This window comes from Pinus tabuliformis, chromosome 4_1 (assembly GCF_031772625.1).
Source record: "Pinus tabuliformis cultivar Carrire ecotype Pingquan chromosome 4_1, CPIR1, whole genome shotgun sequence".
NCBI lineage: Eukaryota > Viridiplantae > Streptophyta > Pinopsida > Pinales > Pinaceae > Pinus > Pinus tabuliformis.
In genome coordinates, this window is record NC_142303.1 from 179445130 (window position 1) to 179517218 (window position 72089).

General features: G+C 35.8%; 1 protein-coding gene and 3 pseudogenes across 1 annotated transcript; 1 reads left to right on the forward strand and 3 right to left on the reverse strand.

The window, feature by feature from the left end:
• Positions 1-8010: 8010 nt before the first annotated feature.
• LOC149174786 (cysteine-rich receptor-like protein kinase 43) lies at positions 8011-10344 on the reverse strand (annotated as a pseudogene).
• Positions 10345-23692: 13348 nt separating this feature from the next.
• LOC149174787 (phospholipase A1-Igamma2, chloroplastic pseudogene) lies at positions 23693-24109 on the reverse strand (annotated as a pseudogene).
• On the forward strand, positions 24110-24505 carry LOC149174788 (galactolipase DONGLE, chloroplastic pseudogene; annotated as a pseudogene).
• Positions 24506-40464: 15959 nt separating this feature from the next.
• On the reverse strand, positions 40465-43521 carry LOC149174789 (cysteine-rich receptor-like protein kinase 15). Its single transcript, XM_089422691.1, has 6 exons — positions 42492-43521; positions 42193-42326; positions 41752-41962; positions 41412-41649; positions 41071-41221; positions 40465-40946 (listed from the first exon to the last, which is right to left on the reverse strand). Exons 1-6 carry the CDS (start codon positions 43513-43515, stop codon positions 40704-40706), a joined length of 2001 nt encoding a protein of 666 aa, XP_089278817.1. The 5' UTR covers positions 43516-43521; the 3' UTR covers positions 40465-40703.
• Between the last annotated feature and the right edge of the window lie 28568 nt (positions 43522-72089).

A 72089-nucleotide genomic window follows, 5' to 3' on the forward strand; every position in this document is an offset into this window, starting at 1 on the left:
GTTTGACAATAATTAATTTTCTGAACTAAGCTTCCACCTATCACAATGAGGCCTATTGCCTAGATTTAGTATTATGAGAGGTTATGACCAATTGAGGAATTTCTTTTGGGGCCTTTATCTTTGCTTATATTTGTGCAACATTACCACATTTTGCACACTAGGAATAACTCTCAAAAACTTTGCCAATGGACATAAAAAGGGCCTTAGACTAGGAATATGGGCACCATTACTATTATTTGTATGATAACAATTTCTATGAAGAAAGGAGAAAAATGTGTTTACTTCTAAAATGAAGCTTCTCATGCTCAAGGGCCATGAATTTGGCATTGAACAACCACATAGATCTTCTCTAACTAATTTTAGTGATCTATGGGATATCAATTCCATTAGGAATTTTTTCACACCATGTATAGGAGTCAAGGAATGTACCACAGGTAGGGGAGGTAAACAAGGGAATTAGGCCTTACAAGAAGCTTTTTAGTCGCAATGGCTATGAGCTAGAATTTAAAATCACATAGGTATTATTTAATGGATCTTTGATAAGAAGTATTTCTTACAACATATGCGAGTTAGTGTATGTGTTATGGTTAGGATAGGAGAAAAGGGGTCTCAGTTCCTAAATTAAACTTTCTTATGCTCAATTGAAATGAACATGACCTCTAGCTAGGAATATGGGCATTTAATATGTTTTGCATAATAAGAATGGGTCTCATGGCCTTTACTATGGCCAACGAGGGAAATTAAAAAAAAGGGACTTAAGTCTTAAATAATGAGTGGCCATAATTAAAAGGGCTCCAAACCGCACATTAATTATATTCTTTAAGGGATATTATTTAGCATGTAGAAGGGATGTTTCGACCATTCAAAGGTTTTGCAAACCACGATTGGGTCTTAGAGCCTCATCATTGGATCTTAATGAATTTAGGAGGCCTTCAAATCACATATGATGCTTACAAGTGTAGGCTTGGTCAAAATAGGAACATAAGTGGCTTAGGCCTTATTTAAATCTTTGATGATTAAACTTTGAGAAGTAGTTCTCAAAGAAGCACACATGACCTCTATAGGGCATCTTAGGCCTCTACAGGAGATATTTAGTGTCATTAGTATGTTTCACATAGTAATAATGGGTCTTAGGCTTGTACCATTCATAAATCACGCATTTGGCGCCACATGGGGTATTTTACTTTTCAGCAAATCCAAGACACCTATTTTGCATTGGGATCTAGTGATCTTGTTTAAAAACCCTAGAAAACACCTTTGAGACCATCTACTAGCACTAGTTGGACTTTAACTTGAGATTTCCCAAAAACTCAATGGAACGAATTATGAGGGTTGCTTGGCCAATCCATTCTCAGCCTAAGCCTATTTGGTGATGAAGGGAAACTAGCTATAAGATATCAAACACCTTCCCTCACACACACGCATGGAGGCTCTACATTTGTAAAGGTTTTCATATGTGTTGTTTACATGGTTTGAATATGTGTTGTTAATGTCAATCATTATTAATTTTGTCACTTATTATCTAGTCATATATTTTAGTCCGATACTAAATTAGTCATTTTAGTTAGTCACTTTTAGTTTGGTCACTTATTACCTAGTCATATATTTCATCCCTAAACTAAATTAGTTGTTTACATTAGTCATTTTTAGTTCGGTCACTTAAAATTGCTCAAATTGAGTAGTAATTCACTTGCAATAATTGTGGTGACTAACTTTTTTAGTCACCTAGTCACTAATTTCATCATTTTCTACTAGTGAGAGCATTTGTCCAACCATGGCTATGGGACTAATAACTTAACTCAAGCTAAGGAAACATGAGAACCAACCAAAAACACAACAATGAAACGAACCCACAATCACCATGGCTATCCAAGAAATGGCAAGGCTAGGCAATCCAATGTCAATCCCAATCATCCTTCATGCCAATGACAGATCACAACCAAAAAACCAAATGGATATGCCATGCATGCCAAAACTAGTGAAGGAAACATACATGTGACTCAATACCTGCAAGAAAATTTAATGTAGTTGCGAGTGTCTAGGGACTTCTTTTCCCAATGTTGTGCCTACGACTCCAGGATTTGTACCACATTTCAGGCCCAGAGCCCAGGTCACTGCCCAGAACTCAATGTCACCTTTAGAAATGAATTTACACAATAGAACAATGATACATTTGCAAAAACATCAACAAGGACTAGACTTGACCCCTACTAGCCATGACATGCATTTCGTCAAACATGTCACAAACATAAAAGCTACAGGTCTTGATAGCGTAACTGATCATAGGGGTCTCATACTTATTTGAGAATCGCTAAGAATCATTGCTGCCTCAATACATTAGCTGTAATTTCATCTATTAGGCCATAGATACATTGTTCATTCATTTACAAGTAAAAATATGATGAGAGCCATACATAGCCACTATCATAATACATGTTCATAACCAACATAATAATAACGGAAATACCAAGGAAATAATAACCATATGATCCACATATAAACCAGTATAATACTCATGAATTAACAAGGAGAAATAACCTCATATTAATGATGCAAAGGCCAACCAGGTTCGAGACTTCAACGAACCACTTAGCCATAGGCATGGTTGAGCCAAATCTCTCTTTAGCCAATCACCCCCATGCCATATTCCAAGCATGAATGTGGGATCTCATAAAAAACATCAACCAAAGCCATCTAGAGCTTCTAGAGGCCAAACCAACTTAACCCATTAGACGGTGCTTTCACCTCACGATCACACATCAAAAATCATCACTAGATTGGTCTTTTCTTAAGACTTCCATGGCTCCAAAGCGCTTGTTCCAACCAAGCCTCCAGGACTAGTAACTAAACCCACAGCTCGCTGGGCTCGAGAGTGTTTGTCCAACCAAGGATCTAGGACTAGTAACTCAACCCACTAAGGGCTCCAGAGAATTTGTCCAACCAAGGCTCCAGGACTAGTAACTGAACCCAAGTTGTTATAGGGCTCTAGAGCGTTTGTCCAACTAAGGCTTTAGGAACTAGTAACTCAACCCAAGCTAAAGGAAAAATGAGAACCAACTAGAAAAATAAATAAATGAACCCACAACACCGTGGCTATCCAGGAAATGGCAAGGCTAGGCAAATCCATTTTCAATCCAAAAAATCCTCCATGCCAATAATAGATCGTGACCAATAAACCATATGCATATGCCATGCATGCCAAAACTAGTGACAAAAACATACATGCAACTCGGTACCTACAAGAAAATCCCGATGTAGTTGTTGATCGTGATGTCCTCTTGCGCTTTCCTACTCTTCCTTTGCCTTCTTGCTCCAAAACTACAAATATGCTACACTCCTCCAAGAGTGCTCCAAGAAAACTCAGTTCAAGTGTATGAGAGAGAGAATAAAGAGAGAGCTCCAAAAATGAACTGACAAAATTCTGTGAACTGATCCTTAGAAACCTTTTTATTAATGAGGCCTTTATTTTTTTCATTTTCAATTATTTTCCTTCACTCTCCTCCTCACATGCAACCTGTGACCTATCACCTCCCTTCACTCCTAATTTCCATTATTTTCATAAATAAATGTGCCAAAATGCCAATTTTCCTTTCCAAATCCTTTGCGAATTTCCTTGGCCATTAATCAATCACCATCGATCCTCATCACTATGATTTTGCCCAACTTTCAGCTTAGAATAAGTGTCTCATCAACTGTGGTTATCAATTTTCCTTTATTAACTTTTACATGAATTTTTTACCAGGTATGTTACAGGGAGGAAAAATCATATTCTCTACAACTGGAAGCACTTAAAAATGTCCCAAGATAGAACTTAGGCTTGCATTTTGATCAATTAAGAAGACATTTGACATTTAGAAGGTACCTTGTAGTGTATTGACACAACAATATTTTTTAAATCCAAAATTAGGAAACTAGAAGTAAATGAATGTGTCAAATTAAAAGAAAAATAATTTTCAACCGGGACCGCTCAAAAATACTCAAGAATGAGGCTTGGGCGTGGATTTTATTGAACGAGTCAAATTTAATAAAAAACTAAGTACCAATTTTGAGAACACTCTTGCAGATAACTTAGAATGATTTTTAAAATTATGAAGGAGTTTTTTGTCAAATATAATCTCAAGGTATATGCTCTTATATTTTGAAAAATGCCTCTATAAAGCTGTTGGTGGACATTTTTCGAAACCCATTTTTATAGTTTTACTCTTTGTTTTTTCATAATAAACATAGGATTTTACCCATTCTTTTCAATTATGACAACACTGCTTATAGTTTTTCCTCTGATGGTATTATGAATACTATTTGGTGCCTTTAGGATGATCAAGGTTCTCAGATCTCTTCTTTCAACGGTTTAGAAAAATTGGAAAACCAATTTTTTGAAGATCAATATAAAGCCCCTCAAGTATCCTCAATAGTTGAAGTCATTCAAATTGCCCAGTCCTTCCCGAGAACAACTGATGAGGAGTGTAGTGATTTAATGGAGGAAGTATCATTAGAAGAGATTAAATTGATGCTACATAGTTTTTAGAGAGACAAAAGTCTTGGGCAGGATGGTTGCGGTGCATAATTCCTTTTAGAGTATTTTGATATTTTTGGTCTAGGTCTGATTGTTTTTATTGAGGAATCCAGAAAGGAGGGCTAGATTTATCCTACTTTCAACTCTATGTTTATGGTTCTCATCCCGAAATCCAGTCACCTTCTCTCATTCTCTGACTTCCAACCTATTTCCATTTGTAATTCTATATACAAATGTATTGCAAAGATAATCACTTTCAGACTTAAGCCTATTCTCTCTAGATACATTTCCCCTGAAAAATTTCCTTTCCTTGAAAGTAAACAAATTCATGAGGCCATTCTTGCACAACATCAAAAACTGAAATTTGAAAGGGGTTTTATTAAATTCAATTTATCAAGAGGCTATGATCGAGTAAATTGGATTCACATCATACTCTTGCTTACTCATCTAGGATTTTGCGTTGATTTCATTAATTTAGATATGTCATGTATTTAGTATGTTTCTTTCGCTATGTTGAGCAATGGTTCGGTTCCCCCCTTCTTCAATGCTCAACGAGGCCTGCAACAAGGCTACCCCTTATCTCCTCTTCCCTTTTTACTAGTGATGGAGGGTCTGAATGAGCTTCTCAATTATGCAAAGAGGTGAGAGGCTTTCCATGGTGTGGTTATTGCCCAGAACTTGCTTATAATCAGTTGTTATTTGTGGATGATATCCTTATTTTTTTTTATGGTGATGTCTGGGATACATCGGTGTTAGTGGATCTGTTGTCTATTTAGACATGCCATAGGCATATCTATAAATGTTTAAAAATAATCAATTTCACATCACAATCTTTTTGAGATGTAGATATGTCACATGTCCTGGTTTCTTCCGTACTTCTATAGGCCTATGGAGTAAGGCTTAAAATGCTTGGGTTTTTTGTTGAAACTCAATGGTTATTGTTAATAATACTGGATCTAGTTAGTTGCTAAAGTGGATATTCGTTTGAATCGATGGAGTCACGGATGACTATCCCGTGCAGGTCACCTGATGCTTATTAAATTAGTGTTAGAGGCCATTTCGGATTACTGGGCCTCGTTAGCTTCAATCCCAAAGTGCATTTTGGAAAAAAATAGGAGATTTTGATCTTTTCTTCTCTGGTCTGCGAAAAATGAAAAAGGGATCTTGCCTTGGGCCAAATGGGACCTAATCGCCAATCCAAAAGCTCTAGGTATTTGGGTTCTAATTAAAATATTTCAATTCTCAAAATCTTTGGATGCAAAGTGTGATTGGAGGTGATCTCTATAGATATTCTGTGGACTTTGGTGGTCAAGCAGAAATATATTGTTCCTTTTTGTCTTCAAGTAGAAATATAATGTCCCTTTCTATCCTGATGATTGGCTTCAGGATTGGCAAACCAAGATCAAATATTTCCATTATTTGGCTTGTTATCCTTAATTTTTTTGATATTATTGGTAATGGGCTTGCTTAGAGAGTTAGACGGGGAGATAAGGTTTTTCTTGGTCTTGACCCTTGGAATGGCAGCGGTCATTGTCACATGCTTCCGACCCCCTCCTCCCCCCTTTGATTTTTTGGCTCAGGGATCATACTTTTTACAAGCTAGCTCATATATCCAATCGAAACCTCTTCTCATTTCGGTGCCAAGGTTGGATTTCAGTTGAATATTTGGGTATTGAGGAAGAATTCAAGGTTTGTTGGCAAGATTATGCACAATCTCTTATCAATAGTCACATTCATCTTATGGAAAAGCCAAACTAATAATCCGATGCATTTCCCTTGCTGATATATAAATGCCTAAATTAGGCTTCGTTTCCCTCATTGCTGACAGATTGAATCTTCTGGAGAAATTGTGATGGAGGGCTATATGGAAGGCCAAATTTCCTTTGAAATCACAAAAATATTTTTGTCGTGTCTCATGATGAAAATGGTTCGTACTTGGGATGTCCTCCAATGGAGATTTATGTTCGGGTGCTCTCTATCAAAATAATGAGGAAATTGCCCTCCGTATTTTCATGGAATGTCCTTTCTTTGAGAAAGTCTAGCAATTGTTTGAATCTTCTCTTGGACACACAATTCTTTGGACTGGTACTGACTTAGAGGGGGCATGGCATTCGTGGCACTCTCATCACATCTATCATACTTTCAAATGCCTCCCTCTAAATATTTGTTATGGGGTCTAGCTAGCTAGGTACAAGGTGCTTTTCATGGATAAGGTTTCGGTCCCCTGTCACAAAACTAATGAGGTCTTTGCTATCTTACTTCCCCCAAGGAAAGGACTCCACTTCCCCTGGGTGATTACCCTAAAAAGTTGATTTTCAAATCTATTGTGTTATTTGGATGGAGCTTCTATAGACAATGGCCATTAGTGTGGTGGTAGTTTTATTTTATTTCTCTCCTCTTCCCACTTCTTTAAATTTAAAATGGGATTGGGTCTAAGATTAAATGACAGAGCGAACGAAAATCAAATGACAGAGCTAGTGAAACTTCTTGTTTTTAAAAACCTTTTCTTATTCACAAAAGAAAAAGGGTGTTTAGACATACACATCATTAGGGACCTAAAGCTATCCATCAACATGCTCACTGACATTATTTCCTCTAGAAACATTTACCTTACTCCTACTCTTATTATTGAAGAGATTATTTGTATTGTTGATTTTTTTCTTCTTTCTCTTGTTCACACGTTTACAAGGAAAGGAACGTTAATGCACAATGCTTAAGGATGGCCTTCATATGGGAAAAGATCCTTGGGTTGTAGTGGAGCAGATCAATCGTCAGGCTGTGGAGTCTTCCCGTCACATTTAAGGACATTTAAGGGGATTACTTTTTTGTTTTAAGCAGATGATAACTTTCATATCTCTCGACTTGATATTTTTCACCATCATTTCTTGACAATGCATGCATATACATGTTTTTTAATCTTTAGCGGATTTTAGTTGCACACAGGTCCCGGTTTTGACATTAACTATTTTGTTATGGAAGGTTGATCTCATTAATTGTTATCTATGATATATATATATAGGATAGTTAGTTATATTCTCTCCTCATGAGTATATACATTGCCACCGATTTTTGTACAAATGAAATTACTTGTTTTTCTCCTTCATAGAAAAGGAAAAAAATTGAAGTTTAGCAACTTTAAATAAAATTGTATATACATAACTCTTCCGAGCTTTGTAAGTTAATTACTCTCCTAAATAACAACAACAAAAAAGTCAATAAAACCTTAAAATTTCAAAAACTTAATTCTTATAACAACAAAAAAATGAATAGTACCTTACAAGTTAAAAAACCTAATTATTAGAAATCAATAAATATAATAAATAAAACTATGTTTACATCGTTAAATATAACTTAGTGCTCTCCGTGTTTGCCCAACAGACTTATCCCACACACAACTTCTTGACAACTTGCATTTAAATCTGTTCCATTCCTCGCTTCATTAAACATGCTATATACTAAATTAATGTTAAAGCATTTCCTGCAATCTCTCTCTTGCTTTAGATGCGATCATTGGCATTAGATGCAGTAGCCGAAGAAGATGCAGTTGCAGACGCATGTGGCGATCCAGAACTGGTGATTTTGTTGGTTTGGGAAAGATAGGAACTCACAAAATCAGGCTTTGTGGGATCCGGTAAGTACGTCAATGAATCAGTTGAAAGCATCAAAGTGACCGTAGACATCGCTGGACGAAGATGGGATTCGGTTTGTGTACACAGAAGTCCAATCTGAATGCATATCGAAGCTTGCGTCTCATCGCACGTTTCAATTATGGATGGATCAATTAATTGCACAATATTTCCTCCATCGTATGATCTCCATGCCTGCATTAACACAACGGGTTCGTCATTATGATAAGATATATACACACTTCGGACATATTCAAAAAGATGGGTTGTGAAATCCTAGCTAGCGTAAATGTTTTATAAATGAACTACCTAACGGTTCTAAGGACGTTGTTTAATGGTTGGGTAACGAGGTTGGTTTCATGGTAGGTGACGAGGTTGGATCTTAATATGTTTCGTAGTCCAATCTTACATAGGATTATGTATATATAACAGCCCTCATGTTATATAAGAAACACGATTTCTTACCTATACTAAAAGAATCCTGGACAGGACTCTATAGCAAGGAAGAAAGTGATATAATTAAATTAAAGTAAATACGCTGAGTTCGGCATAGGACGGAAACAGTATCTCACCCATCCTAAAAGAATCTGCATTTCAGGGGACAGACTGTAATCCGTGTTCTTTCTTCCCGAGATAATTTCCAAGAGAAGAACGCCAAAGCTATAAACATCAGTTTTCACAGATAGTTGTCCCCGCATAGCATACTCCGGTGGCATATACCCGCTGCATATCCATTGTACAATGTCAAAGATTACATATTGCGGTAAAAAAAAGTAGAACTGTATAAGCATAAGTTATGCACAAAGCAATTGTGGTTGTAAATCTTAGAAAGTAAAAACTTAACTGAAAATGCAATTGAAAACAAAGATGCATAAAGTACAAATACAATACTGTCCAAGAAATTGAAAAAGAAAACAAATATGCATAAAGTACAATTACAATACTGTCCAAGAAAACAAAGATGCCATAAAGTACGTTTACAATACTGTATGTGAATCCTCTTGAAATGAAATCGGCACAGTAAAGCAGTGTATGAGAGCGATGCTGGCATTGAAATCTTACTATGTTCCAGCAACTCGTGTACTGACGTGAGTTTCGTCTTCAGGGAAAAGTCTTGCCAATCCGAAATTTGCTATCTTTGTTCAGTTTCTCGTCCAATAACACATTGTCGGCTTTAATATCTCGATGAATAATACGCAGCTGAGAATCCTGGTGAAGATAGAGAAGCCCACGAGCTACTCCCATTATGATGTTGTAACGCTTTTGCCAATCAAGCTGGCTGCGTTTGTGTGGATCTGTATACATTAATCAATTAATTATCATGTTCTGGAATAAATAAGTTGAAACATGAATGTTTACTATAGATATAAGATGGAAAATACTCACCAAATAATATTTTATCAAGGCTTTTATTGGGTAAGTACTCATAAACGAGCAACCTGTCTAATCCCTCTGCACAACAACCCAGAAGATTCACAAGATTTCGATGTTGAACTTTTGCCACAAGATTGACTTCATTCATAAATTCCTTCTTTCCTTGCAAAGATTTCAACGACAACTTTTTCACAGCTATGTCTTTCCCATACGGAGTAGTTCCATGAAATTCAAACAATAGATCAATATGAGGATTTTGTTAAGTATTTATCCTCAATTTGTTGCCTTACAACATATTTGTCTTTAAACTAACAGTTTGCATCCAACGATGACATAAGCCTCCTAATTGATATAATTTAAGTTTCTAAGTTTCTAACGCCAGCACAAGCTTTCTTCGCCTATGTTACCTTATATACAGCCCCAAATCCTCCCTCTCCCAGCTTGTTACTCTCATGAAAATTTTCCGTAGCCGCTAACAGTGTCTCCAATGTAAATAGTATTTGTGGTTCATGACGAATCAGTGTGTCTTCCTCGAGCCCATTGCGCTCTATATGACGGAAAGGATATAAATTAGAGAAGACCAGCGGAACGATAAATTAATTTTACATATACCTGTTATAATTCACTAACCATGACTTGTAAAAATTAAACAAAAGTATGTAAAGATGATTATTTTGATGCTACTGAACCATAAAAAGGTACGATTGGAGAAAAGCATGGAAAGATGATTTTTATAGAAAACAAAAGTATAAAAATAACAAATAAAATTCAGCAAATTTTAAAAAGCTCATAATTTCCAACAGAAATACCTTTATATCGCCTTCCAAACATGGCAAATTTTAGGAATAGACATACTATTGAGACCAGAACGAAGCCACCAACAACACCTAAAGTTATGGGTGTTTTGTTTGTGGACTTGGAGGGCGCAATCGAATTAAAGAAATGATAAAATTATGGAAATTTCCGATAATTTTGAACAAAACAGAGGAAGCAAAGTTCCTCAACTCAACACAAAGAAATGAGATAAATCTGGACAAAGAAGATGTGGAGAAAAGCTTTGTTTTTATTAACCATAAAAATGACAATAAAAATTACAAGCTTCTTCAGAACTACAGTTCTGGAATAACTAAAAACTCCATACTCTGTTTTTTTAACACAGATTCGTGTTTCAACATCTGGCAGACAATTGTTGAAACACCACACAGTCTGTTGCTGAAACACACAGACAATTGTTGAAACAGCCTGTAGAATGCATTGCTGCTCCAAAACAGAACGACTCTATTTTCTCGCTGTTTTCTCTGCTCTGCCTTCTTCTCTGTGTTTTTTTGTTTCTCAAACTCTCTAACATTCTTCTAATCTAAAAAAATAACTGTTGTTCATTACATTTATATGTTAAAAACATATTTGACTTTAAACAATAAGATAATAAAAATATCTTCTAAAACTTATCTGCGTATTGAATGCAGCAAGCAGTGATGCCTTTTGAAGAAATGAATTCGGCTGTTACAGGGGAATTTAATTCTGTAAATTTAATGCACAGTAATGTGAAAAATATCAAGCACGACTTTGAGGCATCCAACAGTCTGGATATCTACAGCAAATTGGATTTCTGTCCAGCTTTTTATGTTGCAGTTGGAATTAAATTCCAACACTCCCCCTTACTTTCAACTGCTGGGTTTTTCTGCATACCCAGGCATTTCCTGAAATGATCAAAACTTTTCTTTCCCAACGGTTTTGTCAAGATGTCAACTAACTGATTCTCTGTTCTGCAGTGCTGCAAAACAATCTCACCATTGTTAACTAATTCATGTATAAAGTGAAATTTGGTGTCGATGTGCTTTGTCCTTTTATGAAAAACAGAGTTTTTAGACAATGCTATTGCCGAGCTATTGTCACAGTAAATGGTTGTGCCCTTTTCTCAGCCACACTGCTTGGCATGCTGCTGCTGTTGCTGCCAGATACTCTGCCTCTGCTGTTGACAAAGACACAACTGGTTGCTTCTTGGAAGCCCATGAGATGGCTCCTCATCCCATATGAAACACATATCCCGATGTGCTTTTCCTATCATCAACACTTCCAGCCCAATCACTGTCAGTGTAACCTGTCAACATGAAACTTTCAGAAGAGGAGTATAAAATACCAAACCGCTTCGTTCCATTCACATACCTTAGAATCCTCTTAGCTGCCTGCCAATGAGTCTCTTTTGGTCTTTCCATAAATCTGGAGATTAAACTCACATCGTGCATAATGTCTGGCCTAGTTGCAGTCAAGTACATAAGGCTGCCAGCTATGCTCTTATACAATTTTGGATGAAAATCCTTACTGTTGTCTTCTTTGGTCAATTTCAACCCCATTACAGTTGGAGCCACAGCTGCCTTGCTGTTCTGCATGTTAAATCTCTTCAACATTGCTTCTACATATTTAACTTGAGAAATGAAAACATCATTTTCACTTTGGTCTACTTCAATTCCAAGAAAATATCTTAAGAAGCCCAAGTCAGTCATTTCAAATTCACTTTTCATGGCTACTTTAAAATCAGCATTGAGAGAAGCATCATTGCTAGTAAAAATCAAATCATCTACATATAAAACAACAATAAGAATCTTACCGTCATTCTCCTTTATGTAGAGTGTGGGTTCACCATCACACTTATCAAACCCATTCTGAATTAGATAAGCATCTATTATGTTGTACCATGCTCTTGGAGCTTGCTTCAGCCCATAAAGAGCCTCCTTCAGTTTGTAGACTTTATGCTCTTGGCCTTCAGTTTGTAGACTTTATGCTCTTGGCCTTCAACTTCATAGCCTGGAGGTTGTTCAACATAAACCTCTTCTTTTAACACTCCATTCAGGAATGCAGACTTAACATCCATCTGATAAATCTTCCATTTGTGTTGTGCCGCAATAGACAACACTGTTCTGACTGTTTCCATCCTTGCTACTGGTGCAAAGGTTTCATCATAGTCTTTGCCTTGTTGCTGCTTGTAGCCTTTCACAACAAGTCTTGCTTTGTGCCTGTCAATCTTGCCTTCAGCATTGCTTTTGGTCTTATAGTCCCACTTAACTCCAATGACATCTTTGCCTTCAAGGAGGTCCACTAACTCCCATGTTTTACTCTTCTCAATTGCACCAATTTCTTCATTCATTGCTTCAATCCATTTATCTTCATTTACAACATCTTCAAAATGAACTGGATCATCAACATGACAATACAAAGCGAATAATGAATTCAGACCGGTATTGTTACTTACCTCTCATTGTTCATAAATCTCTTTCAGATTTCTGAATCTTGGTCTTCTTGGTGTGCTTGGAGTTCCATCCGAACTTGAGGGTATTTCTGATCCCTGTGGTGTGCTTGGAGAAGCACTTCCTTGACTTGTCAAGGCTGTTCGAATTCCAGCTTGTGGTGTGGTTTGTTGTACTTGCTGTGGTGGAGGAGGAGCCACCAAGGAAGGATTATTTGCTGATGTCCCTTCCTCTTCTTCTTCGTGAGACACAATTGTCTTCACATTCACTGTCTTCTCTAAGCTTCCATCCCAAGCTTCATCTTCAATGAACTGCACATCTTTGCTTACTATCAATTTCTTGGTGGATGGATTATAGAGTTTGTATGCTTTTGACTCATCACAATAGCTAATAAAGACACACTTCTCCCCCTTACTGTCAAGCTTCATCCTTAGCTAATCTGGTACATGTGCATATGCTACACAACCGAATACTCTCATGTGAGTGAGAATTTGCTTTTGACCACTCCATGCTTCTTCCGCTATTTTGTTCATGACAGCTTTAGTTGGGCATCTATTCAAGATGTAAACTGCGCAAGTGACAGCTTCTACCCAATACTCATGCGGTAAGTGTTTTTCCTTCAGCATACTTCTGACCATGTCAAGAATGGTCCTATTCTTCCTTTCGGCAACACCGTTTTGCTGAGGTGTATACCTCGCGGTGAACTGCTTTTGTATGCCATTATCTCTGCAAAAACGCAAAAAGTCTTTGGAGATGTACTCTCCTCCTCTATCTGTTCTGAGCACTTTGATATAATGCCCACACTGCTTCTCAACAAGAGTTTTGAAGTGGCGGAATTTCTCAAACACTTCACTCTTCTGTTTCAGCATATACACCCATGTCTTTCTAGTGTAATCATTAATGAAAGTTAAAACATATTTATTTCCGAAAAATGATGGTATTTGCATCGGTCCACACACATCAGAGTGAACAATTTCCAAGGGTTCTTTTGCCCTTATACTCTTTCCTGCTGGAAAGCTTTCTTTGTGTTGCTTGCCCAAGATGTAGCCTTCACAAAGGTTGTCTGGTTTCTCGATCAATGGAAATCCCTTTACCATTCCCTTTCTCTACAACAGATTCAAGCCTCCGAAATTGAGATGTCCAAATCTCAAGTGCCACAACCAATTCTCATCTTTCACTTGTTCCTGAAAGACTTCTTGTGTTACAACTGCAATAGTTCTTCCTTCCTTCAAATCTGCCCTGAGTTTGAGAGGAAACATTCTATTGCTGGTCATCTGCACCTGTGCAATGATCTTCTTACTTGGAGGTATGTCTCTGATTGTACACATATCATCTTTGAAGAACACATTGTAACCTTTGTCAATGAGCTGTCCAATGCTCAAAAGATTACATTTCAGACCAGGTACATAGTATACCTCTGGCACAATCATCTGTTCTCCATTTCTTGCTCGGATACTGACTCTGCCCTTACCCTTGACATATATCTTACTATCAGTTCCTGTTGTTACCTCAGATTTCACATTTTCATCCAGATTGGCAAACATTGCAATATTTCCAGTCATGTGATTACTATAGCCTGAGTCTAAGAACCAAAAATCTTCTTGTTTGTCTTGTGCAATGTTACATGTTAACAGCACAATCTTTGGATTCTTATCTTCTTCATTTGCAAAATTAGCATTCTGCCTACTATTCATGTCATTTTGTTTTTTCCTACATTCATTGGCGTAGTGCCCATATTTCTTACAATAATGACATTGGACTTGGGATTTGTCATACCTTTGTCCATGAGCTTGCTGTTTGCTTGAACCTTCATCTTGGTTCTGATTGCAGCTCCTTCCGCTTGTGCTTGCAAGATTATTTATGCCTTTGTTTTGGCTTCTTCCACGACCTCTGTTATTTTCTCTGCCTTGACCTTTTCCTTGGCCAAAAGACGTCTGAGTCTTGAATGCTTGCTCAAAAGAGGAATCTGTTCCTCTACTCAGCCTGTGTTCATGAGACATAAGAGAAGCACTCAATTCATCTACTGTGAACTGTGAGAGATCCTTTGTTTCTTCTATTGCTACCACAATAGCTTCAAACCTTGAGGGTAAACTTCTCAAGATCTTCTCTACAATCCTTCTTTCTTCAATAATCTCACCATGAGATCTTATCTGGGTTATCAACCCAATAACCTGAGTGAAAAATGAATCTATTGTATCAGATTCCTTCATGATGAGTGTTTCAAAGTCTCTCCTCAACATTTGCAACTTTGCAGTCTTCACCTTCTCCATGCCTTGATAGACAGTTTTGAGAATATACCATGCCTCCTTGGATTTTGTTGCTGCTGCAATCCGTGGAAAGACACTTTCATGTACTGATTGGAAGAGAAAAAAGAGGGCTTTGGCATCCTTCTTCCTGTCGCTCTTCAACTGGTCTCTTTCTGCTACTGTCAAAGCAGCCAATGTTGTTGCATCTACAGGTTCAACATAGCCAGTTTCAACCAGCTCCCATATTCCTTGAGAAGCAAACAATGCTTTCATTGTTATGGACCAATAACTGTGATTTTTCCCATTAAACTGTGGCAGTTGGGAATTTGTCAAACCAGTTCTAGCATCTGCCATCTTAACCTGTATAAGTAAAGAAGAGATACTCACTGTATAATTAAAAACAAGCAAAAAAATTTCTTTACTGGAGAAAATCTGCTCAATAAGCTTCTTACAGCTCCTACAGTGAAAAAACAAACTCTGTTTTTGACTCACTGAGTGCCTAGACCAGCTCTGATACCATGATGGAAATTTCTGATAATTCCGAACAAAACAGAGGAAGAAAAGTTCCTCAACTCAACACAAAGAAATGAGAGAAATCTAGACAAAGAAGATATGGAGAAAAGCTCTATTTTTATTAACCACAAAAATGACAATAAAAATTAAAAGCTTCTTCAGAACGACAGTTCTGGAATAACTAAAAACTCCATACTCTGCTTTTACAAACTCTGTTTTTTTAACACAAATTCGTGTTTTAGCATCTGGCAGGCTGTTGCTGAAACACCACACAGTCTGTTGCTAAAACACACAGACAGTTGTTGAAACAACCTGTAGAATGCGTTGCTGCTCCAAAGCACAACGACTCTGTTTTCTTGCTGTTTTCTCTGCTCTGCCTTCTTCTCTGTCTTTTTCTATTTCTCAAACTCTCTAACATTCTTCTAATCTAAAAAAAGAACTGATGTTCATTACATTTATATGTTAAAAACATATTTGACTTTAAACAATAAGATAATAAAAATATATTTTAAATCTTATCTATGTATTGAATACAACAAGCGGTGATGCCTTTTGAAGAAATGAAGTCGACTGTTACAGGGGAATTTAATTCTGAAAATTTAATGCACAGTAATGTGCAAAATATCAAGCACGACTTTGAGGCATCCAACAGTCTGGAATATCTTAATTGTTGAGAGCTCAAGGAGTAATAGCATGATGTATAAGATATCGCAGTGAATATCTTCTTTAAAGGTAGGCTAGTTCATCTCCCACTAGGGGTTGGAACAATCATGAGTTCCTATATGATGAAGGAGGTTCATAGACCCTGTAGGAACCACGGTGATGGCCATGATGATAGAGTAGAGCTCATGTATTGGCTTTTTCCCATGTGCTAAATGTGTTTGTCCCGACCAACTTTTTCATTTTGTGGTATATTTTCTTATTGAATGTGGCCAAATATGTTTTTATCTTTCTTTTTAGCTGCATCAACCTTTGGGCATCATTCCAGGACATGACTCGAGGTGTGGGAGAAGGGAAGAGGCGAGCTAACCTTATGTGGACCCAATGGAGGAATGTGGACCCAGGTGGGAGAGATGACGAATGGGGTAATAATAAGTGTCAAGGGGGTAATATAAGCAAATAATGTAGAAATTTTGTAGAATTTTTCCTACAAATCAACTAGCTTTGATACCATGTATAGAACTTTTTCTACAAATCAGCTAGCTCTGATACCATGTAGAAATTTCCCACCTGTAGATCAACCTGGTAATGCAATGTACTAATGAAAAACACTTGATCTACTTCCACAAACAATTTAACAGAAGCTTAATCAATCATGAGCAACATCAATAAGAACACATATAACTGATAAGAAGGAATCAATCACACATAACACAAAATATATCACTGGGGAAAGCACCAGCATAAAACCCCAACACCATATTATCAATGAAGTGGAGATCCTCAACAACATACAAAAAGAATCAACTCAATAACTATCCTACTCTCTCTGTAATCAGAAGATGAAAATCATAGACTACCTAGGCCTCAATATATACGTTGTAAATTCACCTAATCATACCTATTGTCACCTCAGGTCCAACTACGTAGTCATAGAAGAAAATAGATTCCTTCCTCATGTAAGGAATACTTACTAGAAATATCCTAGCATCTGAAGTACATTGTCCCTCATCTGATCTCAACTGGGTCTTTGTTTGAACTGCCATGCATCAGTTATTGATGAGAGAATACTCAGTTATCTAAAAATAATAGTTGTCACATGCATGCAAGCATCAACAAACTATATCTCATTGATTTAACAAATTGTTAAATTAATCTAACTGGACTTGACTAAGTTAAACTAAGTCAATTGATCCTCTCAATATAGAACTGAACCTTATCTCCTTTAATCAAGGGATAAATTCCTAAATCAAGAGATAAAATAATTGAATGATCTCACAAAGACTTCAAGTTTAATTTTCCATAACTAATTAACTCATGGAGATTAATTAATTAATATTTTACACTGCTGGTATGACCAAATTCGTTTTTACTTCCTATAGTTAGACCAGGGATTGCTAAAAATAGGAAGGGACCCAGAAATGTTATTTTTAGAAGATTCTATTTTTTAGCAGTTTCACCTCTCACCCAAGGTGGCCAAAATGCTCATTGGCCAAACTGTTATTTTTAGCAGTTCTATTTTTAGCACTTCCAAAATTTAGCATTTCTTGTTGCACACTTTTCAACACTCCCTCTCAACAAGAAGGGCTCCCTCTCGAACTCGATCTTGTAACTCTGAAATGTTATGCATGCAACACATTTATCAAGTGTGGTTGCTACAGCAACACTCGGAACAAAAAAACTCCCAACTGACGTCTCTGTTGGGCTAGAAACATACTCTGATGTTGAAGCTCTACATGTTGCTGACAAGTGCTCCCTCTCTGACCTCTACGCTACTGCAACATCTCCATGCATCTCGCACCATTGCACCCTTCTCTGTGCTACCCTGCACTGTGCAACACACTTGTGCCTCTCGCATTGCTGCAGCCTGCATGCTCTGCGCTGTCATGGGATTCCCTTCACTATAGCTCTCTCTACCGCTCCATCTGCATATGTTTCTACCCAATCAGTCAGTTCATGCTACTCCACATCGGAGCTCTCGTAACAAGGTCTCATCCAAGAGGTTGGGTTCCTCAAGGATCTTGCCCCTCCTCCTTGGGACGATCACTCTATATCGCCCCACCTACCTGAAGGTATGGCTGCATGTGATCCCTCTACCCACCTGGCTCGAAGTTCCCCCCTAATGGAGGTCTCTGCATGAGTAGATGTCTCTACTCGATCTCCTCTCAGCTTCTCCTGTTGTGGCTGCTCCACAACTTCTTGAAGTTGCTGCACCAATCGTGGCTCCTCCACAATCGTCTGAGACTTCTTCTAGCGCTGCATGTTCAGAGGTAACATACCCTCCCTCTCAACCACCAAGTCTCCATCAGTTGCCTCGCTACTCAAGGCTTTGCATGCATCTTGAACCTCAAGAGCATACAAGTTCTTGACCTTTGAACCAATCTACTTCACCTGTCTAGTGATAATGTGTCTAAGGAAAAACATTCCCTTACTGAAGACTACATCATAGCCTCTGTCTTCCAGCATCACGATCGACACCAAGTTTCTCTTCAGTCCTGGTACATACTTGACATTGGTCAAGGTAAGGCGAGCTCCATGCTCCCTCTGAAAAATAACCGTGCCTACACCTGAGACACTATACTTTTCATCATTACCCATCGCTATGAGTATCTGGAGATCTTTCTCCTCCAAAGTACTGAACGAACTCTTGTCGCTGGTCATGTGGAACGAAGCTCCACTGTCAAGAAACTAACCACTTCCCACAATGGATGAAACCATGCATGTGAAGAGTGTGAAATCCAACTCAAACTGTGAAGCAAGTGCCTCATCTTCAGATCCTTCCCCAGATCCCTTCTTGGATTTCCTCTGTGGACAATTTGCAGCATAATGGCCCACCTCATGACAACGAAAGCATCGCACTTTTGATTTGTCAACTTTTTTCCCACCATTAGAAGAACTGGATTCAAAAAGAGAAACCTTCTCCTTCCCCTTCTTTGCCTTACTCGTTAAGGCACAGTTCTCCTCATCGTCCATGGATGAAGAACCGTCTCTAGTGCTCCATCTGATCTCCTCTTGCATCAAATCTGACCATAGTTGTTCCCAATCTGGAAGTTTCTCCCTTCCATTAACCGAGTCCTCATAGCTATGCCAACTCTTAGGAAGGCCAAGGAGTGCTAGACTCACCATATCATCATCAGTTGTCATGACCCCTACACTTGCAAGCTCATCCCTGCATATGATGAGCTTGGTCAGATACATAGAGATCGTCTCATCCTTTTCACACTTGATCTTTCGAAGTTTGTCCTTCAGTGCCAGCTTCCTCTGATCACTACTATTCTGATATAAATCTTTCAATGTTTTCCACATTGCATGCAAAGTCTCCTTCCCATGGAAGCTCGAGACAATGTGATCTCGCACTCCCTCCAAGAGAATTCTCCTAGCTCTAGCCACACACTTCTTCCATTCCGCCAGTTGAGTAGCATTAGTACGCTTAGAGACTTCTTGATCAATGAAGTCCTTAAGGCCGCTATCTTCTAATACTGCCTCCATGTGATCCTTCCAAGCTATATAGTTTGAGCTGCCATCAAGGGCATATTTAAGCCTCAAACCATAGAACGCCATCGGTGAAATAGATGTGACAAGAACTTGAGATCTATATCCCGAATAATTAACTTCAAATTTCTCTTGCTTGTATATTGTTCTTCCTTGATCACCTGTGCTCTGATACCATGTAGAAATTTTGTAGAATTTTTCTTATAAATCAGCAAGCTTTGATACCATGTAGAACTTTTTCTACAAATCAGATAGCTCTGATACCATGTAGAAATTTCCCGCCTATAAATCAACCTGGTAATGCCATGTACTAAAGCAAAACACTTGATCTACTTCTACAAACAATTTAGCGAAAGCTTAATCAACCATGAGCAACAACAATATCCACCTTGGACAGCTCATATCATACAACTGATATTTTTATTGGATTCCTCTTTCCAAGAGTTGTAGGATTGAACTAAAGATCAACTCATTCTGACATGTACAAATGGAATTATGAATTTATTTTGTTTATGGACAAGTTGTCAAGGTCAGCCAACAATCTAATGTAGGCTCAGAAGCCCAAAAGACACGTCTATTCATTCGCAGCATTTCATATAAATAGTTGGAGCCTCTTCCTCATTTTCTCACTCATCTTCACACACATCTCTCTCCCCTCATCTGATTAGGTACAGATTTCTGGGTAGCCTCTCTCCACAAATGTGAAGAAGAAGGCTATAATTTTATGTTTGGGCATTGACCGAATTCCTGTTAAAATTGGAAACTAGGGCCAAAATCCATGTGGGTCAGCTTATTTATGGCAGCTAATATTTTTATTGGATCCCTCTCATCGAGAGATGTAGGATTGATCTAAAGATGATCCGATTCCAATAAGTATAAATGAAGATATGAATTTATTTTGATTATGGAATTATTATCAAGCTGACGAGCAACTTGAGTAGGCTCAGAAACCCAATAGACATGCCTATTCATCATCTATGCTTTAATATAAATTGGCAAGGACTTGAAGTCATTTGAACACATTTTTGAGGTGATCTTCTCTCCACGTCTTGGGTTTTTGGAGAATGAGAGACATAAAAAGAATACGCTGGCCTAGTTTGATGATGCCTTAATCCAACACAGTTTTTGGAGACCTTATATGCTATACATTGTACATGGATTACACGTAGTTCATGAAGACATAACGTGATGCCCTAATCTGCTACCCTAAGCCGCAGTCAAAGGTGGAAGATGAGCTGCAGTAAGCTGCAACAAAATGCAGTCAATAAAGAGGCCTTTATACGCTGTTCATGGAGACAGTGATACGTTATACACAGATATGGAAACACCTTAAAATCTGTTGTAGCCACAGTGAGGAACGCTAAGAGCCGCAATCATGATAATGGCGCTGAAGTAAGGGTAACGAAACTACAGTCATGTCATGAGGAAGCCACAGGCATTTTCGATGAAGGTCTTGACTGCACCTCGTGGGTTTTTGGTACAGTCAAGCTAGATCTTGGTTGGAGAGCGCAGAGGGAACTTCGGATGAGTATGAGAGCAGAGATCCGCACTGCTGGAAGGAGTAATACAGATTTCGGATGGACACAAGATATCCATGTTTCAGATGGACACAAGATATCCGTGATAAGGTGCAGGCGTAGTATTAAAGTAAGATCAAAGTCTCAAAAGGAGCAGTAAGTCTCGGCATTTAAATGATATACCAATCTCATATGGATGAAGCATTATAAACTTCGCATAATGACATTCTCGGCATAGTCACAATTCTGGTGAGATTATCATGTTTATGATAGTAATTTTTTTTTTTTTTTAAATGATATAGGCGATAATTTTTTGGAAAGGTTTGGATAAAATTGTCTTCTATGTTATTTTTATCAAAAAATGCGATCATAAATATTATGAATCACAAAAATAAAAATTCAAAAAATGCTATCATAAATATTATGGATTACAAAAGTCTAAATTAAAAAATTATCACATTTTAATATATATATTTAAAAAAAATTAAGTTAAAATCATTTTTTTATCAATATTATTATTTTCTTTAATTTGATTTAATATTTTTTTAAATATTATTTTGAATATTAGGGTTCACTTTTTAAAGCACTAAATACCTAAATTAACTTTAACTAACGGTTTAATTATATTGATTGTTTAATATTTTTAAAATATTATAAAATTATAAATAAGAACTAAAAATATCAAAAAATATTATATTTTTTAATATTTATAAATTAATATAAAATAAATCTCTTTTAACATGTAATATTTATTTAAAATATTTCAAAAAATATTTCTTAAAAGTTTGAACGAGGAAGTGGCCCAAACCGAGAAAAGTGGGAAGATAGATTTGATGAGAAAATGGCATAATTTGTGCATTTCATTTACCTTAACTATCAAGTACCAAATAAAGGAAGGAGATTTGCTATTAAAATATGTGGCTGATAATTTCAACCCCAAACTGTGCTAATCTCTATATTATTATGCTATACAGTATCATGTGTGATTATTTTTTTTTTCCTTTTCATTTCATCTAGTAGAGATTGTAGAGTAGTGTTTTTTTGAATAATAATAATAAGTAGTAAGTCAACTTAAATTCACAAATAACAATTAGTAATAAATGTGAACTAGTAATAAATATGACTACTAATTTCTCATTTAAATTATAATAAAATTTCTAAATTATCCCCAAAAAAATAAAAATAAATAAATCGAGCACTACTAATTTGTCAATTAAATTATAATAAAATTTCTAAATTATCCCCCAAAAAATAAAATAAATCAATCAATCAATCAAATCCTACCAGGCTTTATGAGTTATGTACAACTACCGGGGTTCTGTGCAACGAGGTAGTCAATCGGAATATGGTCACTCACACCCATATCCGACTGGTATAATTTAATTTACACACAATTTTCTGCTAAAGGTCATCAAAGCCCTTGTTTAAATGGTCATGTGTTAGCTGTCAACGATCGGCAATATCTATTCTTTTGGCCACTTCACGCCAACGCTGAAGATCAGGAATATGGTGGTATCCTGGAAAAGACCAGAGTGGAGGCAGATCGGCTTCCAACCTTAGCTGCTGCGATGGGGTTAAGGTGCGCCCATATATCTGGTCGTTGCTACTAATTGATATAGAGAACACGAATAACTGCAGTGAGAATTTGTTTAACATAGCTGAGCACAATATTATTTTTTCCAGACATCAGGGGTTTCACCAATAGAGCACAAGAACAGAGGAAGACTTTGTTCATCCGTCCATTTAGGCCGATATGCCTATAAATTATTTACAAATTGATTCTAAACACCAAAATCTCTGAGACTAGAATTAATTCATTTCTTAATTTAATTTATGTTTTGCAAATTTTAATTTCAATTAAATCAGTTTATTAGAATCTACAGTAACACAGAGATAGTTTTTGAGAAATTGAAGAAAGTTGCATTTAGCCATGCTTGAACTTTAAAGTGGCAAAATTGTAAAATTTTGATGCTATTGATACAGTGTGAGTGGGCCTAATGGTTAAGAGCATGTGTCTTATCTTTAAGAGCATGAAAGATTATCTTTATGTGTCACTCCAAACATCGTCCGAGAGAAAAATCCCGGAGTTAAAATAACATTAAAGAACCCAAACCGGCCAGAATTGTCATGAAAGTTGAGAGTATAGTGTCATATGATGACCTTAATTGTACAAAAGAAAAAGATCAACAAATTTTTCAGATGAATAACAAATCAACAATGATGTTCGTTAACATCTCTAAGTCTATGATGCAATCGACATTCTTAACAAGTCTGTTAGATAAGCGTCAGGTCTCTTACAAAAGCTATCAGAACAATAGATAGAGAAGGGGTTTAATTTGGACAGTGTCATCTAACTAGTTTTATCCTATACCAAGCTTTTTTTGTTCCGATCACTTGACTTGCTCACAAGTAGGTCATGGATGGAAAATTAAAACAAAATAGCAGCAAAAGCTCTATTTCCGTACATTTTCTTTTTCTTGTGCAGATTTATGAATATGATATTCAATTAATAGGCCGCAGCAAGTGGAGCAGGACCTTTCCGCCCCGAAGATTTGAAAGGTCTACCCACTCCGACATAGCCTTCAATCAGATGAAGATAAACCACTAAATTGTGGGCGTAAGCAGGATCAAGATTGCGGATGTCATTGTTGTCCAAAACAATCTTTACACCCACGTGAAAATATGTCCAGGGAAGCCAATCCAACAGTTTTGTTAACCATCGCCATGAATTCTCGTTGAAAACAAATCCAGGAACTTTGGGAACAACATCCCTCTTATTCACCAACCGCAACACTTTCACTCCTAGCTCCTCCATTCGCAGGGCAAATGCTCTATTCCCTACGCGCGGACTCGCGAATGCAAACACAGTCACAGGTAAGGGCCGTTCCGGAAAGTTTGAGTTGAGAATTTTTTTTAATGTCATATGAACTTAACGTTGCCAGGGCAGCTCTCAAGCTCTGTCCAGTCAATATTTAAGGATGAAAGTTTGAGCGTAACTTTGACTGGACACAGCTTGGGAGCTGCCCTGGCAACGTTAAGTTCATATGACATAAAAAAAATTCTCAACTCAAACTTTCCGGAACGGCCCTTACCTGTGACTGCGTTTGCATTCGCGAGTCCGCGCGTAGGGAATAGAGCATTTGCCCTGCGAATGGAGGAGCTAGGAGTGAAAGTGTTGCGGTTGGTGAATAAGAGGGATGTTGTTCCCAAAGTTCCTGGATTTGTTTTCAACGAGAATTCATGGCGATGGTTAACAAAACTGTTGGATTGGCTTCCGTGGAGCTTTTGCTGCTATTTTGTTTTAATTTTCCATCCATGACCTACTTGTGAGCAAGTCAAGTGATCGGAACAAAAAAAGCTTGGTATAGGGTAAAACTAGTTAGATGACACTGTCCAAATTAAACCCCTTCTCTATCTATTGTTCTAATAGCTTTTGTAAGAGAGTTGACGCTTATCTAACAGAGTTGTTAAGAATGTCAATTGCATCATAGACTTAGAGATGTTAATGAACATCATTGTTGATTTGTTATTCATCTGAAAAATTTGTTGATCTTTTTCTTTTGTACAATTAAGGTCATCATATGACACTATACTCTCAACTTTCATGACAATTCTGGCCGGTTTGGGTTCTTTAATGTTATTTTAACTCCGGGATTTTTCTCTCGGACGATGTTTGGAGTGACACATAAAGATAATCTTTCATGCTCTTAAAGATAAGACACATGCTCTTGACACATAAACCCTTTTACAATCTTTCATCACAATGTGACATAAAGCCACATGTCTATTGTCGACAAATGACGATATTGATCTTTTGCCACGATGACAACCCTAATGACATATCAACTTCTGTGATGGATGACCAACCATGTCGACACCAACCCTGCAAAGTCGAACGACAAAAACACATGTTGTCGATCAATCTTGGTGGAACTATCGACGAACACAATTCGACAACCAGGTGCTAAACCATCTCCGCTAAACGCCATGTAAACCTATGAACATTACTTGAAAACCCAGATCATAACCAGCACTGTCGTAGCTAAACTGAAGTGACGACGACACTGAACACTGATGATGACACTTGAACACCTGTGTAATTGAATCGACGGATCCTCCTGGATCAGTCATGGTTGTAGAAATGAAAAATAATAAGTGTGCATTAGAAGTGTTAAATTAAATATCACAGTTTGGGTTATAAGGATAAGATGTGTCCGTTGGAATTCACCATTCTAATTAGAGGGGGGGAGTGAATAAATATAATGATATTTTTTACTTATTTAATTCCATTCAAACATCATAAACATCCAGTCTCATAAATTGAATAAGTAACACAACATATACGTGGAAACCCTTAGGGGAGAAAACCACAAAAGTCTATATGAAATATCGCTTGTAGACACCAACATACTATTACATCAATTTGTAGGTACCAACCTATAGGAAACACCATTTCCCTCAATTAATTTATAGAAGCCAACCTATAGGAGACGTTAATCCCCTTTTCATATTTGTAGGAAAAAACCTATAAGAGACACCAATCCCCTCTTATACTTTGCAGGAACCAACCTATAGGAGACCCCAATCTCATTTTCTTCTTTGTGGGTACCAACATGCAAGAGTTACTCATTCCCACTACTACAAATATCTGTAGGAACAAACCTACTTGAATGAGTTTGTTTGGTTCTTCACAATCTTTGTTCGCCGCTACTACTTTCAACAAGTCTTCTTTCTTCTTTTGTCTTCACCATCTATATTAGTTATTTTTCCCTTCACTAGATTTACATTCTACTTCTTCCTTCACCAAGTCCACTTGTCCTGAAACTTGTTGCTTTTGGATTTTTCCAAAGAATAATTTTTCACAATATACCACATATTCAATTTTGTAAATATGATTATGAAATTGATACCATAGGTACCTAGGTATATCTTATCTTTCTCATCCAAATTTCATAGTATGAAACATCTCAAAAAAATGTTATATCAAAAATGTCAACCTAGCCTAGAAGCATGTTTTAGGAGCATTCAATAACACTAACTTCCTCATATCATATCTCTAGGATTATAGTGAAACAAGTTCTACAATTGTTATCACAAGTACCTTGAGATCTCTTCTCTATCTCCTCCATATTTTAGATTATAAAACATCATTGAAAGAAATATATAGTGAAAATACCAAGCTATCATATTTGAAGAAGATTTCATAAGCATTCAAGAATCCTACATTCCATAGAGAATATCTATGAAGTTATAGAAAACCAAGGTATATCATTTTAACCACTAGTAAATGATGATATTTTGTCTTTATCCTACAAGTTTCACAGTTTGAAGCATCCTAGAACGAAAGGTCTAGTGAAAATTACAAGTTGACCTGTTTGAAGAAGATTTCAGGAGCATTCAGGAAGACTAACTTCCTTAGAGCATATCTACGAAATTATAGTGCATCAAGGTCTGAAATTTTAACCATAGGTACATGAAAATACTTTATCAATATCCTCCAAGTCTCACTATTTGAAACAACCCATAATAAAATTGTAGTGAAAATTCCAAGCTAGCCTATCTGAAGAAGATTTCAAGAGCATTCAAAAAGCCTAACTTCCCTAGACCGCATCTTTGAAATTATAGCGAAAGAAGGTCTGAAATTTGAACCAAAAGTACATGAATATCATATATTGGCGTACTCCAATTTTCACATTCCAAAACATCCCAAAATAAAATTTATAGCAAAAATTTGCAAATGACACATTCACCCCATAAACCACATTTTCTTCCACCTCTCGACTCCAAGAATCACCCCAATTTTTTTCCTCAACTTTTATTCAACTTCATATCTCTCATTTGATGGATTGGCATTAAAATGAATTCATATCCCCTTTACTTATAGTGTGTTTACATTCACTTTGTGCAAATAAATTGTAAAATTGGTTGGGTCATCCGAACGAAATATTTCATACCTTCTCATTCCTATGGAGTTAGAGGGAGTTCCATATAACATTCGAAATATATAAAAATAATATTTCCAACAACATGTTCTATTCTTTTATTGGAGCTAGGTAATCAACATAAAAATGCCTTCAAATATAGGGTATCAAAATGGGGCATCGAAAGTCCCAAATCAATATTTCCAATAGTATTAATTTTCCAATCTTTATATTGGAATAAGTAGTCTCTCAATTGATATCAATGAAAAAAATATTTCCAACAATCTCCCCCTTTTTAATCCATGGCAACCCTTAGTAAATTCTATAATAATATTGTAATACTCTCCATGTTCGCAATTCTCCTTGTGTGTGTAACTTCGTCTCTTTTGAAATCAATGACAAAGCGATGGTTTCCTTAAACCCTCGTTTCTTCTTATTGTAACTTTTCTTCAATATATAGCTTTTCTTAGTGTTTGCAAATTTTCCTATATTTGAAACTTCTCTTAGTGACTACAACTCTTCCTTTATTTATTACTTCTCTCAATAACTTCAACTTCTCTTAAAATTTATCCCCCTATGCTTAAAATTACATTTTTATTTTATTTTTTGGACTACTTCCCTTGGGATTATTCTTCCTTTTTTCTACAACTTAACTCTTTCAACATTAAAGGGTTACTCACCCTAAAGTGATGCTTCTCTTTATTTTATACTTCCCCCCTTTTATTTTCTATCCAATTGAATTTCACCTTTTACTTCACTTCTAGCTACTAATTCATATCTATAAAAAATTATGTTTCAAATGATTCTTTAGGAAGAGGTTTAGTAAATATATTTGTAACTTGTTCCATGGTAGAAATGTTTTCTATTTTAACACCTTTTTCAGCTACATACTCTCTTAGAAAGTGGTACTTAATCGGATTGTGTTTTGTATTTGAATGCATCACAAGGTTCTTCAGAATTTTGATTTCAGTTGTATTATCACAAACAATTGATATTGGATGATCATATTTTATCCTGGTATCATTGAGAGTTAGCTTCATCCATAGAAATTGAGCACAACATGTTTCTACAATGTATTCAAATTTGGTTACAGATAGGGAGATTGAGGTTGGTTTCTTGCTCAACCATGACATTGAATAATTTCCCAAAAAGAATGATCCTTCACTTGTGTGTTTCTTGTCATCTACACTTTCTACCTAATCTACATTAGTATATGTTATTAAATTAAAGTATTTTCTTCTTGAGTACGATAGGCCAGAGTCAAGATTTCTCTTCAAATATCAAAATATTCTTTTAACTTCTTAAACATGTGTCTCCTTTGGTGCAGATTGAAATATTGCAACCAATCCCACTGCTTGCATAATATATGGCCTTGAGTTGTCAAATATAGTAAGCTTCTAATCATTCCCCTATACATAGTTTGATTTGCATCAAGGGATTCGTCCTCTTTACTCAACTTTCATCCTGTGACCACAAAAGTGTTGATAGGTGCACAATTTTCCATGGAAAATATCTCTAAAATTTCCTTTCGATACTTTGTTTGGGAATTGAATATAGCTTCATCTGATTGAGTCATTAAGTGAAATCCTAGGAAGAAATACAATTCTCCCAGCATCGGCATTTCAAACTTACTTTACATCTATGTTGGAAACTTTTGACTCATTAGATAAATATCACTTCTAAAAATGATATCATCTACATATACCATAATACTTAACAAATTTTCATTATGTATTTTGATATAAATATTGATGTCTATTGTTCCTATTTTGAATCCTCGTTGTTGTAGATAGTTTTCAATTCTTGAGTACAAAGCCCTAGGAGCATGATTTAGAACATACAATTCTTTCTTCAATATACACACATCGTTTTCATTTCCTGACAATTGAAATCCTTCAGTTTTTTTAATATATATTTCTTCCTCTAAATCACCATTTAGGAAGGTTTATTTGACATATATTTGATAGACTTTGAACTAATTGAAACAAGAAAAATCCAAAAACATTCTAAACGCTTTGATTATAGCTAAAGGAGTAAAGGTTTCTTCAAAATCAACACCTTCCAATTATGCATACAATTTGCAAACTAATCTAGCCTTATTCCTCACTATCTGTCCATCCTCCTTTAGTTTGTTCTTAGAGATCCACTTAGTTTCGATTATATTCTTTTATTTTGGCTTAGGAAAATCTTTCCATGTATTATTTTTCTTAATATGGTCTATCTCTTCCTCCATAGAATTAACCAAATGGTTATCTCACGGGATTCAATTTTTTTTTTGGTTTTATTTTGTAAAATAAGGAAAGGTTTCCATGCCTTGTTGTGCTTATTAATTTCCTTCTAGTCTAAACCTATGAATCCATATCACTAAGATGAACCTTCTAAACATACCTTAAGGGAGTCTTTATATGTGGAGGTTCTTCCTCTTATTCCTCTTGATCTTGTTTTTCTCGATCTTTATGTTCAAGTTCTATCTTTATTATCTCTATTGACTATTCATTTCTTCGTTTTTCTTCATGAGGTAATGTTTCATCTATTCTCAAATCAATTCTTTCAACCATCCTACGTAATCTTTTATTGTAGCAATTGTAGCCTTTTCTCTTGAAAGAATACCCAATAATGATTTCTTCATCTGCTCTAGAATGAAATTTCTCCATGTTGTCTTCATTTATCTTGATATAAAATGTGCTTCTAAATACCTTAAAAAAAATATTGAAGCAGGTTTACTTTTCCATATTTCTTAGGCAGTTTTGTTTATTTTTACTCTAATGTGATCCTTATTTAGTATATTAACTTATGTATGAATAACTTCTCCCAAAAAGGTGTTTGGAACATTGTCATCATCAATCATAGTTCTTGTTTGTTCTTGCGTAACTCTATTTTATATTTTGACAAATCCATTATACTAAGGGGTTTTTTCTATTGAGATATGTTTGTTGATCACATGTTATTCAATTTTTTATTGAATTCATTGGAAGTAAATTCTTCTCCTATATTAGATCTCAATAACTCTGTTTTTAAATTAGTTTCAATCTAAATTTGGGCTTTGAATATTTTAAACTTTTCAAATGCTTCAGATTTTTCTTTAAGCAAACCAACCCCTTCCATTCTATTATAATAATCTATTATCAACATGAAGTAACTTTCACCCCTAAGAGTTTTTTTTTTTGTGGGCCCATACAAATCTATAGGAACAATTTCTAATGGCCTTGCTAATGAGTGCTCATTTGTCTTCAAGTAGGCTCGGGCTAGCTTCCCATGTTGAAAAGCCTTACAAATAATATTACATGGATTTGAAATCTTAGGCATGTCTCTTACTACCCCATTCTCATTGATTTTATTAAGATGATCGAAGTTGATGTGACCTAACCTTCTATTCCATAACCAACTTTCATCCAATTTCCCCATGCAACAAATTTCTATTGCTCCCCCTAATATGTATACATCACTTAAGGTTCTTGTTGCATTTGACACCACTTTTCCATAATCTACATTCTTGATTTCACATCCTATTGAATAAAACATGACATTATATCCTTGATCACACATTTGGATATCACTTAAAAGATTATGTTTTAGACCATCAACATACAAAAAATTTTGAGATTTAGGTTTTCCATTATCGAAGATGATTGTCCCTTTACCCACTTTTCTGGTTGATGCATTGTTTACAAAAGCAAGAATTCCTCCTTTGTCTTCCTTTATATATAGAAATTTTCTCTTATCTCCACTCATGTGCTTGGAGCATCCACTATCAATGTACCATTGTTTTCCTTAGTGTTGAACATATAGTACAAATCCACACTCATTTTGTCTTTCTTGCCTCTTTTTCCAAATATTTGTGAATTCTTCTTGCTTGTTTTGCTTGGGAGGCCTTATTGAGCTACTTATATACTCACTTGATTTATTTCCATAGCTACTACATTTTTAGCATTCAAAATGATCCAATAGAGGGGTAAATGAATTGTAATTGCCTTCATAAGGATTTCTAGATTTGCTGCTTTCATAGTCATTCATTGGGGTCTTATAATATCTTGTGCCTCTATTACTAATATAATCATTTATGACATAATATTTGCAATATATTACCTTATGACCAAAATTATTGTATGAAAAGAAATAACCATGAAAGGAATTTTCATATCTGGATGTGATGAGCCTTCTTGGTGGAGAAAATCTTTTGAATCCATTCCTAGATCTCAATTATTCTTCACTTTCCTTCCTATTTCTATTTGTGTTGTTGATAGGGTCATGTCTTTGTCAATCCTTAGCTTCATTTTTTACTTTGTTTCCATTTTTGCTAGATCCTTTGAGCACACTGGCATAGATTTTAGGTTATTCGTCATGTAGTGTCTTTGAGCTTAATTCTCCTTTGAACATCTCATGATATTCTTTAAAACCAAGACCTATTTTAGTAGAGGGAGATCTCCAGTAGAAGATAATTTTGTCTAATTATTTAGTCCCTTTTTCAAAATTTATGTTCATATTTAGATAAACATTTTCCTTCTCTATATTATTTCTTAAGGATACAACCTCTACTTCTATCATCTCACATTTTCTTTCCTTTTTCTTTTAAATGACTTATGAGTGTATCGTTTTTTTCGTCGCCACGTGTAATTCTGTCTTTAGGAGGATGAATGATGCTTCACCCAAATCAAGATCTTTATTTTCATGCTTTTGTAATTAATACTTTAGCTTTTTATTCTTTTTTTCGAGTCTTTTTTTTTTCTTTTAAGGCATTGATAAGCTCTCCCCCAAAATCTATCTCCCTGTCAACATCTTCTTCTTTTGAATCTAATACCTGATTTTCCAAGGCCATGATTAGAAATTATTATTTGTCATCAGTAGATGCATATTCATCATTGTCTTATGATGAGTTGTCATCTTCCTTGAAATATAATATTTTCTTCTTTAGAGATCTTCCCTTCTTATTTTTATGAAATTTTCCTCTATTTCAATGTTCTCTTTCATCATCAATATCTTTCAATTTTACATATGGAAATTTAGAAGCATAATTTCCTATTCTACCACACTCAAAACATTTGAATGGTAGCTTACCTTTATATTTTTAAGATCCTCTTTTCAAATTTCTCACAAATTGAGCTTCTTATTCATCTCATTAAGAATTGGAAGGATTATGGTCCTTTTTTCCTTTTATTTTCTTTAATAATTTGAACGATGCTTCGTTTAATAATGAGTTCTCTTTTCTTGTTCTCATTTAATATGTAGTGAGGATTCCATGTATTTCAACCATCTTCATATTTTCTAGTTCTTTCATTTCTTAAATAACTGAAACCTTTGATTAAGCGTCAATGGAAGATATTTCAACAATTTTTGAACAATTATTGGTTATGTAATCTTTTCACCCAATCCTTTCATAGCATTCACAACTTCCTCTTCTTGAAGTAAAAAGAATGCAATGTATTTTCTTCATCCATCTTTAAAATTTCTAATTTCATTTTGTGAGTTTGAAGTCTAATCATGTCACGGGGGCTTCATTGGGAGAGAAATACCATACCACGTGCATTCATATTGGGGGATATATATAGAGGAAAAAATGACCTAATATATTGAGCATATATTAGGGGGGTAAATGGTTTTTATATTGGAAAGTATAAAATATGGAGCTCAAAGTTAAAGAAAAAATATAAAGGGGTATTAAAAATGTTAATGAAAAAATGGATACCAATAATATCTAGTGAAAGTTGAGGTTTTTTTAATTGGGAAGGTTTATTGGGTTTGTATTGGTAGGGGGTTAAATAATGTGATTTTTAGAGGTATTTCCCAATATGTAGTCAAATTAGGGGTATTGTTTAGTAGGCCACGAACACACGTGATATGTCATAGGTTCATTGAGTGAAGCCCCCGTGAACCCTATTTACCTTTTCATTTCCTTTGTAGATTCTTTGAAGCTTGTTCCAAATTCCCTTAGAATATTCACATTGCATTACCTTGAAAAGTTTTGAATTATCAAGACCACTTAGAATGGCATTGTTTTTTTTGTCATTATTTCCAAAATCATTTCTCTTATCTACATCTGTTGGAGTAATTATTGGAAATTTATAGCCATCTACCACAAAAATCCATACATCAACACCAAAAGACATTAGATATGCTCTCATCCTTATCTTTTAGAAAACATATTTTTTTCCATCAAATAGCAAGGATCTATTTGAGAAAAAACTATCCTTGCTAGCCATTTGTCCCTCTAGGAATTGCCTTCCAGTGATTAGTATATTTCTAAAGGAACCTACTCTGATACCAAATATTGGAATTCATAATTATACTGAGAGGGGCTTTGTGGGGTGAATCAATATAATGACAATATTACTTATTTATTTCCATTAAAAAATCATAAAACATTAGTCTCATAAACTTAACAAGTAACACAAGATATATGTGGAAACCCTTACAAGTGAAAATCATAAAAATTATTTATATGAAATATCTTGTAGGCACCAATCAACTATTACATCAATTTGTAGGCACCAACCTATAAGAAACATAAAACCCTTATATTTTTTTGTAGGAACCAAACTACAAGAGACAACAAGTCCATCTGCTTCTTTGTAGGCATCAACCTATAGGAGACACCAATCCCCTCTCCTTATTTATGGGCACCAACCTACATGATACACTAATCCCCACTACTACAAATATTCATAGGAACCAACTTACTTGACTAATTCTTCTTGATTCTTCACATCGTCTATTAACTGCTTTTGCTTTCACCAAGTCTTTTTGTTGCTTCTATATTTATAGGCTCTATTAGTTACTTCTACCCTCACTAGGTCTCCATGTTGCTTCTTCCGTCACGAATTCTATTTATCCTCAAAATTGTAACTTTTGGCTTTTTCCCAAGAATAAATTTTCACAATGTACCATGTATTCAATTTTTCAAATCTGATTCTGAAATTTCTACTGTAGGTACCTATAGATCTCTTCTCTATCTCATCAAAATTTCATAACCTAAAACATCTCATAAATAAAGTTATAGCAAATGCTAACCTATATTAAACATGTTTCAAGAGCATTCATGAACACTAACTTCATCGTATAATATCTCCAAAATTATAGAAAAACATCTTCTAAAGTTTCTATCACAAGTACCTTGATATCTCTTCTTTGAATCCTCTAGATTTTAGGTTTTGAAACATCACAGAAAGAAATATATAGCAAAAATACCAAGTTGTCATGTTTGGAGAATATTTTAGGATCATTCAAGAAGTTAACTACCTTAGATAATATCCCCAAAATTATAGTGAACCGAGGTATGTAATTTGAACCACAGGTACATGAAAATATTCTATCTGTATCCTCTAAGTTCCATAGTTTAAAAAATGTCAGAACAAAAGCTATAGTGAAAATTCCAAGATGATTTATTTGAAAAAGATTTCAGGAGCATTCTAGAAATGTAACTTCCTTAGAGAATATCTTTGAAACTACAGTGCACCAAGGTTTGAAATTTGAACCCCATGTACATGATGATGTTCTATCTGTATCTTCCAAGTTTCATGCTATGAAACATCCTAGAAAAAAAAATTATAGTGAAAATTTCAAGATGACCTATGTGAAAAAGGATTCAAGACTATTTAAGAAGTGTTACTTCCTTAGACCATATCTGTGGAATTATAGCAAATCAAGGTCTAAAATTTTAATCATGATTATATGAATATATTATATTTGTATCCTCCAAGTTTCACATTTCTAAACATCTTAGAAGAAAAGTTATAGTGAAAATTATGAGATGGCTCGTTCACCCCATAAATCACATTTTTGTTTCCACCTTTAGACTCCAAGAATCACCAAAAAAATTATTCTTCAGCTCCTCTTGCAACCTCACATCTCTTCTTTGATGGATTGGTGTTAAAATGAACTCATATGCCATTTATCTATATCTTTTTTACATTTACTTTATGGGGATAACTCGTAATACTAGTTAAGTTGGTCTTCTTTACTTGGTTGGGTCATCCTGACAAAATATTTCATATCTCCTCAATCCTATGGAGAGGGAGTTCCATATACCATTGAAAAGTTCCCAGAATAAGATTTCCAACCATATATTCTATGCTCCCATTTGACTAGGTAATTGGAGTAAAAATGCCTTGAAAGATAGGGTATCAAAATGGGGCATAAAAATTTCAAAAAAAATGTTTCCAACAATTTTTATTTTCCGATATTTATCCTTGACATAAGTAGTCTTCTTTTTTCTTTGACATCATTGAAAACAATAATTTCAAACACCAAGTGAAAAGTAGTGGTTACTTGTTTATCTTTAAGTCTTGAAAAAAATAGTGGGTTAAAATAAATTACTACAAAAGTCATATAAAAGAGGAGATGGAATTATACACTTCAACCAAATACATAAAAGGTGTCATTTGTTAATTTTTGGTAGCTTGGGAGGTACTCCAAGCCCTAAGGTTTGCAGTTTGGAGGTTGGAGTAAAACAATAAGGCATTATGGGCTTAGAACCCAAGGTGTGGGATTTGCACCCAAGCTGGTGAGTGTGAATATGTGATGATTTTTGGAGATGTGATGGATGGAGATGATAGAGGATGTTGAGAGGAATCCAAGACAATGAAAATCATCGAATTCTGAGTTGTCTACGATGAGATATTCATTTTTGAAGATAATAGGTGGGCTTGATTAAGGTTGGCCTAGTGATTGGAGGCCTTATGATAGCTAGCCAAGCTCATTTGGATGATTTGAAGACGCCCTCGTGATTGGATATAAATATGAGGTGAATGAGAGCTCATTTGAGCATCCAAGGGTAGAAATTCATTGAGAAAACATCAGTTGTGGTAGCCACAACATAATAAGGAGAGGGACAAGGAGAATTACAGTTGATTTGAGGTCTATTATGTGAATTTGATAAGGCTGGGGTGCAGCAGTGGAAATCCGAGTAAGTTATGGGCTATTTGGTGCAAGTTTAATGGCAAATCCTCCTTGCTTTAGTAGGTCGCATGCATTTTAGCCATTACAGAGGAATATCGGGCCTGTTTTGTGCTTGTTGGAGGGAATGTAAGGTCTATTCCTTAGTGCAAAAGCAGAAGAATATGAAGCAACGAAGGCAGCAAAGAAAAGGAGGCAATTCGAGCTAGAAGATATGACTGTTGAAGGGGTTAAAGATGATTGATGTGGACTTTGTTGATGCCCTAACTAGATTGACAACCTATAGCAGTTGCACCAGCCTATGAGTACAGGTATGTTGATGTTTTGTGTTGAATTGTTGCTAGGGAAGACTATCCTAGTGTGGACAGATTTGGTAGCCTGTAGTAGCCAAAAGAGGAGGCGCTTTCCACCTAGTTAGATGCCCTAACTAGTGGGCAGTTTCTACACACTTGATTGTTTGACAGTTGTATTGGGAACCTTTGGACTGTTGGAGGGTAGCATTTAGATGACCTAAGAAGTAACCCTTGATCAGATTGACATTAAGGAACTTGGCAACTATAGGTGGGTGAAGAATTGAGCATATGAGTAGCTCTTGGAAGGACAAAGGAAGCTACTTGGAAGGAAGTTTTGGAGCTCAGGTATTGGCCAGCCTAGAGGAGTAGATTGGATAAGCCAAAGTTCATTGTAGCAAAAGAAACTTGCAAAAGTGATAGGGAGAACCCTCTTGAAGTCTCTATGTGTTGTTCCTTGATGGAATAAGGAGAAACTAGTGAGAAAATTAGGAGTAGAAGGACCGAAGGAGAACTGGCTATCAGCTATGACGCCTGGCTATTGACCGGCTGGCTGACCACAGGCTGCTCTCGGCTGACCTTCTGTAAATGATTGGCTATCGGAGACCCCCATCTATCTTAGGGGCTGTGACTCACTAACTAACTAACTCTCTCACTCGGCCCCGTACCGACGGGTTATAAGGTATGACAAAGAAGTTGTGAGGTGCACATTAAAGGCTAGATCATCAAAGTATCTTGTATTTTGTATTTTCTTATACTAGTGGATTTTGAGGGCCATTATCCCTAGTATGGGAGCCCTAGAAAGTTGTATTATGAGATGATGTAATATAACGAAGTTGGGTTGATTGTACATATTGTAAATTTTGTAAAAAGTTGTCTACGTTCTTGTACACTTGTAGATTATTTGTGTATATTTTTCCATTGTTGCAAAGTAGTCTTATTGTGATACTTGGTTTGGCAGTGCCATTGATTTAAGACTATGTCCTAGACAGTAGTGACATGGAAGAAAAACATAGTATCAGAGCGTGTCTGAGTTACTTTGAGGGACAATAAATCAGAGTGTGCACAACGAAGTAAAACTTAAGAGGGAGTTGGTCACATTGTAGGTGAAGGGCTCACTACAATGTTGAAGTTGTAGGTTGGTCTTCAGTATGAGGATAGGTTCGAAGGGTTATCCAACTAGGAAGGAAAGGATCAAGTTGGTCTTACAGGTCAACATGATCTGGGAGTTCGCCGAGAAAGCCATCAAGAAGCCAACTGAGCCTAAGGAGCTGGAAGTATATGAGGAATTGGATATGAAGGCGATATTGATCATCCTATATGGTGTGGAGGACTCCCTAATACCACATTTTTTTGGGAAGAACTCTACTCATGAGATGTGGATGGCTCTTCAAAATTTGTTCTAGAATAAGAACAAGAACCAGATACTAGTATTGGAGGACAAGTTGAATTCCACCAAGATGTTGTAGGGTGGAGGAGTGACTTCGTATCTGACGAGGTTGTATCAAGTTAAAGATGAGCTTGCTGCCATCGGTGTGACTATTTTAGATTTTGATATGGTGAGGATTGCTTTGAAAGGGTTCACCGAGGAATAGAAACCCTTCATCAAGGGGATCATTGCTAGAGAGAATTTGTCAGACTCAAATAGGTTGTGGGAAGACTTCATTCAGGAAGAGTTGTGAGACGAGGATATTCATACGAAGAAGAAGGCCTCAGATAGGCTTCAGATTAGGACGTGGCACTTGCAACAAGAATGAAAGGAAAGTAGAAAAAGGATTTGAGTAAGATCAAGTGTTTCCACTGTGGCAAGATGGGCCAATTTTCAACTAGATGTCCAATGAAGAAGAAGACGGGAGATGACGAGAAGAAGAAAGGGAAGCATGTCTTTGAGACTGCCATTTATGCTGAGATAAATGCTCTCACCAAGAGATTGGAGGAGGACTTTTCCTTAATCTCTCATTTCTCGCAAGGTACCATCAATGAGGTTGCACGGTACATAGATAATGGGGTGTTAAAACATATGATAGGGACATAGGAGGTATTTGAGACTCTAACTAAGTGGGACTCGAAGTTGCACATGGTGTTGGGCGACAAGAGTCAAAAGGAGATCAAAGGATCGAGAGTTGTTCCATTTAGGATGGAGTCAGGAAAGGTGATGAGATTCAAGGATGTATTGTTTCTACCATGACTCAGATATAGTGTGACAAATGTCTCAACGATCAAGGAGAAGCAGTTTGACATCTTGTTCTAGAGTGGGAAGGCAAGACTTAGTCCCACAAGCTCTAGCTCCACATGTGTGGTGATTGTAGTTAGAGAGAATGGTCTATACAGGCTAATGAGCCTATGGATCATGGGATGGAGAAGCAGGAGGACTATGTGCAGGTTCCAGAAAAGCAGGTGCAAGTGTAGGTTTCAGAGGAGCAGGCACAGGTTCCAGAGAAGGAGGTCCAGATTTCAAAGGCTAAGAAAGAGTCAAGTTCTAAAGGGAGCTTGCAGGTTTAGAGGGATACTTTTCATCCCAAGAAGAGTGTTTGGTCAGTGGGGAGCAAGGGTGCTCCTACAGTTTCCAAGAAGGAATCATGGAGAGAGTGGAAGACATTTCAGGTGAAGAAGAAGAAGCAGGATGCTTCCATTCACAGTGACACTTCCGAGAGAGATGCATTTCACACTACATGGATTGTTGTAGTTGTGAGCACCAGGAGTTGGGCGAGTGTTGCAGACAAAAATGATGATGATGATGAGCTACTTCCTAGTCTTGGAAGTACCTTCCTCGCTAAGAGGGAGTGTTGATTTTTGGTAGCTTGGGAGGTACTCCAAGCCATAGGGTTCGGGGTTTGGAGGTTGGAGCACCACAATAGGGCATTGTGGGCTTGGAACCCAAGATGTGGCCTTTGCACCCAAGCTGATGGGTGTGAATCTGTGATGATTTTTGGACATGTGATGGATGGAAATGATAGAGGACGCTGAGAGGAATCCAACGCAATGAAAATCATCGAATTTCAAGTTGCCTACGATGAGATATGAAGTTTTGAAGATAACAGGTGGGCTTAGTTAAGGTTGGCCTAGTGATTGGAGGCCTTATGAGAGTTAGAAAAGATCATATAGACGATTTAAAGAAGCCCTCATGAATGGATATAAATATGAGGTGAGTGAAAGCTCATTTGAGCATTCAAGGGTAGCAATTCATTGAGAAAACATCACCTGTGGTAGCCACAACACAAGAAGGAGAGGGATGAGGAGTATTAGAGTTGATCTGAGGTATGTTATGTGGGTTTGACAGGTTCGAGGTGCAGCAGAGGCAATCTAAGTAAGTTCTGGGTTGTTTTGTTCAAGTTTAAGGGTGGATCCTCCTTGGTTTAGTAGGTCGTAAGCCTTGTAGCCATTACAGAGGCACCACAAGCATGTTCTAGGCTTCTTTGAGGGGCCATAAGGCTTATTCCCTAGTGCAAAAGCAAAGGAACGGGGAGCCTGGGAAGCAGCGAGGAAAAGGAGGCAAGCTGAGTTAGAAGAGATGACTGTTGAAGGGGTTAGAGAAGGCCGACATGGACTTTGTTGATGCCCTAACCAAATTGACAACCTACAGTAGTTGCACCATCTTATGAGTATAGGTATGTTGATGTTTTCATGTTGAATTGTTGCTAGGGAAGATTGTCCTAATGTGGACAGATTTGGGATCCTCTAGTAGCCAAAAGAGGAGGGGCGGACTTAGTGGTTAGATGTCGTAACCAGTGAGAAGTTTTCACAGTGATTGTTTGACTATTGTATTAGGCACCTTTGGAATGTTGGAGGGCAACATGTAGGTGACCCAAGAAGTAGCCCTTGATCAACTTCACATAAAAGAACTTAGCAGCGAAAAGGGTGGGTGAAGAATTGAGCTTATGAATAGCTCTTTGAAAGATAAAAAAACTAAAATTTATAATAATTTTAAAATAGTCTTATTAAAAAAATCAAATATTTTCATTTTCTATAAATTTTGGGAAAAAGTAACACTCTTATAAAATATTTAATTTATTTGAACTTATTTTACTTTAGACTTATTAAAAGAGCTAACGTCATTAAATGTAAAACAACTCTAGGAAACTTTCAAACCAAAATGATAAGATTTAAACGAAAGCAAATATTTCATATCCCAACTCTTTATAATTAATAATATTACATGAATAAGAACTTCCAATTCCTTTATAGTTTTGCGCATAGTAGTCATCCAAGCTTCGAGATTTACATTTAGCTCTCTATCTCTATCATCGCTTGCTTCTTTGAAACACACCATATAAAATTAATGTAAGAGAATTAATTGAAATCCGTTCCATTTCAGCGGCAGATTAAGCGTGATCTGGGTACCAAGTCAGCAACGGAAGCATCAGCGTTAGATGCAGGAGCCGGAGGAGTGTGAGCAGAATAACGTGGACTAGGCGGACTAGGTGTTTTGGGGATCACAAGAACTCACAAAAGCAGGTTTTGTGGGATCTGGTAAGAACGACACGGAGTCACTTGAAAGCATCAAAGTGATTGTAGCCATTGGTGGACGAAGTGATGGTTCGGCCTGTGTACACAAAAGACCAACATGAATGCATCTCAACACTTCCCCATCATCGCACGTTTCAATTATGGTTGGATCAATCACCCGCGCAACATTTCCTTCCTCGTATGATCTCCATACCTGCATATAAGCCACAACAGGAGATGGAGAGATCCATAAGATAGACTGAAATTCGTGATGTCATGCTTCTTTAAGCGATGTAGATATGCTCAATCTAGGATACAACCGTTACAGTATCACTCACCCATCCTAGAAGAACCTGTATTTCAGGTGACAAATTGTAATCAGTGTTTTTCCTTCCAGCGATAACTTCCAGGAGAAGAACGCCAAAGCTATAAACATCAGTTTTTACAGATAAATGCCCCTGCATGGCATACTCTGGTGGCATGTACCCGCTGTATAATGAGGGCAAATATTAAGATTTGGAAATGATACCTTATTTGGAAAGAAAACTGTAGTAGATCTTATAAAGTAAAAGCTTAAACGGAGAACGTAAATCTCCAAATAAACTCTTGAAATCAGATCAGCATGGTGTAAAACATATGCATTGGCACTGTAAAAGTGATGCTCATATTGAAATCTTACTAAGTTCCAGCAACAACTCCTGTGCTGACGTGAGTCTCCTCTTCATGAAAAAGTCTTGCTAGGCCGAAATCTGTTATTTTAGGATTCAGTTGGCTGTCCAACAACACATTGCTTGCTTTAACATCACGATGAATAATCCGCAGTGGAGAATCCTGGTGAACATAGAGAAGCCCTCGGGCTACTCCCATTATGATGTTGTAACGCTTAGGCCAATCAAGTTGGTTGCGTTTGTTTGGATCTGTATATTCAGAACAATATTTAATTATCATGACCGAATAAGCTTCTTGAAACAGTGATATTTTCTAACTACATATATAAAAGGGGCCTGAAAATCACTCACCGAATAGGATTTTATCAAGGCTCCTATTGGGTAAGTATTCATAAACAAGCAACCTTTCTGATCCCTCTGCGCAACAGCCTAGTAGATTCACAAGATTTCGATGTTGAATTTTCGCCAGAAATTTAACTTCATTCATAAATTCTTGCTTTCCTTGCGTAGATCTCAAGGACAACTTTTTCACGGCTATTTCTTTTCCATCTGGAGTGATTCCCTGAAAAATTCAATCAAAAGATCCGGATGAAAATTTTGCAAAGCATTTAAGCTTGATTCCAAAGATTCAAACAAAAGATTCGTCGGAAAATTCTGTAAAGCATTTCATATTGACGGCCTTCCTACATCCAACTTTCAATGGTGCAATCAGAGCAATCAGCATAATATAATAATTTAACAATATAAACATCAGAGAAACCAATGAAGCTAGGCCTCCTTAACTTATGTTACCTTGTATACAGGGCCAAATCCTCCCTGTCCAAGCTTATTATCATCATGAAAGTTCTTAGTAGCAGCGAGTAATGTTCCCATTGTAAATATTACTTGTCGGTCGTGCCCGAGTGTGTATTCTTCATCTTCATGATCTATTTTATGAAAATAAAGAACTATATCAGAAAAGATATATATTACAAAAGATGAATTTTACCTATATCATTCAGACTAATCTACAAAATCATAAAGACTGAAAATCATAGGGATAATTACACATCCACTCTGTTAGTGTCTATAACCATGTGGCAGTAAAATACCTTCGTATCGCCTTCGAACTTTGGTAGACCTCATACTTTTCCAAGTTGCGAACGCGCATACGATTAACACCAGAGAAAAGCCACCCGCAACACCTAAAATTATTGGTATTTTGTTTGAATGCTTGATCTGCCCACTATTACTGGATGGTATGATCTGCTTCGGTGGTGTATTCACTGGTCCTTCCCCAGGGGTTAGTGAAAGTGCAGTCATATTAAAAAAAAGATATATTTCATAACGAACTATGCAGCTTTGACTCCAATACTGAACTCCTTGATTTCCAGAATAAGATGTGAATATTGTATTGATTGCGTGCTTTAGACATGTGGTGCAGTCGTTACTAGATATATCCCTGGTGCACTGGACCAGACCGTAGATCGTTTGAGACGAGTCTACAGTTGTACCCAAAGCAGATCTTTTCGTTTCAGCTGCTGCGTCCCCTGATAAATTACTTAAGAGATTCTCCGCAGCTGTTTGAAAATCAGTCGGGAGAAAGACACCCGCCAAGACGCCGATGCTCTCAGCGTAAATAGACCCTATATCTGTGTCCAGTATTCCGGTGAAATTGTAGTCTTCGTAACGTAGGAAGCAGTGAAAGGGCCAAATACTACCGCCACGGGCCTTCGAACAATTTTGTTGAAGGTTAGTCCTTGCCAGTTGCCAGCAAGTGTAACACTGGTCGACTGTTATGTCTTCCCGGCATTGGAGGAGGCCATATACTTGGTCAGGACTTTGGCCATAGGAAGAGATTTTAAACCCAGTTTGGTTCGCACCTTGAACAAGACTATCCAGTAAAAAAATCAGATTGCTCTCAAACGTACTGCCCTCTGCATAGGTAGAGCTCGTGTCACATCTATATGTCGGCGTTTCCGGCACTGCACCGTTGCAAATCTGTCCATAAAGAGTAATGATAAACGCCGGAACAACAATAATAAAGTAGAATAGCATAACAAATTGGGATTTGAAGAGAGAATATGCAGAACCCCTTCCATGGATGTTCATATTCGTGAGGACTCTGTTTGCCATCCGACAGTGGAGAATGTGCAGTGTATTAGAGAGAGCTATAATGCTACAATTTTATTCAATTATATTTATAGGCTTAATATTATGTGAATATTTTTCGATCAAGAATACTTTATTGGTCTTATTTATCTTCGTCCACGCGGTATTGATAGATTATTCTGGAAGCCAATTCCAAAGAAATCATGTGAATCCTTTGTTGGTCTTAGTTACCTTCGGCAACGCTATATTGATGGACTTCATTGTACTTGGTCCACACGGTATGGTTTGAACGTGGAAGCAATAGACGAGTCAGACTTTTCGCTGTTCTCAACGAAGTTTCCAATATTAAATTTTCCTCAGTAATTTCCGATACTCAACAAAGTTGACCCATCAACTATGGGTCCACACGTAATTGCCAATTAACAACTCGGACCTTTGGTTCATAAACTTATTTTAAAGGTTTATTAATAACAACTTGAATATCCAATAAAACTTTATAAATGGCCAATCTAAGAGCTCATTTGAAGAGATTGTTTTATTAAATAAGAATTTGGATTATAATTTTTTTGAAATAATATTTTGAAATTTAATATTTTTCCATAGAGAAAAAATCTCTTAGAAATGGATATATATGTTAGGTTTTAAAAAATAAATAAATAAAGTTATTTTAACTAAATTTAAACAAAAAAAATAGAATCTAGCTGGACCTCTATCCACGTGTAAGTTCACATGTATTTATATCAATCTAATAGATCGAAATAAAGAGAGCAAAACATAGAAAATTAAAAAGGTGAGTAAAATATAGAAAAAGAAAAAGGTGACAGATTGAATTCTATTCATCTTTTTATTTTTCCAGTAATTTAGTGATGATAAAATAGCCGAGGGGAAGCTCTAAAGCCTTTTTTGAAAGTGCAATGGCTTTAGTGTTCAGCTTTCTAAAAATGTGGTTGAAAGATAACTATTTATAAGAACACATTGTTTCATGAATGTCTAACCATAAAGATTGAAAGAAAATGTTGTCCACCTTAATTTTTTTATTGGCCTAGTCAATTACTAATTTGGATTCACTCTGCACCTATAAGTTTGTGATATTTCTAAGAGGTAACCAAGAGTTTTGAAGGTGATAAATTCAATGTAGCGATTGATGTTACACCTAGAAGCATGTCTAACATGCAAATAGTGATTATTGTTTATGTATAGGGCCACCCCAACCTTCTAGAAAGGAGGGTGACATTGAATAGGCATGTCTAAGTAGTCCATCTTTGGTCCATTGTCTCAAGAGATAAGTTTTTTTTTGTCGAGCTAATGAAAGGGTAATTTTTTACTCCCATTATCCATTTTGAAGGACTCCCATTTTGAAGCTTTGAGACCAGACATCCCCAAAAGAGTTGTGGATTTCGAACTCTCATGTGCACATAACTGGGAGGGTTGAGCTTTAATATATGATAGATTGGAGATCCCTACTTAATGACAATGAGCTATAATGGCATTTAAGAGGCGAAAATCATCCTCAGGCCCTACCCAAGTATCCACATGGATGAACATTGTGACCATTACCAATACACTAAGTTATCCACGATTCAATAAAAGGGAAAGCGAGAACAAAGGCTTTTCATACTATTGAGCCTTTAGTACATTGTGGAGGCTACTTGAACCACTCTTCAAAAGCCATATTTGGAAGATAATATTCCTTCAAAACTCTTCCTCATAGTGAGATGTTTTGAGGAAGCTACTAGAAGCTATAGGTTCTTAAAAATAACTAATTTCTCCCACATGCATAGCACTCTAGATTTAGAGTGTGAGTTGATTTGAGTGAAGTGTGTGCCAATTCGAGTTTATTATTATATTTGGAAAGGTTAAATTCAGTGTGTGTTTGCATGTTGAAGTTAGCATCAATTCAATTGTCAATTAAAAAGCATAAATACCCCATATTGGGTTCATTATAATCAAGTCAAGTTTGTGTGATTAATAGAAGAGAAGCAACTCATATTGTTTGTGTGTGTGAAATTTTATGCCTTTCCTCCTCTAGCTTTTCGTAAAATTGGTATCAGAATTGAGGATGGATCACAAGATCAGAAGAGCTAGAGAAAAATAATCAGCAGAGCTATCAAGAAGAGAGTCGAGACAGGCTTGTGATTTAAAAAAAAAAATCATTTTGAAGATTCATTGCAGGTTTAAAGCCTAAAAGTGCAACATTTTAGGGAATCATTGCAGTTAGTACAGAATCATGGCAGTTATTGCATCAAAAAGTGCGACAAATTTTTGGGAATCATCGCGGGGGTTGTACTAAAACATGTGATGAAACTCCCGTAAATTTCAATTCTTTCAAAGGTTTTATTGAAAAGTTATAAAGGGAGTCACGTGGTTTTTTGAGTCATTTTAAAGTACTTTATTAGTACATGACCTATTTTTCAACAAATATCTTTATTGTATGAAAAGAAAGCAAAAAGGGATTTAATTTAGGTTCTTAATAGAAAGGGTTTTATAAAATATTATAAAAAAAGGCTTTGTTACCAAGCTTTAAAAGGTTTTAAAGGGGTACGTTTTTTTCGGTTTTTTGGGAGATTAAGAAGGGCGTTTTATTATTTGAAAAAGAGTTATTTTTTAAAATATGGCTTCAACAAGTTTCTAGTCGCAATTACCACTGTTTGCAGGGAATAATTATGATATGTGGGACATTGAGACTGAGATGATATTAAAGGTTCATGATGTTTGGGACTACATCAATATTAGATTTCTTGAACTTGAAAATGAGGAAGAAGAGCAAGTTGTCACACATGCACAAAGGGAGCAATTGACGATACACAAAAGGAAGAATGTACAAGCATTGTAACTTATCCAACAAGTAGTGGACCAAGTAGTATTCAGAAGATTATGACCATGTCTTCAGCAAAGACAACGTGGAAGACTTTGGCAACAATCTATCAAGGTATGGCCAAAGTCAATATTGTTAAGTTGCAAAATACTAGGAGATATGTTGAAAGTATATAGATGGAGGAAACAGAGGATATCGATTCATTCATGAATCGGGTTTTGACTATTGTTAGCTAGTTAAAGATTTATGGTGATAAGTCATGAGACTAAAGATCAAACAATGGTTGAGAAGGTCCTCAGATGTTTGTCTACTAAGTTTTATGTTGTAGTAGCAATTATTGAAGAAGTCAAGGATTTGGTAACATTGATAGTTGATGAATTGATGGGATCACTTCTATCCCATGAGGCAAGCATAGACAAAAATAAGGATTCCTTCTTAGAAACCACTTTTAAAAACCAAGTTTCTATCTCAAGTGATAAAGTTTGAGGCAGAAGTAGATGAGAGGCAGCGGATCAAGTGGAAGAAATGGTGGTTAGCGAGATGACAGAGGAGAGCAGGAACAAGAAAGTGGAAGCAACAATAGAAGCTTCAACAACAATCAAAGAGTTGACAAATCAAAGGTGAGATGTTATTATTGTAATAAATTTGGTCACTATGCATGTGATTGCAAGGAGAGGATAATTGATCAAGGAAAGCATAGAGTTAATTTAACTACAAAAAATAGTGACTCCATTTTCATAGCTTGTCATACCATGCATGAACCTTCTAATAATGTTTGGCTATTAGATAGTGGTTGCAGTAACCATGTGACTAGCAACAAGAATTTGGTTGCAAATATAGATTAATCGGTCAAGACAAAGGTAAAATTAGGAATTTACAATACTGTGGATGTAGATGGAAAAGGAGTAGTCAACATTCTAACCAAGAAAAGGGAGTAAAGGACAATCTCATAGGTATACTATGTTCCTGGTTTAAAACATAATTTGATAAGTGTTGGTCAATTAATGCAGAAAGGATATAGAATTATTTTTGAGGGGAAATATTGTGTTATATGTGACAATCCCCCAAGTAAGCATCTAATAGAAAAGGTGCAGATGACAAGGAAAAAACTCTTTCCCCTTATCATGAATTATAGAAATTAGTTCAATTCGTTTACAGTTTCATGTTATGATGATTATTGGTTATGCCACTTTCAGTTTGGACATTTTCATTTCTCTAGTTTAAGATTGTTGCAACAAAAATAGATGGTTAGAGGATTACCTCCCATAAAAAAACCCTCTAGTACTTATGAGTGTTGTATATTGGCAAAGAAACAATGTGAAAGTTTTCCAAAAGTAGTAGCATACAGAGCAAAGCAGCCACTAGATCTAGTTCATACAGACTTGTGTGGACCCATGTAAACATAGTTGATTGGTGGAAGTTGTTACTTCCTCACATTTATTGATGATTTCAGCAGAAAGACATGGATCTATTTTTTCATGCATAAGTATGAAACTTTTCAAAAGTTCAAAGAGTTCAAAGCCATAGTAGAGAATTAGAGTGATCATTAGCTCAAGGTATTGAGATAAGATCGTGGTGGAGAATATGATTTGAAGGAATTCCATGCTTACTGTAGACAACATGGAATTAAAAGGTAGTTTACAACCAGATACACACGACAACAGAATGGTGTAGTAGAGATAAAGAACAAAACCATTATCAACATGGAAAGAAGGATGTTGAAAGGAAGAAACTTGTCAAACAAGTACTAAGTAGAAGCAGTTGCATGTGATATTTATGTGATAAGCAGACCTCCTACGAAGAGTGTAATGAACAAAGTTTTGCAAGAAGAATGGTCAGGTATGCCTTGTAGTGTATCTTAGCTTAGAGTGTTTGGATGTGTAGCATATGCACATGTATCTAAAGAGATGAGAGGAAATTTAGATGATAAAAGTGAAAAATGCATATTTATTGGTTATATTGAGCATTCAAAAGCATATAAATTATATAACCTTGTCACCAAAAAGACTATAATGAGAAAATATGTTTTTTAAAAGAACAAGAATCATGGAATGAGAGTGTAGACAAAACAATTGATGCAAGAGTACCACTCATGGATGAAGAAGATGTAATAGAAAATGAGTTGTAGGGATCATAGGAGAAGACACCAAACATATTCATGCTAGCAGGGACTCCAAGATTTTGTTATGAAACCAGCTCAAGAAAAGATAGAAAAGATAGATCAACGCCTTAGAATTCAGCCTCTTCGAGGGGGCAACCTCCTTTACATTACATAAATGAACAATTCTTGGATGATACAAATGACAAAACCTCCTTTCTATATATAGGAGTCTAAGGAGTCACAATATAATCCAGCCGACCTAACAATAATAATATAAAGCCACAACAATAACAATAGAGGGATTCTATGGGGCACAGAAATAACAATATGGGGGTAATAGGGGCACAACAATATAAATAAGGGGTATAACTACAATAGTAATGGGGTAATCACTAGTATTATAGGGACCCAACATGCCCCTCTCCTTCAAAAAAGTGTTGTCCTCAACGCTTGAGTAGTTCTGGATACTTCTGCATAAAATTCTCATCCTCCCATGTGGAATCTTCAGCGGATAAGTTCTTCCACTTGATAAGATACTCTGAAATTGATCGATTTCGTAGCTGTCGAGTTCTTGTTTCTGTGACTGCTTCCGGTTCCAATATAATTTTTCCTTCCTCGTCAAGTTCTGGCAATATTGTTTGAATTGGGAGCTTGTCACCTATAACCTTCTTTAAACATGAAACATGGAAAACTGGGTGCAATCGAGAAGCTGCAGGAAGCTCCAATTTGTATGCCATAGTACCAATCTTTTGCAACACCTTGTACGGACCATAATACTTTGGTGATAATTTATTATCCTTCTTAGCTTGCTTTAGGGACATTTGCTTATATGGTTGTAGCCGTAGGAATACCCAATCACCTACATCAAAACTTCTTTCACTGCGATGTTGATCTGCCTGTTGTTTCATTCTATTTTGTGCCAACACGAGGTTATCCTTTAAGAGTTGGAGGACTTGTTGTTGATGTTCGATGTGATGTTCCACTGCCTGAACCTTAGAATTTTCTCTTAAATATGATGTGATGGATGGTGGTTGATACCCATAAAGTGCCATAAATGGGGTCATTTTTGTTGCTGTATGGAAGGAAGTGTTATACCACCATTCAGCCAGAGGCAACCATTTGACCCATTGTGTCTGTTTATCAGATACAAAGCAACGAAGATATCCTTCCAAACATTTGTTTACTATCTCAGTTTGCCCATCAGATTGAGGATGATAAGATGAGCTATGAGCTAACTGAGTACCAAGACAAGAAAATAATTCTGTCCAAAAATTTCCAGTGAAAATGGGATCTCTGTCACTTACAATAATCTTTGGGTTTCCATGTAGCTTTTGAATTGTTTCCATAAATGCAGTAGAAACTGTACTGGCTTTAAATGGATGTGATAATGCACAAAAGTGTGCATACTTGGTAAGTCTGTCAACTACCACCATGATGACACTCTTTCCCTCAGACTTGGGTAAACCTGTGATAAAATCCATTGAAACCTCCTCCCAACGTTGGCTTGGAATGGATAAAGGTTGTAATAGACCCGGTGTCTTAATTGTTTCAACTTTATTTTGTTGGCAAACCAAACATTCCGCCACAAACTTTTGAATATCTGATTTAAGGCCATCCCAAAAAAATTCCTTCTTAACCCTGTGGTAAGTTTTTAAAAATCCTGAGTGCCCTCCTAAGGGAGAAGTGTGCAATTCCATAAGAATCTTTTGTTTTAGCTGGGAATTCTTACAGAGGTATAAGCGATCTTTGTACCATAACGAATCATTTTGTCAGCTAAATGTATCAGAAGTACTGGAATCTTGTTGTAGCTTTCGAATAAGTGCCCACACTTCTTCGTCATTCTTCCATTCCTCCCTTGCTTCGTTTATCCAATCTGGTTGGATAATAGAAATGGCACACAACAATGCTTCCACATCCTCATCCTTTCTTGAGAGTGCATCTGCCACCACATTTTGCTTCCCTTTTTTGTAGATGATTTCAAAGTCATAACCCAACATCTTTGTGACCCACTTTTGTTGCTCTTCAGAGGATAATCTTTGTTCTAAAAAGTATTTAAGGCTATCATGATCCGTTTTTACCTTGAAGTGTCTTCCCATTAGGTAGGGTCGCCATTTCTTAAGTGCATGGAGTATTGCCAACATTTCCTTCTCATAAATAGCTTTGCTTAAAAACTTTCCCTTGATTGGACGACTTTCAAAAGCAATGGGTCTTTCATCTTGCATTAGAACAGCACCAATTCCATTTCCTGAAGCATCACATTCCACAATAAAGGTTTTTGTGAAGTCCGGTGTAGCTAAGACCGGTGCTTGGCACATTGCCTCTTTAAGATGTTCAAAGGCCTTTGTTGCTTCCGGAGTCCATGAAAATGAATCTTTCTTCAATAATGTTGTTAGAGGTGCTGCTATTCTCCCATAATTCTTAACAAACTTGCGATAATACCCTGTCAACCCAAGAAATCCTCGCAGATGCTTTATGGATGTGGGGATTTTCCATTCCTTAATGGCTTTAATTTTGCTAGGGTCTACCTTAACTCCTTCATGAGATACAATATGACCCAAATATTCCACCTCCTGGACTCCAAAGAAACATTTGGATCTTTTTGCATATAATTGTTTCTCCTCCAATAGTTGTAGCACCCTGTCAACATGTTCAACATGATCCTTCCAAGACTTGCTGTAGATTAGTATATCATCAAAAAATACTAACACAAATTTTCTAAGGAATGGTTTGAAAATTGAATTCATCAAACCTTGAAATGTTGAAGGTGCATTGGTAAGGCCAAAAGGCATGACCAAAAATTCATAATGACCCTCATGAGTTCTAAATGCCGTTTTCGGAATGTCTTCAATCTTCATTCTGATTTGATGATATCCTGAACGAAGATCCAACTTGGTGAAGTAAATTGATCCATGCAATTCATCCAGTAATTCATCAATAACAGGAATGGGGAACTTATCTTTAATAGTGAGCTTGTTGAGCTCCCTATAATCCGGACACATGCGCCATGATCCATCCTTCTTGTGCACCAATACTACTGGAGCTGAGAAAGAACTTTGACTCGGTTGAATTATACCAGCCTCTAGCATTTCTGCAACCATACGTTCAATTTCACTTTTTTGGACATAGGGATATCTGTACGGCCTGATGTTTGGAGGAACACTTCCTGGAATCAGATGAATAGCATGATCATGATCACGCATAGGTGGGAGACCTTTGGAGTCTCAAATACCTTGGAATGATTGTCCAGGACTTTTTGGAGATCTGGAGAAATAGATGATTCCAATGTGGAAACATCTAGCGAACATAATTGTGCAATTACACCTCTTTGCTCCTTTTTTAGAAGCTTTGTCATGCCATTAGAGCTGATTATCTTTCCTGGTTTCCCTGCAATACCCCTTAATTCAACTTCCTTTCCTTCCGTAGAAAATTTGATGAAAAGTTCTTGAAAATTAAAAGCTATTGTACCCAAGGATTGTAGCCATTGGACTCCTAGTACAACATCAGCACCTCCCATTGGAATGGAAAGCATTGGGCTAGTCAATACATATTCTCCCATGGATAGCTTGATATTATGGCACTTTCCAGAGCAATTTATTGTTCCTCCATTTGCAATCATCACTTGACACTCTGGTGCTGGATATAGGAAGCAATTCAATTCTTTTGCTACCCTACAATGAATAAAATTGTGGGTGCTTCCTGAATCAATCAACACTATTACCTTTTTCTTCTTGATTTGTCCTTCTATCTTGATGGTTTGAGGAGTGGTAATTCCCGCCAATGCATTACAAGATATGGTCGGATTTATTTGTTCTTCATCTAGGCTTTGTTTCTGGAGTATATCTTCTTCTTTTGACCTTTCTTGCTCCTTTTCTTCTTCCTCTTCACAATCTATGTAGAATAATTTCTTCTCAGCACACTTATGACCTTTAGTGTATTTGCTATCACAACTGTAACAAAGCCCTTTTGCTCTTTTTTCTTCCAATTGTTGTGGTGTCAACCTTATAGGTTGTGGAAGACTAGGGGCAACAACACTTCCGTCTTTATAGTTGTGAGTGGTATGCTTCCTGGTTGCCATAATTTTGCTTTCCATTTTTCTTGCTAACCTGAATGCCTTCTCTAATGAATCAGGTTCCCAAAGGCGAACATCATGTTGGATATTATCCTTTAAAGACCCTATGAACACATCAATCCTATGCTCCTCTGGAATATCTTTTACCCTTATGTTCAATTTTTGGAACTCCTCAATGTGCTCCATTACTGAACCCTTTTGTTTGAGACTTATCAATTGGCTAAAAAAAGTGTTGCTTTTTGTATCTTCATAATGTGCTATCAATTCTTCCGTAAAAATTGCCCAAGTGATAAATTGTTTACGAGAGCAAAGCCATTGATACCATACAAACTGATTTGGTTCCAAATATACAGTTGCCATACGTACCTTTTGTGCGTTTTGCACATTATTGAGATCGAAGAATTGCTCCATCTGTAATATCCATGTGGCGGGATCCTTGCCATCAAACTTCCTCATATCGATTTTTGGAATATGGTGATTCTTCGATCCAACATTAGCGTCTATGGAATCATGATTAACATTTCTTTTGTTCTCATCATGAGTTTCCTTTACTACCTTTTCACCATTAGTGACCCTTTCTTGTAGCAACTTCTTCAATTCTTCCATGTCTGTCTTCAAATCTATCTTCAAATCATCCATCTTAGCTTCCATGCCCTTTATCTTAGATTCCACGCCATTTATCTTAGATTCCACGCCACTTATCTTAGCTTCTGTTAGCTTTTGTGAGCGTGACATTTGTTGCACTTGTTCTTGTAATTTTGATATATCATGTAGCATTTCTTCCTCTTCTTCATGAGTCATGCTAGAGCTTTCAGGTTCCTTACTAGGTGTTTGCATTTTCTTTCCTCGGGGCATCAGTTACTGATAATAATGCTTTACTATGCCCTTTGAATTCCGTTAAACCAAGCTTATACAAAAATTAAAAAAAAAACTACACACCTTTTTTCACTTTATGGAAGCCTGATATTGAATCTGATGTATCTCTGTAATTTCGGATCATCCAGCTCTGAAATTGCTACCTGTAGTAGCCTCCTGCGTCCTCTTTCCAATGCCATAAGTCTGACCAAATTGGATTCTCCAAGGAAGAGTTATGTGAAATCTCCCACAGTGACTTGCTTTTAGACTGGTTCAGTAGAGCGAACTTGTACGACGTGCCACGAGTCACTGTTTCAACCTTTGAATCTGAAACACACACACAAGAAACTACAGTCCGTCCTCTTTCTGTACCTTCTTACGAAATTTCAATCCGATCCCCAGAGAGAAAGTTATGATGATTTTCCCTAGGTCACCTATTTTGAATGTAATTCAGGAGTCTGCAAAAAGACCAACTTCCTCAGATCATATCTCCGCAAATATCAAGCGAAAAGCTCTGAAATTTGGACCCAAGGTTCAGCGCGATTTCTTCTCAAATGGGTTTTTTTTTCGACTTCCGAAACGTCACAGAAAAAACGTTATAGTGAAAATTCCACGATGACCTGTTTGGAGCAGCGAAACCCTAGAATCCAAAGCTCTGATACCAAATGTTATGAAACCAGCTCAAGAAAAGATAGAAAAGATAGATAAACGCATTAGAATTCAGCCTCTTCGAGGAGGAAACCTCCTTTACATTACATAAATGAACAATTCTTGGATGATACAAATGACAAAACCTCCTTTCTATATATAGGAGTCTAAGGAGTCACAATATAATCCAGCCGACCTAACAATAATAATATAAAGCCACAACAATAACAATAGAGGGATTCTATGGGGCACAGAAATAACAATATGGGGGTAATAGGGGCACAACAATATAAATAAGGGGTATAACTACAATAGTAATGGGGTAATCACTAGTATTATAGGGACCCAACAGATTTTCTGAACAACATGGATCTTCAAGCAAATCAATAGATTGAAATACTCCCAACTATCATTCAGGTGATGAATCAAGTAATGGTAAGAGAAAAATGAGAATTTTTCAAGATTTTTTTTTATGATTTGAATGTAATTAGTTGAAGTTTTGCATTATTTTCATTTCAACCTTCAATCATTTGAAGAAGTTATCAAAGATGAGAACTGGGTGTAATTATATAGATGAAATAAAATCTATACAAAAGAATGATTCTTGGGATTTGGTTGATTTACCTAAATATAAGAATCTAATTGATATGAAATGGGTATATAAGAAGAAGTTGAATAGGAAAGGATAAACTGACATATTTAAAGCAAGGCTTGTAGCAAAAGGGTTCTTGAAGTAACCGGTAATAGACTTTGGAGAATCATTTGCTCTGGTATCTAGATTGGATACTATAAGAGCGGTCTTGGCAACAACAACTCAGAATAAGTGGAAAGTGTATCAGATGGATGTGAAATCATCCTTCTTGAATGGAATTCTAGAAGAAGAAATCTATGTGCAAAAACCACTAGGTTATGATGTTGAAGGTCATGAAGACAAATTTTACATATTGATGAAAGCGTTAAATGGATTCAAACGAGCTCCAAGAGCTTGGTATAGCAGAATTCACAATTATATGATCAAGAATGGATTTTACAGAAGAAGCATTTAACCAACCTTGTAAACAAAGGTAAATGAGCATGGTCAAATTTTGATTGTTTTCTTGTATGTGGATTATATTATCTATACCGGTAATCTTAAACTAGATCAATTTAAAGTTGCAATGAAGAAAAAAATTGAAATGACGGATCTTGGTCTTATGAAATATTTTCTTGGCATAGAAGTTGAGCAATCAGAGAAAGGTATTTTTACTTGTTAAAATAAATATCCTAAATAATTGTTGAAAAGATTTAGAATGGAAAGTTCTAAAATTTCTCCTACACCAATAGTGAAAGGTACAAATCTAAGTAAGGATGATGAAGGATGAGGTGTCAATCCAACTATATTAAAAATATTGGTTGGCAACCTTATGTATCTAATAGCTACAAGACCGGATATTATGCAAGGAGTTAGTCTGATTTATGGAGTCTCCATATGGCTCACAAGGATTTTGAGATACATAGTAGGAGCTACAAATTGTGACATATTGTATGAAAGCACGTAAAAGAAGGATTGGTTCGATATACTAACGGTGATTTTATAGGAAGTTTGGATGATAGGAAAAGGACTTTTGGTTATGTGTTTCATCTTGGTTCAGGTGTGATATCATGGACATCTAAGAAGCAACCTATTGTGGCACTCTCATAAATAGAACCAAAATATGTAGCAGCGACATCAGCAGCATGCCAAGTAGTTGGTTATGAAGAGTTTTGAAGGGAATTTTAGCAAAAATAAGGAGGATAAACAACAATATATTGTGACAACACCTTAGCCATTGCACTATCCAAGCATAGTGTGTTCCATCAAAAGAGAAAACTTAGAACTTGTGAGCGATGGAGAAGTTTATTTAAAGGCTTGTAAATCAAGTGATCAATTGGTTGATATATTCACTAAGTCATTAGAAAAATATGTATTTGAGTTTCATAGAGGAAACGCAGGTGTTGTAAACCTATTTGAGACTTAGACTAGTAGGCATGTTTTGAGTTGTCATGAGTCATGTGTTAATTTAGCAATCGTAATTAAGGGGGAGTGTTAAAAATAGCTAATTACTACCACATGCAGATTAGTCTACATTTAGAGTGTGAGTTAATTTGAGTGAAGTGTGTATCAATTTGAGTTCAATATTATATTTGAAAAGGTTAAATTTAGTGTGTGTTTGTATGATGAAGTTAGCATCAGTTGAGTCATCATTAAAAATCATAAATACCCCATATTGGGTTCATTGTAATCAAATGAAGTTTGTGTGATCAATAGAAGAGTCGCAACTCATATTGTTTGTGTGTGTGAAATTTTGTGCCTTTCCTCCTTTGCCTTTCCATCATAGGTTACTAGAGCTTTAACAAAATTAAAAATATTGTTAATGCCACAACCTCCAAATTTATTTGGGAGAGTAATCTTGTCTGATTTTACTAAAGGCACTCCACTAGAATTGTGATATCTAGAATAAAGAAAGTTAAAATTGAGTTCATGGATTTTGGTTAAAATCCTTTTAGGAATATGGGAAATTGACAACCAATATACCAAAATATTTTCAATGACAACCTTGAGAAGAGTGATATTGCCTCCCATTAAGAGTAGCTTATTTATCCAACAAGAAATATTATATTCTAGCTTCTTATAAAGCCACATCTAGTCATCAAAATGATAATGATTCGATTTTGGAGAAAGGCCTAAATATTTGAAACCATCAACAATCGACCTAAAGGGAAAGGAAACAAAATATCAACATCTTATATGAAACTATTTGAGAAGGCTATGTAAAAGGAGGATTCTTTGATGGATTTATTTCTATTCTAGAGCATTTATAGAAAAGGTCCAGTGAAGACTTTAGAATAGGGAGATCCTTTCTACTACTGATAAAAAAGAGAAGAATATCATTAAAAGATAGGAGAGAGAGAAACTATGTACAAACAACCTTTACACCCTTGAAAAAACCTCTAGAATATGCATCAAAGATATTATTGCTAATATCCTCATTAATAAGAAGGAACATAAGAGGAGAAAGGGGACATCCCTAGAAAAGACACTAAGAGGTTTTAAAGAAGGGAAATGGAACACCATTTAACAAAATCGCAAAGGATGTTGATTACAGGAAACCTATTATTCAGTTGGTAATGTGAAGCCCCATTCACATATTAACTACTACCAACTAGAGAAAGATCCATTTATCCCAATCAAAAGATTTTGATAAATCTAACTTGAGAGCCATCGATGGATTTTTTAAAGGTTTGATAAAATCGATGGCTTCCTAGGTTAGGAAAACAACATCATGAAATTATTTGCCATGAAGGAAGCCATCATTAGGGGAGTTTTGAGGTCTAAAATGGGCCTCCTAAGGAAATTATAGAATTATAGTGGAAATAATAAAATAAGTTTACATTACATCATTAAGTTTTAGAGGGTAAAAAATAAAAAACTATTTTTTCAACTTGTTTTTTCAACTTATCTCCCTATGGGTTTACACAGATTTCAAGAAGAAACACTCATTGGATGCATAATTTGATTTCTCGTCTGAGTACCCATGTTGCATACTTTCAATGGACCCTACTACACGAAAAATGAGAAATACATGAAAAACGTGATTGCAATCACGTTTTTTCATATGTTTCTCATTTTTCGTGTAGTAGGGTCCATCAAAAGTATGAAACATGAGTACTCTTTGGACGAGGATTTAAATTTTGCATCCAACGAGTACTCATGTTTGAAATTTGAGTAAAACCTTAGGGAGATAAGTTGAAAATATGAGTTGAAAAACTAGTTTTATTATTTTATTATTTTTTAATCCTTTTACTTTTTTACTCCAAAAATGGTGAATCATCCCCCATGGTTGACATCATCATCTTGAATCCTATTGGTTCTTATAAAGTTTATTTTCGTTGTACATTTTTCTTAGGAGGCCTATTTTAGACCTTAAAGTTCCCCTAATGATCATTCCACATAAATAAATTTGTTGAAGACAACCTTAATGCATCAAGTTATAGTCTTGGAAATGATCTTGTGGATCACGTTGCAACAGGAGAATAGCTAGAAGTCATCCAATGAAACTCCATCTTACTTTTTTGGGTTGAGACCCAGAAAGGTGCAACTAAAGGCCCCAATAACCTTGCAGGACCTTTGAGATTCTTGAACCACTTTCAAAATTTAATCTTTAAGAAAATTCTAGAAAACCATATAGAATTTATTCAAGATTCCATCTAGACCTAGGATCTTACCTCTTTATATAAAGATGATAACTGATATAACTTTATTTTATAATATCTCTTCCTTAATAAATTGGTTTATATCCTTTGTAAACATAATAGGGAAGAAAGGAAAGGTTCTCAAGATTTACTATACCAAACATCCTCGAGGATCTTTAAAGATGAATTGAAATTGTTTCACACCTTCCACAGTTTTTTCTTTGTAACATAAAGTTAATGACCCATCATTCCTTTTGATATTCTAGATAGTTTTATTGTTACTCCTCTTAGAGGTGAAGTGATGAAGTAATTTAATGTTATTATCACTCTCTTTGATCCATAGGACTCCTAATTTACGACACCATTCACTACAACAAAACAAGAAATTTGCGCTAGATTTAGCGACAAATTTTAGTGCATTTTTTTCAAATTGGGATGAGCATCCTAGCCCTAAATCTGGCTCTATTGTACAATTTTTAAAGCTTCCCTTTTTGTGCCATATTTTTCATCCTTTTTTACACCAAATTGTGCATCCTTTTTTGCATCAGATTTTACGTCGTGTTTTGCGTCTAATTTTACACCACTTTCTGCATCTAGTTTTGCACCTTGTTTTATGACAACTTTTGCTTCCAATTTTTCACTAGGATTTACATCTAGTTTTACGACAGGTTTTGCTTCTAGTTTTGTGCCAATTTTTACATATGTTTTTGCATCATTTTTTTCTTCCAATTTTGTGCCATTCTTTGCTTCTAGTTTTGCACAAACATTTGAATTGGTTTTTACACCATCTTTTGCATTCGATTTAGCATCATTTTTTGCATCTAGTTGGTGCCAATTTTTGCATCTAGTCTTACACCAATTTTTTCTTTCACTTTCGTACATTTTTTGCACCTTTTTTTGCATCCAATTTTGCATCGTATATTGAATATGGTTTAGCACCAAATTTTTCATCCATTTTTGTGCCCATTTGTTGCATCTTATTTTGCATCACTTTTTACATCCACTTTTTCATTTGATTTGTATCCCTTTTTTGCACCATATTTTGCATCATTTGTTGCATCCAATTTTCCATCGTTTTTAACACTATTTGTAACATCCAATTTTTCATCCTTTTGAGCATCCAAATTTTCATCTAGATTTGCATCCAATGTTGATCCATGTGTTGCATCCACCTTTTCATCACATTTTGTGTCTAATGTTACGTTCAATTTTGATCCATTTTTTACGTCTACTTTTTCATTTGTTTTTGCACCAAGTATTGCATCACTTTTTGCGCCTCATTTTGCATCCAACATTGCATCTCAATTTACATCCAATTTTGAGCCATTTTTATGCCCATTTTTGCACCATTTTATGTGTCTACTTATGTGTACAATTTTGCACCATTTTATGTGTCTATTTATGTGTACAAGTTTGCACCATTTTTTACATCCATTTTTGCATCATTTTTGTTGTCTAATTTTGCATCTTTTTCGGCATTCAAATTTGCATCCTTTTTTCTTCCTCATTTTGTGCCTGCATTAGCATCTCATTTTGTGCCTAGATTTCAGTCTAAATTTGCATCTAGTTATGCATTATTTTTGGCATCCAATATGGTGTCATTGATTTGACTCTTTTCTTATCCCCATTTTGCATCCTTTTTTGCGTATTGTCTTACATCCATTTTTGCCCCCAATTTTTCATCCAAATTTTACACCATTAATTGCATACTCATTTGGCATCTACAATTGTGTCATTTTTTTCTTATTTTAGCACCCAACTTGGCATCCTCTTTTGCATCCAATTTTATATCTAGTTGCTTGTCCTTTTCTGTATCTAGTTTGGTTTCCATTTTTGTGTCCTTGTTTGCACCCAATTTGGTATCCTTTTATATGTCATGTTTGGTTCCCTTCTTTGTGTCTAGCGTTACATCCTTTTTCAATTCTCATTTAAAACCCTTTTTTTGTCCTTGTTTGCATCTTGTTTTGATGCCTAGTTTAATATCCAATTCTACTCCCAATTTTGCATCCTTGGTTACACCACATTTACATCCACATTTCCTTCTTGTTTAGAGCATACGTTTATTTCCATTTATGACCCCCTTAAAGGTTCATTTTACTAATTTCAATTACATAGTGAAATATATTACAGTTTCTAAATATCAGTAAAAAAAACATGACAATTCAAATTGATAACATACTGTTTGTAAAGAAATTTAAGTGAAACTAACAACATCCATCCAAAAAAATAGCAATATCATCATATATAATAATTATACATCATAAAACCATTAACAAAGTTTATGCTACCTTCAAACCCCTTAATACCATTAGAAATTCTCTTACATTCGTCAAAGACCCTGTAAACCCTAAAGACATGAAAGGGGCGTACTCCATCCCATGTTCTTGTGGGATTCCCTACATTGGGGAAATGGGTCGCTCCATTAACCAGATAATCCAACAACATGCAGCAGATATTAAGCACAATCGCTCTTGTTCCTCAGCTTTATCTGAACATGCAGTGAAATCCAATCACCATGTCTGCATCGAGGATCCTCGTGTCATCGCTAGGGTTGATCACTTCCATCATAGGAAGCTTCGAGAAGCCATTGAAATTGAAAAGCGCACTATTAAACTTAACAGTGATGATGGTTGGAAGTTAAGTAGAAGTTGGATCCCCACCCTCTTTCCGTAAATTGTTTTTTTTTTTACTATATATATAATAAATTATTGCTTTATTAATTTTACTTTTATATTGCAATATATATCCTCTTTGACCTCCCTATTAAAATATTATCCAATATTTAAATATTATTGTTGAATATTATTCATTTCTTAATAATAACCATATTAAACTTATTTTAATTATATATTTACAAATATTCAATTCTTATTATATTATTATTAAACTAATCTAACTAATTTGAATTCAATATTATTTTAATTTAAAATATTAATAAATTAAACTAAAACATAACAAAATAATAATAAATTTATTCAACTAATTTTTAACAGCTAATTCCTAACAACTATTTCCTCACGGTTGACTCTAGAACCGGATGCATCCTTTCTATTTAAACATTATGACTGACTAATTTTTTCACCTTTGTCCTGAGGATGAACCACATTAGATGGCTCAAAAAGTCGACCAAAAACTCATGATGTGATTAATCCAAAATAATTTATCAAAATCAGTATGGATCACAAAAGTCAAAAATCAAGAATTCTCAATATACATATATGACTACCAAATCAATACCTATCACAAATATCATTATTCCAAGTTAAATTCACAACATTCATCCAAAAATAGTAAGATCATCATACATAATGATTCTCCATCAGAAAACATTGACAATTTTCAACACATATATAAAGTAACAAGATAATACTAATAATATCATCATCATCTTTAATCAAATCAACTAAAATTCAAATGTGTCATTACCAGATCGAAATATTTCATGAATATCATTATTCTAAGGTAAATTCACAACATCCATAGATAATAATATCATCATACATAATAATTCTCCATAAAAATAATGATGATAATTTTCAATATATACATAAAGTAACAAGATAACAATGATAATATCATCATCTTTAATCAAATCAACTAAAATTGAATGTATGATAACCAAATCAAAATGTTTCATAGATACCATTATTCTAAGATAAATTCATAGCATTCATCTAAAATTAGGAATTTCCAAGATCCTCTAAAAGGCTCATTCTTTGACATCATTCCTCTATTTCATATGTTTTAAAGTGAAAATGGTTGTTATGTGATTTTTTGGGCACTTTTCAATTGTGAGCATCACTTGATACCAAAAAGAAATTGTTAAATAGATGATTTAACCTCATAAGAAGCTCATTATTAGTGATGGAGGCACATTGGATATATGTTATATATTAATGGATTAAAATATGCAATTAATATTATAATAATGGTATTTCATAATGTTGGAATGTTGAAACTATTTGTTTATATAAAGAGAAAGAAGCTTTAAGTGAATAGTTTACAAGGCATGATGATTTTTAATAATTTGTGGGTGGGCTAGCAAGATAAGTGAGCTTGAATATTGAGAAAAGATCATGGTTAAGTCTATGAGATTTGGAGGATTCTTTCCATGGGTGACCTACCCATTAATTCTTGGTTATATGGCACTAGACCTAAAGGTGACAATTGATGATATATGATTCATTTTACCGATTTCAATCCCCCTTCTTCACCCTTATGAAAATCACCTATTTCAATGAGTGTGAAGTAGAATATTCAATCTCGTGGAAGATGGGTTATAGATTAATGAATTTTAATATTCAATTAATATAAAAACAAAATATTTCATAATAAATTATGATTGTAATAGTTTTAGTGACATAGTATTTTACATATTTTCTAAAATAACAAGTACATAATTCTATTTAATGAAATGAAAACCCCAAGGATTATCTTAGTTGGTTTTGATCTAGACATGAGATCTCTCCCCCAAAGGTTGGGGAGATCATGGGTCTGACTCTCTTGATCCCCTTCGAGACAGACCCAATAATCAAGGTCGATAGTTTCTAGGGAGTGTCAAGGAAACAAAGTGTCAGGGCAACACAATAGAGTATTGGGTCTAAATGCATGGAAATGAATTAATTAGCGGGTGGGTTGGGGATGCATTTAATAAATCAATTTGGGAAACATGGAGGCAAAGGTATTATGATGAAGTTACAGCAGTAACAAAAACATCAAGAAAAACCCTAGTCTTACCATTGTTTAGTTTATCTAGCCAGGGGTTTTGATCTCCAAGCAGTAGGGTTTGGATCTCCAAGTGGTTAGGGTTTTGAATCTACAAGCGGCGGGGTTTGGATCTCCAGGTATTAAGTTACGAGATTTTAATCAACTGGCACTATATATGTATCTTAAATGGTATCTGCAAGAACTCCTGATGGAATTAGGTCAATCAGTGAAACTTAAACTGGACTTGTCATTCAATCTCAATCCGTCAAATTTGCTACCTTTGTATTATATACCTTAGTTTTTTTCGGCATGGGATCTATATTCTACAGAAGGGGTTCTTGGGTAGGAACTTAGCGAAGAGATGTTGGAACTAGCACTTGGCGCAATCGGCATAAACAATCAGGGGTTGTGAAATGGTGAAGTGGCACAACAGAACAGTGTTTAGGTATCATGAATACTTGGTACCAAGTTCGCCCACCAAATACTTCTACTTAGCATGGCCATGCGTAACTCTAACTTATTTTGAAAAGGTTAGAAACATATATGGTGGTATCATTCATAGGGGATAAAGGTTAAAATGTGCTTTCTAAAGTCATCCATCAATAATGTGTTACCATATTCTTATACTAGTCTAATTCGGGACTCTTCCACATTTAGTGCGAGAAGATATGATACAATATTATTAATAAATTCTTATATTGCATACAATTATTTCATCTTTTAAGTTTTCTTTTCACCACAATAATTATGATTTATGTTATGTTTTCCAATAAAACTTTTATAGGATACATTTTGTAATAGTATTCAATGTAAATTTGCACATATTATCATGGAAATTATAACACATATATAAATCAAATTAAATAACATATACGAAATATATAAAACATATATATAACAAATATGTAACTGGATTTAAACCAAAATAAAAACATATATATAATGGTTTTTGCAATTGCAACTACAAACGTGGTTCATCGCGGTTCATCGCACTTGTGACCAAATTTTCGACAACATTATTATCTCTAAAACAAGAGGGGATTCAAGACGTAATTTGTATATGCAACCCAATTTTCAGCACCCCTTGTTGCAAGTCTGAATTTTAGAGCTTTGACTAAAATTAGAGCATTAACTAGAGCATTATTACTCATCTCTGCAAGGAAAGAAGACTATGAATTCGAAGCAAATGTCTGAGAGCTGAAAACTCGGTGCTTGCTATTTTTCCGTTGAAACCACTTGCAAAATCCTCAAATGTTGGATTTGACTCCAAGGTGGTTGGTTGCAAGATAATTCACAGTGAAAACTGGCCTACAGTTGGAAGGAGAGTGGAAGCCCCTCCTTAAGTTGCTCGTTGAATCATTCAGATAAGTAAACTATTCTATGCTCATGTGATTTTTGACTGAGTTACGACTCTTATGTATATGTTTCTAAGTAGTTGTTCTTGAACGTTTAATATCCGAGCCCATCTGCCTGGGGAATAATTGGCTGAGACATCTGCATATATTTAACTGGGTATGGTTAAATAAACATGTTATAAAAATAAAAACAAAAACAATTAGTAACTAATAGAAAAATGTAAGTCACCAAACAACACCCATAATAAGACCTCAACCAATCAACTTAAAAATAAAATAAAAATTAAATTCTCAATGTTAAACTATGGATAAGCAACAAAAACTTCATCCTACTTTCCAAATAATTTCTCCAAGGTTGTACATTATTCATTCAGAGTGGTATATGTGTCCACATGGAAACACAATGTTGGAGAAATGGTCAACAATAGAGGACCAAACTTCTTGTCCATCCTATTGAGGTATTTGGATTTTTCAATGGCAAAATTGGGTTTAGTTTCCATATCCATAACTATCCAATACAAGTTTTTTTCCTCTGAGGTAAAGCAAAGATTTGGCTTTCATTGGAAGAGTTATATGGAGTGAGAATAGTTGAAGATGGAAACTACATTCTTTGACCTTGTGGATGTTGGAAACTACATTCTTTCACCTTACACATTTTCCAAGCTCTTAAATTATCTACAAAGAATTTTCTGGATAAATCACATGGAATTTTTTAAGCCCAACACATTTGGAACCACTTACTCTTACTATGGTTCATCATCAAGACAAAGATAGATAGTCTAACTAAAGCAACAAAAAGAAAGTGTGGAGATGCAATAGTTAAATCCAATAAATAATATTATCATCAAGACAAAGATAGATAATTTGACTAAAACAACAAATAAATAAAGTGAAGACGCATTAGTTAAATCCAATAAATAATATTAAATTTACCAATATAGTTAGAGAATAAATTTAAAAAATCAAACTATTTGAAAAACGGAAATGAAATAGAAAGTCAATCAAATTCAGAAAAATAATAATTAAGTAATTAAAATAAAAAAAAATTATAATGGGCCCAAATTATAATAAACTAATAATAACATAGATATCTTTAATCGCACCAAATGTTGCAAAGGAAACGTCGTAAGGTTGTAGCATAGGAAAGAGTAGTATATAAGTAAGAAGATGTCATATGTTATGTGATTTAATTGAATAATTAAATTATAAATATGAATTATTTTATTTAAAAGGAAATTTTAGGTTTGGGGAATTGTTTGGATAAAGTAATTTGTTTTTTGTAGCCTAATGTCATTACAGATACTATATAGAGTATATTCACTTAAGGACACAACAAATTGACTATATAAGCAGCCATATAATTGATGTAGGAATTATGTTGAGTTATATTGCAATATTTATGAATTTAATGAAGACTATTTGTAATGATAATTGTTATAATTGTGAAATTTATCTACAATTCAAAATATTTGGAATTCTAAGAGTGAAAATTGTTGGCCATAGTATGTTGGAGTCGTGAACGAAAGTGCATGAGCCTAATGGAATGTTGATTTGTGAAACCGATCCCATTCGTTGGATTACAAGCTAATGTGAAAGAGTGCTATGGATTGGGGTTGTTGTAGGTGAAAAAGTGATTGTGAATAAAGGAATTGGACTATATAAAGAAAACTTAAGTCAACCATAGGTAAATCACCTTTTTGGACTCATATTTTTAGCTTAAGGGTTGACCTATATTATAGTGAGAGTTGGTGCAAAAATGAATAGGTGCTCAAAATTAGGCTCAAAACTCTAAGTTTCAAAATCTTGATAAAATTAGATTCAGATCAAATAGCTCGTCAGTCTAATTCCAACGGTGTGAACGCACTCGAATCCGAGCTCGTATGAAGAAGTTAGAGCAAATCAAATTTCAGGTTTGACTTGGATATATGGCAAGAAAAGATGATGGGCAAGGCCCTTCAACGAATGGAGAAGCGCCAAGTGTTAGGCCACCATTGGCCCCCGCATTTCGCAAAATTGCATATCGCAGGCAGGTCATGCTAAAGAATCAGCCCCAAGCAAGGTCAGGGTTGCGATGCGATAAAGCGGACTCGCACTTCGCAACAAGGAAGGCATTGCAGAAATCGACCCCCAGTGTACCTGGGTTGCGATGCGATAATCGTAATCACAGACCATAATCGCATTCCACAGAAGGCAGAGTCTCGCATCATGTTACCCGTCAGTTCTCCGTCGATTGCGATTTACGAAATCCTAAATGCGATGTGACTAAGGGTTACAGTTAATAGTACCGCCGGGTCTGCCATATCACAATCGCAGATTGCCCTGCCGCATTCATAGACCATAAGACCGTCAGTTTTCCACCGATTGTGATTTTTGATGGGATAGTCAGTTCTGACATATTATGGACCGCCGCGCAGAAAATTTTTCGCTCAGTTAGCGCTTTTGGGAGCTAATTTGTAGGATCATGCCGGAAATGGGGCAATTTGTGGGGCGAATATTGGGAAAACAAGGAGAAGTCATAACTTCTTTAGCTTTCTACCAAATTGGATGTAAAAAGAGGCTAGATAGTCATTTTTGGACTTTCCACACTCATTGGAGCAGGTTTAAGAAGCATTTGAGTATTGTAAACACATGTTTTTACACTTTTGAGCATAATAGAGAGGCCCAAGCCATTGGAAGCTGGACCAAGGAGACGTAGCCCAAGAAGGGTGAACTCCTTTATCATGTGCTTGTCGTAATGTGTTTTTGATGATTTTCTGTACATGTTTATGTTCTATTCAGTTTCTTATTTATGTTAAATTTCTCATAAAATTAATATAAAAACTCTTCATTTCACTAGCAAAAATTCATGAATCCTTAAGCACAATGAAAACATTTTATTTCTAATCTGAGGAGGATCTTAGCACAACAATCTAATATTCTAAATCAAATCAATTTGGAATTAGAGCACTAGGTTTCCTTTGTGAAAGAAGGATTTAATTGTTTGCAAGTTTATGTCATGCTTACAAGGTTAAAACTCAAAAGAGGTGAATGAAAACTGGTTGGAATCCCTGACGTTGGGTCAAGGGGAAGGAGACGAAGGTTGCCACAATATCCAACACCAGTTCAGCCTCGAGTTGTAGTTGAGAATCCAAAGATCATGTCTCATGAAGGAGAACCTATAAACATGACAAAAGATTAGAAGACCTTCAGAAAGGATTTCTTTGACATGATAGAGATGGTGAAGGTCCTCTATGAAGAGAGGAATAGCAGGTTGCAAGGGGAAAGTTCCAAACCTCCCAAAGGAGAAGGCTCTTCAGGAGGAGGTAATGGAAAATGAGGTAATGCAAATGGAGACAAACCTCCACTCTCTCCACCATCTTCTTCATCTTCTTCTTCACAAGCATCTTCACCCTTTTCCACTAACAAAAATCTTACTCATATTCATCATCATTCTCCAAAAGGAACTGGTAAATCACCTTTTTTAAAACTGATGTTAAATTTGATTTGCCCATGTATAATGGTGAAATGAATGCAGAGAAGCTTGATAATTGGATTCATCAGTTAGAGGTCTATTGTAGGATTCAAAACCTTCAAGAGGATGACATAAAGATTCAGTTAGCTTCCTTGGGAATGGAGGGTGCAACACTAATATGGTGGGAATCAAAGACCCAAGAGGAGATTAAAAAACACAGTAAAATCTCAATTTCTTAGATTGATTTCATTGCTGCAATCAAAAGAAAATTCTACCCTCTAGCTTATAAGCAGAAAGCCATCATGAATTGGCAGAACATTAGACAGCTTAAAGGTCAAAATGTGCAAGATTACACCCAAGAATTCAGAAAAAGGTTTTTGATGTTAAGTGTAGATTTGCAATCACATGACACATTGTTGAAGTACATAGGGAGTTTACACAGTTACCTTAGGCATACTATCTTAATGTTTAATCCCAATAATCTAGATGATGTGTGTTTGCAAGCCACTCATCTTGAGGCAAGAGGAAAAAACACTCCAGAAGAAGGTAGTAAAAATACATTTAAGAGTAAAGGAAAGGAAAAGGATTTCAAAGGGAAGTCAAAGAAAAATGCATCTATCAAAAAAGGAGAGAAAGTTACATGCAAACATTGTTCTAGAGAGGGTCACGATGAAGCTCATTGTTGGAAGCTTCATCCCGAAATGAGACCAAAGAGAAACAACAACAAGGGAAAACAAAAGACAACTGTAACCACTCAACAGGATTTGGGATCCGATTCGGGCGATGAAACTAAAATCACAACCATGGGGTTAAAAGGAAAATAATCCATTACCAACACTAGTTCTTCAGACTTGCAAAATGAAACTCCAAATGAAAAGAGGAGAATAGAACTTTTTCACATAAGGGTGATATCAAAACACAACAATATTGATACGCTTTTCGATAGTGGCTCTCAAGCCAATCTTATCTCTGAAAATATTTTCAAAAGTTTAAAATTGGAAACCATTCCACATCACCAAACGTATCCACTTGGATGGGTGTGTGACAATGCACAATTTCATAGATGAAGTGGAGCTTGATGTTGTGCCGTTAGATATTTTTGGCATAGTTTTGGGCAGCCTGTACCTTTATGATAGAAAATGTATCTTCCTGTTGAAACATCGAAAATCGTTGCCTCAACATGGGGGAAAACCACCTGGTCTGGACCTTGGTTGGCAGCTCCTTTTCCATTTGGAGTAGTGGCTCCCACTTGGGATAATGGGACCAGTTTCCAAATCTATTTAATGCTTGTGCTAATGGAGTGATATGTGACGTTTTATAGTAATGTCTAAGCTAAAAGTAATCTAATCTAAAATAACAATCACAGGGATTTCATCCTAATTTAAGCACTATCTAATTATAAATATACCCGAGATTTAACTTGATGTATGTGATCTACAATAATATCTGAAAGCAATTGGTAATAAAGATCATTCAATTGCAATGAGAAGTGAATCTACTTTAATAATAATCATTTCGTATAAAAAGTGTCGATAGTCTTAAACCGTCGAGGAACGCCAAAACAAATTTACAAAGAAATTCATTGAAAACCAAGGATGGGTGGGCCCTTTTCTCTCTCCTCTAGCGGTACGCATGGTGAAATATGATTGGTTCTAATAAATCCATGTGGCATCTGACGTCAGCATGACATAGAGATATGACAGACACGTAGCGGACAATTTTAGCGTTTCGTGGGGTCCTAAGGGGGCAAAGCAAGGTGACACATGTCACCACTCACAAGGTGCCACATGGAAATGATGACATCATAATCAGAGGTCAGCATATCAGAGGTTGAGGATATCGAAGCTTTTTAATACTTTCCATTTAAAAAAGTTCCGATCAGAGGGGGCTCCGATATTGGGGCTGGCGCGCAGTCATTAAGACTTAAATAACTCAGGCGCTAAAGCAGTTTATAAAGGAGAACAACCCTCAGAAGCGAATAAAAGCCTTAGCACCTCAAGGCTAGGCGGTATGGTCACAACCCTCGGTCTTATGGAAAAGAAATGCAGAAAGGGCTAAAGAAAAAGGGGCTAGGACAAATCAGAATTACACCTTGAGTTACATTATAAAGGGGTCGATATGGAATTAACCCAAGAATCACTAGCCCCGTTATATAACAAAATAAAGGCCAAAGGAGCAAGTGCAAGGGGCTGAGGAGTATCAGTGAAACAATAAAGTGGGGACTTCTCTGATAAGAACATATAGAAGTGTTAAAGGTGGATGAGTCGGTAGTTATTGAATCGCTAAGAAAATAGGGATGGTAGTTTTGAATGGAAAATCAACAAGCTTATGTGAAAACAACTATAGCCACTCCTTATTTAAAAGGCAAAGAACCAACATTAATAAACAAATTTCTAGATTTGAAGGCTAAATATTTTCTACCAAAGTTGAAGAAGAACGAAGAAGTAGTTTTGATGGATTTTGCAAAGGGACATGTTATGTTAGCAAAAAATCTAAAACTATAGTTTTGGGACCTGTTCTACTTTCAAGGGAGGTAGTGGATAGATATTTATTTTTCCTGAATGCAAGCATATTTTCCTATAGTTATTCCAGGACATATAGGACATTTTAAGTTTATCTTTTTCATACATGAACTTGAAAGATATTTAAAATATCTTTGTTTTTGTAATTATGTGAGGACTATTATTTTGTAAAGTTGTTATTTGAGTCATCATGAAATGTACTTGTCAAAATAATAATGAAAATAATTTTTATTATTGCAAGAATGACTTATTAAAGCATGGGTTTCATGCTTGGTTCATCATTATATTAGTCAAAGTCCCCATTATGGACTCTGTTATCACAATAAACTTTTTGCATTTTAAAATCTTTTTGGAAAATGCTGACAGTTGTGTGAATATTTCAAATTGTAATAAACAGGGAAAATTTCTTAATAGAAGTATTTTCAACATTGTTTGGAAATCCTAGTAAATAAGCATAGAAGTTTTCAGTCATTTTCCAAGTAGCATAATGACTCAAAGCCTATATCAGACCCTCTCCATTGAAAGTGTGTTGAAAAGGCTTTCCAATGGTATGTGGAAGTCCGAAAATGGACTCCTGGATCAAAAAAATATGGCCTTTTGAAGTTTAAGGGTTTGAAACCTTTGAAAGGAAGGAAAAAGAGCATATCAACGATTGGTAATCAGATGTCTAAGGCATATCGAAGGTCTGGGAGGTATCGCATATCACATATTGGCGAGTCCTATATAATCCGCAATCAACAATCGTCCATCAACGAGGTCCAACGCACATCGCACATCGTGCATCGATGATCTCATATCCATGGCACATAGTATATCAGTGATCGATGATTAGCGATCGGCGATCCGCAATCAGTGAATCAAAGATCGCATATTGGAGAATGTTACGACATGCAAAACTTTTAATATGCGATGTTGCGATATAAAAGTGTTGATATTCTTAAACCGCCGGGGAACGCCAACAAAAATTTACAAAGAAATTCATTGAAAACCAAGGATGGGCGGGCCCTTTTCTCTCTCCTCTAGCGGTACGCATGGTGAAATATGATTGGTTCTAATAAATCCATGTGGCATCTGACATCAACATGACATAGAGATATGACAGACACATAGCAGACAATTTTAGTGTTTCGAGGGGTCCTAAGGGGGCAAAGCAGGGTGACACGTGTCACCATTCGCAAGGTGCCACATGGAAATGATGACATCATAATCAGAGGTCGGCATATCAGAGGTTGAGGAAATCGAAGCTTTGTAATACTTTCCATTTTAAAAAGTTCTGATCAAAGGGGGCTCCGATATTGGGGCTGGTGCGCAGTCATTAAGACATAAAGAACTCAGGCACTAAAGCAATTTATAAAGGAGAACAACCCCCGGTAGCGAATAAAAGCCTTAGCACCTCAAGGCTAGGCGGTATGGTCACAACCCTCGGTCTTATGGAAAAGAAATGCAGAAAGGGCTAAAGAAAAAGGGGCTAAGACAAATCAGAATTACACCTTGAGTTACATTATAAAGGGGTCAATATGGCATTAACCCGAGAATCACTAGCCCCATTATATAACAAAATAAAGGCCAAAGGAGCAAGCACAAGGGGCTGAGGAGTATCAGTGAAACAATAAAGTGGGGACTTCTCTGATAAGAACATATAGAAGTGTTAAAGGTGGATGAGTTGGTAGTTATTGAATCGCTAAGAAAAGAGGGATGGCAGTTTGGAATGGACAATCAACAAGCTTATGTGAAAACAACTACAGCCACTCCATATTTAAAAGGCAAAGGACCAACATTAATAAACAAATTTCCAGATTTGAAGGCTAAATATTTTCTACCAGAGTTGAAGAAGAACGAAGAAGTAGTTTTGATGGATTTTGC

Coding starts and splice junctions, on each gene's coding strand:
- LOC149174789 (XM_089422691.1), bottom strand. CDS start 43,515: ATGGCAAACAGAGTCCTCACGAATATGAACATCCATGGAAGGGGTTCT. Junction 41,222..41,411: donor GGAGTTGTTGCTGGAACTTA/GTAAGATTTCAA, acceptor CTCATTATACAG/CGGGTACATGCCACCAGAGT. Junction 40,947..41,070: donor TACAGGTTCTTCTAGGATGG/GTGAGTGATACT, acceptor GCTTATATGCAG/GTATGGAGATCATACGAGGA.